At 41.1% G+C, this 72089-nt stretch overlaps 3 protein-coding genes across 6 annotated transcripts; 2 read left to right on the top strand and 1 right to left on the bottom strand.

Moving 5' to 3' along the window:
- Positions 1–1191: 1191 nt before the first annotated feature.
- On the bottom strand, positions 1192–14885 carry LOC126984993 (uncharacterized). The gene is made up of 2 exons (XM_050839222.1): positions 14822–14885; positions 1192–4548 (listed from the first exon to the last, which is right to left on the bottom strand). The coding sequence occupies exon 2, from the start codon at positions 2407–2409 to the stop codon at positions 1192–1194; it is 1218 nt and encodes a 405-aa protein (XP_050695179.1). The 5' UTR covers positions 2410–4548; positions 14822–14885.
- Positions 14886–33252: 18367 nt separating this feature from the next.
- On the top strand, positions 33253–35622 carry LOC126985152 (uncharacterized). The gene is made up of 2 exons (XM_050839720.1): positions 33253–33342; positions 33631–35622. Exon 2 carries the CDS (start codon positions 33701–33703, stop codon positions 35606–35608), a length of 1908 nt encoding a protein of 635 aa, XP_050695677.1. The 5' UTR covers positions 33253–33342; positions 33631–33700; the 3' UTR covers positions 35609–35622.
- Positions 35623–42059: 6437 nt separating this feature from the next.
- LOC126985153 (uncharacterized) lies at positions 42060–55006 on the top strand. 4 transcript variants are annotated; one of them, XM_050839721.1, is made up of 12 exons: positions 42060–43252; positions 43637–43812; positions 46681–46874; positions 47088–47204; positions 47841–47879; positions 48277–48465; positions 48885–48971; positions 50717–50901; positions 51018–51082; positions 51677–51771; positions 52349–52465; positions 53485–55006. In XM_050839721.1, the coding sequence occupies exons 2-12, from the start codon at positions 43667–43669 to the stop codon at positions 53691–53693; spliced, it is 1443 nt and encodes a 480-aa protein (XP_050695678.1). In that variant the 5' UTR covers positions 42060–43252; positions 43637–43666; the 3' UTR covers positions 53694–55006. The 4 variants fall into 4 exon arrangements, 2 of the variants coding, with proteins under 2 accessions (XP_050695678.1, XP_050695679.1); XR_007738352.1 differs by lacking the exon at positions 51677–51771; XR_007738353.1 differs by lacking the exons at positions 50717–50901; positions 51677–51771.
- Positions 55007–72089: the final 17083 nt, after the last annotated feature.

Here is a 72089-nt window from a genome sequence, read left to right as displayed (position 1 = left end):
TCGGACTGAACAACATCAAAAAGCAGATAATGCCAAACGTTACTCAGAATATATATATATATATATATATATATATATATATATATATATATATATATATATATATATATATATATATATATATATATATATATATGCATTTTATTAAATTAAAGAAAGTTGTTTTTAGCATTGCGAAATATCCGTTAGGCACATTGTCCATATGTATAATGTTCAGCAGGCACACTGTCTGTAGGCAAATTGTCCAGCCACGGTCTGCCTCCTTTGTTATAAAAAATATTAAATTACATTCTTTTGCCTTCACTGCATACACACTTATTCTATTACCTTTTTTCGCTTCTGCATAGCTCTAGCTACTGACATCCAGTGCTCGGGGCCAAGGGAGCTGTAGCTGGGAAGCACAGTGCTCTCTTGGATCAGCTGTGAGGCCACGGGGAGTGTGGGCATGAAGAGTGACTCTGTGTCTTCTGTGTCTTTATCCTCTTCCTCTTCTTCACTTTCTATCCAAAAACTCCTCATTACCTTGGAGGCCTGCCAAAAATGTTAAAAGTCTTACATTACAACCAATCTCCTTAAATACAACTGACCTCCATACATCACTCAAATAGGAATATAAAATAGTAAATAAGTGAATGAATACATCACCTTATATAAATTATACATTCATAAATATTTGAAATATATGTAAATCTATTAATCAATTGATATTTTTGTTTTTTTTATCTAGAAAAGTATATAGTATACCTTTGATGTGACGACTGCACCACTAATGTTCGTGCTGGTGACAGTTGTTGGCCTCTCTGGAGCCGTGGCTGCAGTCTCCTGTGGGATGAATGAATGAACGAATGATAGAAGGAATAGAGAGGTAAATGAATTAATAAGTAATGAATGACAGAAAGACAGAAAACTGGAGGAAACAAAATGAGGTATATGCTGCTTAGTAATGATTAGTGGTTTAATAGTCAGGCTTTTCATGCTGGGAAATGATGCTAATTCAAATAGTTACAACTGGAAGAAGGAAGTGGAGGAGCAAAACATTAAAAAAACTTTCACAATGATGGAAATAAAGTTGTTCACAGATCACCCACGGTGGCCAGATTCTTGCGCCTTTAGCAGGGAGGTGGAGGCTGGTCTTGGCCCCCTGCGGCCAGGAGGTGGAGGGCTGGCAGGAGATCCCACATGTCCTCAGGGTCAGGTTCCTCCTCCGTTTGACCGTCCACTGGTACCCTGGTTGAGGCCGAAGTCATCATCTCTGGAACCTTCTTCATGATGGAGGTCTTGATGAGGGCCTTGGATGAAGGAACTGCTAGTGGTCAGGCTTTGCTGTCCACCTGCAGCTCTCCTATTGGCTCTTTGGGTCTTCAGGGAAACATATGGTGATACCATGAAGGGTCTGCCCTGCACCCCCTTTGTGCTCTGGCTGTTTTCAGAATTTGTGTTGTCTTTCTTGTTTTCTGACATGGGCACAGGCTTGGGCGGTTCCATAATAAGGATGTCATCGTCACGATCAAATATAATTTTGCTCACTGACTCTCTGTGCTCTGGTCTGTAATTCCTTCTTTTCAGCCTTTCTCGTGTCTGATGGAGGAAGCTCTTCTTTTTCTGGGTTGCACTAAATTCTGAAATCATGTCATCTTCATCACTATCAGTAAGCGATCCATCTTCATACTGTGACTCTGACTCTGACCCATCGGAAGAAAGACTTCTGTCAGAGACTTCTAGGTCACATGCTTTTTTGGGCTGATTTGGTGATTCACCAGTGTTCGGAGGTTCATGCTGCATAAACTGACCTGTAACTTTATCTGTTCCTGCATCTGGATCAACATGTAATCTCTTCAGCACATTGCCTTCACTGCTGGGAACAATGCCGCTATTCTGCCCAGGTGACAACATGGCATCTATGGCCAGGTGTGTTGCAACAGAAGCCTTGGCGGGCACGCTTGACTCATTCCTTTGTCTCTTCGGTGACTTGACTGCGTTTGAGATGTGCTCCCTTTTTCGGCTGTTATTCTGTCCCATCTTTTTCACTGTAGGATGTTCAACAGTTGACTCAGACTGTTGCATCGCCTCATGATGGCGTGAGGATTCAGTTCTTGTGCTACTCCTTGCTTTCTTATCCACTGTCTGCTGTTTTTCTATGGCTTTTTTATCTTTTTCTTTGTTGTTAGTTTTTTTAGCTGTTTGGTCTACCTTTTTTCTTTTCTCTATGTTAGTAATTCTGCTGACAGTTTGTTCTGCTTGTGTGTTTGCTTCCATGTTGCTGCCAGTATGAGTTCTTGTACTCTGTTCTCTTCCTTGGGCTTTTTTCTTCTCTTTTTTGGAAGTCTTTCGTGTAGTTGCTTCTGTTTCTTTGCCAGTACTAGTTTCACTGGGCACGCTTTGATTTACCATGACAAGCATCGTGTCCATGGTGTCAAGGAGGCAGATTATATACTTCCCATATTCAACCCTATGCAGAATACCAGCAGTCCCTCCCACTGCCTCCTGCACCAGCTTCACAATACCATTACTGCTCTCTTGAGGTCTTTGCTCCTCTTCTGCACCTCTAATACTGCACAGTGTCCTGGTTTCATTTGATTTATTTACAGACTGGATGGCCTCCCTGCCCCCACCAAGCCTTCTCAGCACTACACTACAGTCTTGAGTGTGGATCTTAAGAGTCCCTGTTGCTTTCTGTTTGAATGGTCTGCCTCTCTTTTGTGGCACATTGTTTTCATCAGGTGACCTTTTGTTTGAGGTTCCGTCCTTGGTGGGGTTCACACTCAATGTTGTATTCTTCTTGGGCGGCCTGCCCCTCCGTTTGGGTTCATTGTTTTCATCAGGTGACCTTTTGTTTGAGGTTCCATCCTTGGTGGGGTTCAGACTCAATGTTTTATTCTTCTTGGATGGCCTGCCCCTCCGTTTGGGTTCATTGTTTTCATCAGGTGACCTTTTGTTTGAAGTTTTGTCTTTGGTGGGGTTCAGACTGAATGTTTTATTCTTCTTGGGTGGCCTGCCTCTCCGTTTGGGTTCATTGTTTTCATCAGGTGACCTTTTGTTTGAAGTTTTGTCTTTGGTGGGGTTCACACTCAATGTTTTATTCTCCTTGGGTGGCCTGCCTCTCCGTTTGGGTTCATTGTTTTCATCAGGTGACCTTTTGTTTGAAGTTCCGTCCTTGGTGGGGTTCAGACTCAATGTTTTATTCTTCTTGGGTGGCCTGCCCCTCCGTTTGGGTTCATTGTTTTCATCAGGTGACCTTTTGTTTGAGGTTCCATCCTTGGTGGGGTTCAGACTCAATGTTTTATTCTTCTTGGATGGCCTGCCTCTCCGTTTGGGTTCATTGTTTTCATCAGGTGACCTTTTGTTTGAAGTTCCGTCCTTGGTGGGGTTCAGACTCAATGTTTTATTCTTCTTGGGTGGCCTGCCCCTCCGTTTGGGTTCATTGTTTTCATCAGGTGACCTTTTGTTTGAGGTTCCATCCTTGGTGGGGTTCAGACTCAATGTTTTATTCTTCTTGGATGGCCTGCCTCTCCGTTTGGGTTCATTGTTTTCATCAGGTGACCTTTTGTTTGAAGTTCCGTCCTTGGTGGGGTTCAGACTCAATGTTTTATTTTTCTTGGATGGTCTGCCTCTCTTTTGTGGCACATTGTTTTCATCAGGTGACCTTTTGTTTGAGGTTCCGTCCTTGGTGGGGTTCACACTCAATGTTTTATTCTTCTTGGGCGGCCTGCCTCTCCGTTTGGGTTCATTCCTTGGGTTGTTCTGTCTCAGATTTTCTTGACTCTCTGCCGCCACTTTTGCTTTGGGCTGTCTACCTCTCTTCCTTGACGTATCACCCTCAACGCTCACCTTCTGCACTGACTTTTGTTTGGGCAATCTACATCTTTTCTTTGATATATCACCCTCATCATTCACCTCCAGCACTGACTTTCTTTTGGGAGGTCTACCTTTTCTTCTTGGTAAGTTGCTCACATCTGAAAGCCTGTCCTGCACAGAAAGCTTCCTCAAATCAGCAGTTTTGTTTTGGGAAAGGCTTACCTCATCCACAGGTGCTTTTGCTTTCTTTCGAGACTTGTTTTCATCAGATGACCCCACTGTGTTTGTAATAAGATTATCAGAAAGTTTTCTCTTTTTATGCAATCTGGTGGGTAAATTCACCCTGGCATGGTAATGAGAGCCATCCCAAGTGGGGTCATCCTCATCAACCTCATTATCCTCTATCTCCTCACATATAAAGTCATCACTTAACCCAAGCTGTTGTTTCCTCCTCTGCAGTGATTCCTCCACTTCTCTAACAAGATCATCCTCATCACAACATGAATCTTGCCTCAATGAGATCGCTGGGGAGACAGTGCTGGTTTTTATGGTTGCACCTGTCCTGGAAAGGTTCTTCTGGGGGTATAAGGGAGTTGAACTTGGTTTGTTTTTGCTGTTGTGTGGAGACTGGTAGGGACATTCATCTAGTGGAGGAGGAAGTCCGTGTGCCAGGGAAATGTACCGCTCAATAACCTGGTTGAATGCTGTTTTATTCCTGTTGAGGATATCACGGTGTAGTGCCTCTGTCTGAAACTGAAATTGTAATAGAATTAGAGAATATATATGCCAGTCAGTTTTTAACATAAGTCTACATGCAGCAATATATTGAAGGTAATAATAAAGTTCTCATATCCATTTCTTTCTCATCCATCTTCCCATATTCAGTCCATGCCAAAGTTATCAATAAGGCAAAATTCTAAAATTTTCAGCATGTTACATTTACTGAGCCTCAAACCATTTGTGCTGACTAGTTTATATATATATAAAAAAGAATACAGTAAACTCTATAAGTCACACTTCTATACTCCAGATATTGGATACGGTGTTAATGAGTTTTCAGTAGTGTCACCGACAAGTCAGACGGATGCATACAAAAGCAAATGAGACCAAAAGTGCTCAGTGATATGTTTTCCCAAAAGACAAACACTTTTCACTGGTCAATCAGTGAGTAGTAGCCACAGCACCACAGCAGTCAAATTCCCGTAGGAATTTTTTTTTGAAGAATGAAATATAGAATATAATGCTCTTTGAGACCCAGAAAGTTGGTGTTGTATACAGAAATATTTATTTTCTTGTCATTTCACATTAAATAAAAACTGAAAATGACATAAGGCAAGGGAAAGAAGGGAAGATGCTGCATTTTCTAAAGACATTTCGCATCTTTTTGATCCTAGGCAGCGTTGTCCAACTATTTTGTAGCTGTGACTTTAATCCCGGAGCAGTGCTGTTTTTTTGTATGCTGGTGAATTTCTTGCATCATCTCTTAACATAATCATCATGTGCAGGTGAGGAAATGTATATTTTTACAATATTATAGTTGACATCAATCTAAAACAAGGAGAAAATTAGAGTTGGCTCAGAACTCATATACATGCAAACTGTAAACATAACTCTTGCCACACAGAAAGCATCTGCCGCTGGATGTGGGGCATATACAAAGGATTAAGCACAGGTGATCTGTATTCTGTAGTCATCCTCTAGGAACAAATTGTCAAATTCCTCCATCTTCCTACTTCCGATAGTGTGCAATCTGTACTGGAATCTGAAGTGATGTACATGACAGTTTTTCCCGGGCGGTGGTGCCTGTCGTCAGGCAGAAGGGCTGTAATTCGTTTTCAGCACTAATGCTGTGTTGTATGCTTCCGTTTGACTTGTCAGTGACATTACTGAAATGTTTTTAAGTCAGACTATTTCAGGGGTCCAGACACATATCCATAAATCAGACCAAAATCCCTCACAAAGCCATGTTAGAGAATAATCTAGTTCTAGTAAATTACCATGCAGAGAACCACCAACATGCCAGCATCTCTCCCCCATGGACACCACCCCAAGCACCACCACCAGGACCACATTCTCAAGAAGACCCACCCTACAGGAACTTAACGACTCAAGGCTGGAGGCTGCAGAACGCTTAGCCTCAGGCCTTACTATTATTTCCGATAGGGGCAAGAGGAACCTGGTGTCCTTCAACGCCTCAAAAACACAGTTTCTCCACCTATCCACTCAACACAATCTTCCAAACAACTATCCCTATTCTTTGACAACACCAGCTATCACCTTCCTAAACACTAAACATCCTTGGTCTATCCTTAACTCAAAATCTCAACTGGAAACTTCATATCTCATCTCTTACGAAATCAGCTTCCTCGAGGCTGGGCGTTCTGTACCGTCTCCGCCAGTTCTTCTCCCCTGCACAGTTGCTGTCCATATACAGGGGCCTTGTCCGCCCTCATATGGAATATGCATCTCATGTGGGGGCTCCATACAGCTCTTCTGGACAGAGTGGAGGCTAAGGCTCTTCGTCTCATCAGCTCTCCTCCTCATACTGATAGTCTTCTACCTCTTAAATTCCGCGATGTTGCCTCTCTTCCCTAGCTTCTAGCGATATTTCCACGCTGACTGCTCTTCTGAACTTGCTAACTTCATTCCTCCCCCCCCTCCCGCGGCCCCGCTGAACTCGACTTTCTATTCATGATCATCACTATACTGTCCACACCCCTTATGCAAGAGTTAACCAGAATCTTCACTATTTCATGCATCACGATGGTAAACTCTGGAACAATCTTCCTTCATCTGTATTTCCTCCTGACTACTACTTGAACTCTTTCAAGATGAGGGTATCAGGACATCTCTCCTCCCGAGTTTGACCTTGCTTTTGGACACCTCTTTATTTATTTCTTAGGAGCAGCGTAGCGGGCTTTTTGTTAATGTTTTCTTTTTGTGTGCCTTGAGCTGCCTTCTTTGTTGTAAAAACAAAAATAAAAAAAAAAACTAACAGAACTCCACCGTAAGGCGACTACGAGGTATTTTTGACGAATATATTTAAAATTGACGAGTACATGTTTTTCGCTCAGCAGCGTGGCGGAAACCCTAAATTACCATGTGGTGAGGTTTGTTTCGTAAAATTAAAACCCTCCCCTGGGGAATTTTTGCGTCATAGTCGGGACATGGGCGTCATAAGACGCTCATGTCAACATATGCTTGGTATCATTCGTATATACGTAAAAATTGCATTAGAATATTTTAATTCTTCGTAAATTTTGTCATCTGTCATCCTCTCTTCTTGGCGGAGGCAGGGGAGGAAGAGAGGTGCCACCAGCGCCAGTGCCAAGCGAGACACAGACGGGAAAGTATGTCGTACTTTTCTCTCCTCTCAGCCAAAAAAACGTCCTTACAAATGATGTACAAGTGCAAGGCAACCAGAAAAGAGTCACCAACATCAAGAGGTCTTGTGGAGCGGCCAAACCTCAGATAACAAGCAAGAGAGTAGCGTAGAAGCAAGGCACTCCCACGAGCACTCCACGGCACTTTCGGCGCTTACATGAGGCCCAGATGTCTGATCATTCTCCAGTAAGTCAACAAGATATACACAATAATATGTGAAAGTTTCATGCCAATCAAATAAATGCAAATGGCAGGACAGGAATGAAATGTAAAAAAATCTTTAGAAGCCAATATCTCAAAAATTAGTTTTTTTAAAATTAAAATAATTTCACAAAATCGGTAAAAAGTCTGATTGACTTTTGTTAGGTATCTGTTGAAACTACAACTAAAGGGAAATTTTTAGTTGGAAATAGATTTTCAATAATGTCAAAAGAAAACGGGACACAAAGAGGAGAAAATAGCAACTGACAAAAGATTGTAATTTTTTTTCTTCGAAGACAAAACAAAAAATCAAAAAGTTACTTCCAACAAAATGTAGATAGGTAAACAAAGTTTCTATGGCATTTTTTTTCAAACCGATTAACTGAAAATCAAAGCCTGTGGAACAAAAAAACAAAAAATACGCTTAGTTCGAGTCTCTCCTAAACTTCACCCAAATTTGATGAAATTCACAGAATAAGAAACCTTTACAGTAACAAACAACATACTAAGATTTCAAAGCTATTGGACGTACCATATGCGCAGGAGGACACCCCGTAGTCGCCCCCCTTTACCTATCAGATACTATCCTGCTGTTATAAAAATAGTAACCAATCTCCATTTACTTATTAAAACCTCAAAAACAACTGACTTGCAATGGAAATTGTGATCAGAGTGTTGACTGACACATGAAAATCTTACAGATATTGTGTTAATCATTGGAACAATTTTAAATATAATTTTTGAGCATTTATACTCGGCTGTGTCTCATAAGGGCTATTACAAGCGAAAGGACTGTGGGATGATTTTTTCTGGTTCCTATTGATTCCTTCCTTACATATATAGCCACGAGTCTCCTGAAAGTGTAGTCAAAGATGTAAGTCCGTATTCTTAAACATATCTGCATCTCAGTTCGCCTGTTCAAAAAGTTTCTCTTAGAAGCTGCTGGAGTTTTCACGGATTGTTTCGTGATTCTAGTGATAGTTTTACAAGACTCCCGCACCATAAACATGAATATCACCCATGAAAACCCAGTTAATTTTCTCTGTTGCTTTAGAAAATAGTCATAATGGGAGCCCGACACATTTAAGAATAGGACCATAGTACCTACAGGCAGAGAAAGAAAAGGACGAAGAGAAAGAGTGCGGCTCTTTTCCTCATTTCATTCATTTCATTTAATTTCTAAGGGACCCGCAGAGGGCCACTCTTGGGTGGCATGATATGCGGGGGTTGTGCGGGGGATTCAAAGGGACAGGACAGGATTAGGATAAGGGTTAGGATGAGGAAAGGTATTGGGACATGGTGAAGGGCCAAGATTGGGGAGATAATGACTGATGATCCTATTCCTAAATGTGTCAAAAGTGGGACTATTAACTACATGAGATGGGAGATGATTCCACTCTTGGATGCTACGGGGAAAGAATGAATATTTGAATATACTACAATAAAACCTCACCATTTGTACACTCGCCATTTACGCGGCCTTAATTTGCGGCCATCGTCCCACCATTTGTGCAGGTGGTCTTGCCATCTGCCCACCTTGCCCCCCCACCACTGACTAAGGGTCGGTTCCCCCTAGTGCCGTCTCCCGCGTAAATTTAAATTTCTACGTAGTATTGGTAAACATGTCCATGGTGGTGATGAAGGTGGTGGTGGTGACGAAGGTGATGGTGATGACAAAAGTGGTGGTAGTGGAGATGAAGGTGGTGGCAGTGATAAGGTGGTGGGGGTTATGAATGTGGTTGTGGTGATGAAGGTGATGGTGGTGGTAAGAAGTGTTGGTGGTGGTGGTGGTGGTGGTGGTGGTGACAAAGCGCGGCAAAAACAGGGCCAATAATGGCACCTAAATCTTAGGTTGTCGGGACTCTACAGATCACGACCCAGAAACTGGTTATGCTAAACTGAGGACGCTATCAAGAAGTTTCCTGCCAGCAGACAAGGGCCCCAGGGGTTTAGGCTGTGACCACCCATATGTATTTTTCCCCATAGGTTACTATGTTTGCCATTTGCACATTCGCCATTTGCGCACCTTAGACCACCCATATGTGCGCAAATGGTGAGGTTTGGCTGTAGTGTTAGTCTGGTAGGTGTGGTATTTAAGGTTGTGGCTGCCTCTAGAGGATCATGTAGTTCTCGGGTGTAAATAAGTGTCTTTGTTTATGTCTACTAAATTGTTTGTGATTTTATATAGTATTTGTTGTCTGTGTATTTGTCTTCGTGTTGCTAATGGGTCTAGTTTTATGTCTTGTTTAAGCAAAGTGACTGATGTGGTGTGTCTGTAATCATGTCTGGCCCATCTTGCAGCTTTGTTTTGTATGGCCTATAATTTATTTATGTTATTGTTAGTGTGTGGGTCCCAGACGGTGTCACAACATTCTATGTGTGGCCGACCGAGTGATTTGTATGCAAGAATTTTGATGTTTGTGTTACACCTGCTAAGGTTCCTACACAGGAACCCCAGGGCCCTGTGAGCTTTGGCCCTGATGCTGCTCACGTGTGTGTTCCATCGCATGTCTGCTGAGATATGTACGCCCAAGTATTTGTGTGAAGAGACAGTGTTTAGGTTTGTGTCATGGAGTTTCTTAATGAGGGAATAGGTTTGTTAGTACTTATGAAACGGATGTGATAACATTTGCACCTAAATCTTAGGTTGTCGGGACTCTACAGATCACGACCCAGAAACTGGTTGCGCGAATTGGGGACGCTATCAGAAGTTTCCCTGCCAGCAGACAAGGGCCCTCCCAGGGGTTTAGGTCATGACCACCATATGTATTTTTCCTCATTATGGTTACTATGTTTCATTTTGCACATTCGCCATTTATATGCACCTTAGACCGCCCATGTGCACAAATGGTGAGGTTTGACCGGTAGTGTTAGTCTGGTAGGTGTGGCGGCTTAAGGTTGTGGCTGCCCCTAGAGTGATCATGTGGGTGTAATAAGTGTTTTGTTTTATGTCTACTTAAATTGTCGGTGATTTTATATAGTATTTGTTATCTGGTGTATTTGTCTTCAAAGGCATGGGTCTAGTTTTATGTCTTGTTTAAGCAAAGACTGATGTAGTGTGTCTGTAATCATGTCTGGGCTCCATCTTGCAGCTTCTTTTGTTTTGTATGGCCTTCTAATTTATTTATGTTATTATTAGTGTCCGATGTGTCACAACATTCTCATGTGGCCGGATCGAGTGATTTGTATGTAAGAATTGATAACAGTTACACTGCTAAGGTTCACAGGAACCCCAGGGCTCTGTGAGCTTTGGCCCTGGTTCTTTTTCACGAGTGTGTTTCCTCATCGCACGTCTGCTGGGAGCCATGCATCGCCCAAGCATTTAGTGAAGAGACAGTGCTAGGTTTGTGTCATGGAGTTTGTTAATGAGGAATAGGTTTGTTAGTACTCTCACATGAATGGATGGATAGCACTTGTCTGGTTCCTTAAATGTCATCTGCCACTTGGCCTCCCAGCTCAGGTAAGTGCAGCCAACTGTCCTGGAGTTTAGGCAGTCATCCCTATCTAAAATGGGTCGATAAACTAAACTATCACCTGCAAAAAGTCTAGTAGAAGAGGTAAGTGATAGTGGGAGATCATTAATGTAAGAAAGGAAAAGAAGGGGGCCCAAGACTGTGACTTGAGGTATCCCAGAAGTTACAGGAATAGATGAGGATTGACTACCATCAAGAACAACTCTTTTCTTGTGGGTAGTCAAAAACGTGGTAATCCAGTTAGAAAGTTGTCCTCGTTGCCATAGTATTCTAATTTAGCTAAAAATCTTTGGTGGGAAACTTTGTTGTAGGCTTTGGCAAAGTCAAGAATTATGGCATCAACTTGTTTAACTTTGGGGTTGTTAAGGGACTGCAAAATGTCGTGTGTGGTCACAAGTAATTGAGTCTCGCATGAACGTTTGGGCTGAAAGCTGTGCTGACTGTCAGTCAGTATATTTTGCCAATCAAAGTGGGCCATTATATGTCTATGAATTATACGTTCTAAAATTTTGCAGGGAACTGAGGTTAGTGAAATAGGTCTATAATTAGCAGGGAGGGTTCTGTCTCCAGATTAAAAAATTGGTGACACATTTGCCAAAAGCCAGTCCTGAGGGAGTTCTCCGGTTTGTAATGTCTGCGAGAATATAACCTGCAGGATAGGTGCAAGAATGCAAGCATTAGCTTTTAGTATACTGCAGGGTATATTGTTTGGTCCAGTCGCTTTGTCAGTGTCAACCTCAGATAATAGTTTCTCAATTCCTCATCATCATCATTTCATCGACGCCTGCTCCTAGGAGCTCCCACCAGGGGATGGCCACGGCAGAAGAGTTTTCAACTTTCTCTATCCAGACACTTCCTCCTTGCCTGCTCAAAGTTTCTCAAGGATCTTTCACCCTTTTTCCTGATATACTCTTGCACTCTATCTCTCCATTTCACTGGAGGTCGTCCTATAGCATTCCCTCCCTCTATCTCACTCACATACACCCTTCTGGTCATCTTACTCTCCTCCATTTGCTCCATGTGGCCAAACCACTTCAAAGTCTGTCGCTTCACTTCTTCCACCACTCCACACTTCTTCCCTTCAACCCCGTGACACATTCCAAAATGCTTGTACACACTTTCATTACTCATTCCATCCATTCTACTCACCCCACAAGCACTCCTCAAATAACTCATTTCCACTGCCTGCACTCTAGACATCTGACTTTCATTCCAGCCCCACGTTTCACATGCATATGTGAGGGTTGGTACTATTATCGTATTTCTCAAATCCCTCTGTACCTCCATGCTCACACTTCTACCGGTCATGATTCGTCCCAAAGACCCTACCACCCTTCTTCCTTGCAATGCCCTTTCTCTTATCTTTCCCTTCATATCACCATGCTTACACCTAACTGATCCAAGGTACTTAAGGCCGCTTTCAGTCCTTTTGTTTGTGTTGGTCGTTACCAATGGCGGCAATCGCTGCTATAGAATTTCCACGTGAAACTGGCCAGTGGGGTAGTGGCGGCTGTGGGGTTAGCCTAGCCCCGCACCTTACCACACACTCTCAACACCTCTCGCTTCCTCTGTAGCCGCCACTACCCCATCGGCCAGTTTCACGTCGAAAACTATAGCATCGATCGGCGCCATTGGTAATGATCAAAACAAACAAAACGACTGTGAAAGCGGCCCTTAAACTCATTGATCTCCTCCATTTCTTCACCATTCAAAATTATTTTGCATTCTTTTTCACATTCAATTCCCACTCTATATGGGCATAAAATATCGACAACCTCACTTCTACTTCGCTCACAAACCATCACTTTACTCCTGAAGGTGTAGAGTCAACAAAATTATTGGCCGAGGGAGGTAGAGAAAGGCTACAGGTGGCTCTTTTCCGTCTATTCCTTGTCTTCAACCACCTATTCCCTCCCTTCCCCTATACACCGCCACGCCCACAGCCTACCACCACTATATCCTCCAGCCTTGTGTCTCCTGAAGGTGTGTAGTAATGAAACATACTGGCCGAGAGAGGTAGAGAAAGGCTGTGGCTCTTTTCCATCTCTTACTCGTCTTCAACCACCTATTCCCTCCTTTCCCCTACACGACCACAGCCTACCACCACCAACTCCTCCAGCCCTGTGTCTCCTGAAGGTAGGTAGTCAACGAAATATATGGGCCGAAAGGGAGGTAGAGAAAGGGAAAGATAAGGACGAAGACATAGGGCACGGCTCTTTACCTTCTATTCCTTGTCCATCACCACTCATTTTCTCCTTTCCCCTACACGTCTACACGCCCACAGCCTACTGCCATCAGCCCTGTGTCTCCTGAAGGTGTGTAGGCAGCAAAATAAACTAGATAAGCGGTAACTCACCAGGTCAGGAAGCGGCACATTGAACGGACGCTGTTTGTTGACACTTGATTTGCAGGAGTTTGAGGAGTTGTAGGAGCGTGGCTTGCTGCTCCGAAGAACCCGCATATTTTTCTGTGATATATAAAGGTTTTCCAACATTATTATCTTATAAACATCATCAAAGTAGACATAACACAGAGGAAATAAATAAGATACAGTATAAGGAGAGGGAGAAATATTCACATAAAAATCATATAGATACATTGACAGTCGTAACAGAGTATTAAGATATTGTTAAATAAATGGTTTCTCTCTCATCGTTAACATTTCATCGACGTCTGCTCCTAGGAGCTCCCACCAGGGATGGCTACGGCAGAAGTTTCCTACTTTCACTATCCAGACACTCCCTCCTTGCCTGCTCAAAGTTTCTCAAGGATCTTTCACCCTTTTTCCTGATATACTCCTGCACAATCTCTCTTCATTGCACTGGAGGTCGTCCTCTAGCATTCCCTCCCTCTATCTCACTCACATACACCCTTCTGGTCATCTTACTCTCCTCCATTCGCTTCATGTGGCCAAACCACTTTAATAAAGTCTGTCGCTTCACTTCTTCCACCACTCCACACTTCTTCCTTCACCCCCGTGACACATTTCAAAAGGCTCATACACACTTTCATTACTCATTCCATCCATTCTACTCACACCACAAGCACTCCTCAAATAACTCATTTTCCACTGCCTGCACTCAAGACCTCTGACTCTCATTCCAAGCCCACATTTCACTTGCATATGTGAGGGTTGGTACTATTATTGTATTTCTCAAATCCCTTTTTACCTCCAGGTCCATACTTCTGCCAGCCATGATTCGTCCCAAAGACCCTACCACCCTTCTTCCTTGCAATGCCCTTTCTCTTATCTTTCCCTTCGTTTCACCATGCTTACACCTAACTGATCCAAGGTACTTAAACTCATTGATCTCCTCCATTTCTTCACCATTCAAAATTATTTTGCATTCTTTTTCACATTCAATTCCCACTCTATATGGGCATACAAAATCTACAACCTCACTTCTACTTCGCTCACAATCCATCACTTTACTCCTGAAGGTGTAGAGTCAACAAAATTATTGGCCGAGGGAGGTAGAGAAAGGCTACAGGTGGCTCTTTTCCGTCTATTCCTTGTCTTCAACCACCTATTCCCTCCTCTCCCCTACACGCCCACAGCCTACCACCACCATATCCTCCAGCCCTGTGTCTCCTGAAGGTGTGTAGTAATGAAACATACTGGCCGAGAGAGGTAGAGAAAGGCTGTGGCTCTTTTCCATCTCTTACTCGTCTTCAACCGCCTATTACCTCCTTTCCCCTACACGACCACAGCCAACCACCAACAACTCCAGCCCTGTGTCTCCTGAAGGTAGGTAGTCAACGAAATATATGGGCCGAAAGAGAGGTAGAGAAAGGGAAAGATGAGGACGAAGACATAGGGCACGGCTCTTTACCTTCTATTCCTTGTCCATCACCACTCATTTTCTCCTTTCCCCTACACGTCTACACACCCACAGCCTACCGCCATCAGCCCTGTGTCTCCTGAAGGTGTGTAGGCAGCAAAATAAACTTGATAAGCGGTAACTCACCAGGTCAGGAAGCGGCACTTTGAACGGACGCTGTTTGTTGACACTTGATTTGCAGGAGTTTGAGGAATTGTAGGGCGTGGCTTGCTGCTCGAAGAACCGCATATTTTTCTGTGATATATAAAGGTTTTCCAACATTATTATCTTATAAATATCAAAGTAGAAAAACAAATGAAATAAATAAGATACAGTATAAGGAGAGAGATAAATATTCACGTAAAAATCACATAAATACATTGACAGTCGTAACAGTATTAATATACTGTTATATAAACTGTTTCTCTCTCATCATCATCATTTCATCGACGTCTGCTCCTAGGAGCTCCCACCAGGGCATGGCCACAGAAGTTTCCAACTTTCACTATCCAGACACTCCCTCCTTGCCTGCTCAAAGTTTCTCAAAGATCTTTTCCCCCTTTCCCTAAAGTACTCTTGCACCCTATCCTCCACTTCAATGAAGGTCATCCTCTAGCATTCCCTCCATCTCACTCACATACACACTTCTGGTCATCTTACTCTCCTCCATTCGCTTCATGTGGACAAACCACTTTAAAGTCTGTCGCTTCACTTCTTCCACCACTCCACACTTCTTCCCTTCACCCCTGTGACACATTCCAAAACGCTCATACACACTTTCATTACTCATTCCATCCATTCTACTCACACCACAAGCACTCCTGAAACAACTTATTTCCACTGCCTGCACTCTAGATCTCTGACTTTAATTCCAGGCCCACATCTCACTTGCATATGTGAGGGTTGGTACTACAGCCTGTTCACTTAAGCTAGATTCCTGGCACCTAGGCAGGTTGGTAAGCTTGCAGCTGATTGGTTGCCTTCTCCGCTAACACTAATGTCGGACCACATCTTGCATGCTCGAGTGAGACATGTTTCTTTATTATATGCCATAGCTCAACTCATATACAAGCTAGCCAGTTTTGGTTGACACCATCAGACTCAGCAGTGACTGTAGAATCAAGCTGTATTTAAAAACTCGACAAAACAAAAAAGAAAATGGTATGACAATGAGTTGAACTGTGAAGATGTTAAAAAAATATTTATAACATGTTTTATTTATGCTCACTATTTTCAACAATTGTTCATTGACTGCAGAAATATATTACATGACGTAGGGAAATCTCTCATGAACACGATAGTGTGATCAGAATGCAGATGAAGCTCCACATATTGAAAACACAGGGTTGTTTATAGCAACATGTCACTCACCCCAACCATCATGGTGCGCGTGTAATGCCCCGGGCTTTTATTTTCTCTTTTTCTATTTTCCTACACGTCCTCTGCGTGGATCGAAACACACGAGAAATTAATCAAGACAAAGTGAGGGTATTCCCCGGCTGCCTGGGATTGAACCCGCGACCAGCGTGACGGGAGAGCCACTCCTTACCGAGTCGGCCAAAGAGGTACCCCACTGGCTAAGTGGGTTATGGGAGGCTCGTTCATCAGGCCGTCGCCGCACTACACGGCTTTCCCCCCTATGTAGATTAATTTCTGTGTGTTGACAATGTCCCTTTGAGACATAACTCCACAATGTCCCTTTGAGACATACCTCCAATATTTCCATTTTCTATCAACCTCGGAGCATGGGCCATCCTACCTGTTACCCCTTCAGGGAAACTCAACAGAACTGCAGGAGAGGATGCCCACCGCTATGCCACCACTGTAATGCCCCACAAGCTTATTTTCCATCCTTTCTATTTCCCAACACAGCCTCTGCGTGTATCGAAACACACGAGAAATTAATCAAGACAAGGAGAGGGTATTCCCTGGCTGCCTGGGATTGAACCTGCGACCAGCGTGACGGGAGAGCCACTCCTTACCGAGTCAGCCAAAGAGGTACCCCACTGGCTAAGTGGGTTATGGGAGGCTCGTTCATCAGGCCGTCGCCGCACTATACGCGCGACACTCATTTTTTTTTATCATCATCATACAGGGTGTCTCGAGCGCCGTGATGGTTGGGGCGAGTGAAATGTTGCCATAAATAACTCTGTGTTTTCAATACGTAGAGCTTTAACTGCATTCTGATCACACTATCGTGTTCACGAGAAATTTCCCTGCGTAATGTAATAATATATTTCTGCAGTCAATGAACAACTGTTGAAAACAGTGAGCATAAGTAAAAACATGTTACAAACATTTTTTTAACATCACGGTTCAACTCATCGTAATACCATTTTCTTATATGTTTTGTCGAGTTTTTAAAATACATCTTGATTCTACAGTCACTGATAAGTCTGATGGTGTCAACCAAAACTGGCTAGCTCGTATATGAGGTGATCTATGGCATATAATAAAGAAACATGTCTCGCTCGAGCATGCAAGATGTGGTCCGACATGAGTGTTAGCAGGAGAGCGGAGCAGCCAATCAGCTGCAAGCTTACCAACCTGCCTAGGCGCCAGGAATCTAGCTTAAGTGAACAGGCTATAGTATTGTATTTCTCAAATCCCTCTTTACCTCCATGCTCACACTTCTGCCATTCATGATTCGTCCCAAAGACCCTCCAACCCTTCTTCCTTGCAATGCCCTTTCTCTTATCTCTCCCTCCATATCACTATGCTTACATATAACTGAGCCAAGGTACTTAAACTCATTGACCTCCATTTCTTCACCATTCAAAATCATTTTGCATTCTTTTTCACGTCCAATTCCCACACTATATGGGCATACAAAATCTACAACCTCACTTCTATTTCGCTCACAAACCATCACTTTACTTTTGTTGACATTTACTTTCAGCTTTCTCCTTTTACAGACACTATAAAAAACACTGACCAAATTTTGTGAGTCACTTTCATTTTCTGCAATGAGCAATGTGTCATCAGCAAACAGCATCGAATTCAGTTACACAGGATCGTCCTCCTCTAAATCCGAATTGAATATTTGTTAATATACTGTGTGTGTATGTATGTGTGTGTGTATGTGTGTGTAATTCACCTCTTGGTCAGCTGCGGGTCTCTCTCGAGACAACCAGGCGTTCTCACGAAGGAGCTCAGAGCTCAGTGACCGATCTTTGGGTAGGACTGGGATCATTCACACACAACACACCGCGACAACGAGGTCACAGTTCCTCGCCTTACATCGCGTACCTACTCACTGCTAGGCGAACAGGGGCTACACGTGAAAGAAAACCCAACCCAGCAAACCATCACCGTCGGGCCTCCGTCGGCAGAAGGTCGGCCACCGTCGGCAAAATTTGTGACGTCAATTCGACAGAGAGCCTCTGTACTCCCAGCAAACCGTCACAGGGCAGCCACCGTCAGCAAAATTTCTGACGTCAAATCGACGGAGGGCCTCCGTACTCCAACGACTTCAGTTATCATCTCATGCAGTAACATGCTGTAAATGCGTGTGTAAAATACGTTGTTTATGATTGTGGATATCTATCCGATGGATAATGAATCGACTGGTCTTTCCATAAACTGCAAACTACCATGGGCATATAGTACATACACTTTTGTGTACACACACACACACACACACACACACACAATTACACACACACACACGCGCACGCGTGTATAACACAATAATTATTAACATTCACCAGTGACGTGAATCCTTCTTCGATTACTTTTTCTGTAAATCAATCATTGTTATCATTATCAATATCTGTAAATTAAAATGAAATTATGTACTAAGTGGAATTCTATATCCATAATGTTATAGGAAAAAAGTCGGGCAATCATGATGTTTGATAATCTCGATCACTGACAGACGATCAGTGCTGGACGGCGACACAGTGTAGCTGGCGGCGGGTGTGACCCGTGGTAAGTGAGGCGTCTGCTCTTCCCTGCTGTATTTTGAAACACTTTTTTGTGCAAGGGAAGTTTGCTGAAGTTCTTATCATGTATCTTATGCTGTACTGTGGTAGTTAGTTGTAATAAGTGCATAAGATTAGCTGTAACTGGTGAAATGACTCATTCACAATCCAATAGTCTAGCTACTTTACTTTGTTTTCTCGTGATGTTTCTTTTTTTTTTTCTCTTTTTTTTACTTAAATTCTCACATTCTGTTCCTAATACAGTAAAACCCCGATTATCCAAAATGGAAGGGGGGAAGCCTCTTTCGGATAAGCCGATTTTTCGGATAATCCGGATTTATGGCCGCCATTTTGATCGCTGCCATTTTGATTTTGAAACCAAACAAACACACGCTACGCTAAACAAAGTAGTACGCTTAAAACATGTGATGTAAATGTTTTATTGTATGTTTGTCTGTGTGTCTCCTTGTCTGGACCAGTGTATGTTGATACTTGTGAGCGTTGAAGATCTGAATTGTGAATGTTGCAGAGTGCGATTCTGAATGGTTGTGCAAGCTTGCAAGTGTGACCTTGATGCATCGTGCAGGTGGAGACACAGTATGATGACTCATATTATCGTGCAACTCGTATGTTGGAAGGGGAATGTGGCATGGAGTGGAGAGGGGAGTCGTGTTTGTGTCGTTGTCTTGAGAGTACGGTGTGAGAGTAGTCGTGCAGTAGTTTGTTCGTTCGCCGCACCTACGTCCTTGCTGGGGCGAAGGTGCGGACGTGGTGTTGTTGAGAGTTTGTTTAATGTTTTTTGTCTAATACACTGATCTATTCGTTACAAGCTATTTCGGCAATATGTATTAGAAAGCATATTCATTTTAACTGTTCTTATCAATTTTAAATGTGTTAATATAGTACATATGTAGTTACTTTTATTTATTTTTGATGTTTTATAATGTTTTAGTATAGAAAAAAAAAATTTAATTGCATTATCCAGATCAATTTCGGATAATCCGGTTTTTCGGATAATCCGCTTTCGGATAATCGGGGTTTTACTGTACTGTAATATTATGTGTCAATGGCAGATTCGTTGTCATAATATTTATTAATATAGTAGCCTACTGCATAGTGTAACTGCATAATGCTTTTTTTATTAGTTTCCAGAATGTGTTCATGGGCATATGAGTAGCATATGAGAGCCGTGATGGAAAATAGGGATGTACCGATACCAAAATTTTGACCAATACCGATACCCCAATATTTGACCGAAACCAATACCTGTGCACTGAATTTTTTTATACAACAATTCCAGCAGCTAAAGGACAATATCAAATGTTAAGAAAAAAAAGAGACCCACTACTTGTTCCACCATAGAAGAGAAGGAAAAAAAAAAAGTAATCAGAGCTGGCCTGAAAAAAGATGCCCATAGTCATGAATTTCTTTTTATCAAGTTTGTTATTAATAAACTTTGGTCTCTTAAAGACATGGGTAAAAACAATCAAATGAAAAAAATAGTAATATAAAGTAGTACTATTTATTTGATTATACATGGAGTATGGATTTTTGTGAAAGGCAAATACAGCACCCTTTCAAATTTCGCGCTCACTTCGTTCCGAAGGTATAGCGCTAAACTCGAGGTATTGAAAACACTGAAAAAGAGCTTATCTGTTCCGACCCCTGGAGATTTTTTTTTTTTTTTTTTTCCCCTACATGTGGGCTATGGCGCCGGTAGACTATCCATCTGGGCCTGATGGTGGGCCCCGAGCCCGTCATGGCGCAGGCAACTGTTTATACTGGCACCATTATAATTGGCCCATGCTGCCCCCTGGAGCTCACTTTTTTCCTCCTTTACTCCCTTGTTATTTAAAAAACATACCGTGGAAAAAGGAAGAAAACAGGAAGAGAGAACGGGTTGTTTTAAAGCCACAGATGAAGTCTTACGATTGGCTGAGCTCTGAAAACAAGCTTGTGATTCACTGGGAGTCTGATGACGTCATCGCCGGCGCTCACCCGGCCAGCAGCCTCGCTGCCTTGAGGCAGTATCACACTGGCCGTTTTCTTCTAACCATTGTGGCTATTGGCTACGCCCGTGCGCCCATCCGGGATCGAGTTGTCGGTTGTATGTAACCTGATGTCATACTGGGCCCTTTTCTTCCCACCGCGTTGGCGGCAGCTTGGGCAAACGCCAAATCCAACTTTTCCGAGTGTGCGTCACACACGGCCAAGGTCGGTTGGCCGTATACACATCCACAACGTAAACAAAGCACTTGCCCTGTATCGACATGGCATTGTCTTCTAAAGTAAGGGCTGCTGTGGCTTGTGCTGTCATTACCCAAGTTATGGACTTGTTGCTGCAGTTAAATGGAAGGAAGAAGCTGTTGTGGGGGTGGCGTGTCTGTGGTTCTTCCGTGCTAGTTCTTATTGTCACCACTGCACGTGAATGGCCAACCCACCCATCTAGACTCCGACCACACAAACACGTGGATCGAGTAACAACACACACACACACACACACACACACCAGACTCATCATGAACCATAGCAGATGTTTCTCACAAACAAAAATGGCTTTGCCATTTTCTAGAGTGTTAGAACTTATTAGGTGAGTGGTTCACACAAACCAAACATACCCAATGGCAAGAAGAGAGCAGTGTTAAAGACGACTGCTCTCTTCTTGCCAAGAGCCAGGTTTGGTTCATGTGAGCCACTCACCAAATACGTTCAACACACTCAAGAAATGGTGAAGTTTTTTCTGTTTGTCAGAAACATCTGCAGTGGTTCCTAATGAGTCTGGTGTGTGTGTGTGTGTGTGTGTGTGTGTGTGTGTGTGTGTTATTCGATCCATGTGTTTATGTGGTTGAGTCAAGATGGGTGGGTTAGCCACGCACGCGCAGTGGTGACAATGAGAACTGGCATGGAGGAAACACAGGCATGCCACACCCACAACTGTATTTTAACTGCAGCAACAAGTCCATAACTTGGGTAATGGCAGCACAAGTCGCGACAGCCCTTACTTTAGCAGACAACGCCCAACAGCCCTTACTTTAGCAGATGACACCAAGTTGATAGGCTACAGGACAAGTGCTTTGTTTATGTTGTGGATGTGGATACAGGCAACCGACCTTAGCCATGTGTGACACACACCTGGAAAAGTTGGATTTGCCGGTTGCCCAAGCTACCGCCAATGCGGTGGGAAGAAAAGGGCTCAGTGTGACACCAGCTTACGGATAACCATGAACTCGCTTCCAGTTGGGCGTACGGGCGTAGCCCGAAGCCCCAACGGTTGGACGGAAACGGCCATTGTGACACCACCTAAAGGCAGTGAAGCCGCTGATAAGGTGAGTGTCGGCGATGTCATCGACTCAGCGAATCACAAGCGTGTTTTCAGTACTGTCAGCCAATCATAAGGCAGCCACCTGCAACTGCAGCTTCAAAACAACCCATTCTCTCTCTCTCTCTCTTGCCACAGCCACAATGCTTGGAGGAAAACGTCCAGTGTGATACTACCTTTAAGGTAGTGTGCATGACGTGTCAAAGCAGCACAAAACTCAGGGTGATAATGCGCGAAACTCATGATGGTAAGAATTTAGGACTAACCGCGAAACTTGTGGATCGTGAGATTCGGATAGCGCGAAACTCGAGAGGGTACTGTACTGTCATTTCTATAGTTACGATATAACTTCCAAAAAGCACGTTTGGTCAGTGTTAAAATCAATCCGTTCACTGAACGCAGCCAAAGGGCACTGGCTAAATTCTGACAGGTTGACAGATACGTAGAGAGGCTAACTCAGAAGACGGAGCAGAATGTGAATGGTACGTGTATCAGACCAGCATTTGCGTCACCCACACACTACATGCTCAGCTGCCAAGAGAGAAAAATGTTTAAATTGAATAATAAAATTATTTTACATCTCCACTGAATTATTGAACAAATTCCGGGATTATCGTATTATCGTACAGGCGTTATTGTACATCATACAAACGGTCGGATTTCCGTATTTGTATGATAATTATTGTACGACTGGCAAGGCTGATGAGGCGAGTGTCGGGGCTGCCAATCCCACGCCGAAGCTACTAAACCTGTATTGTACGCGTCCGCAGTACCAAAGGCTATACTGTATAACTAAGTATTATATACTTGTATTCAAAGTAATATGAATCTTATCGTTTAAAGTGATGAGAATTAAATCACGGGAAATTCCAAACTATGTAGCATCATGATACTAGATAATTTCACTTTTCTAATATTTTTTTCAAAAATTTAGAAAATCCAATTTCTGTTCAACAAAATTATTTGCAACAAGTGACATGCGACAAACAAAACTCCTTCAAGTATCGGTAGTATCGGCAGAAAATCACCCGATACCGATACTCTTAAAATGTGCCAATACAATTACCGATACCGATACATGGGCACATCCCTACTGGAAAAGGTGGTGAAAGAATGGCTCCGGACAGTTAAACATGGGGATGCTGAGCTACAGGGCTTTACAACATACTACTTATACCAGTAATTTACAGGATAGTAACAGCAGCTAACAGCTATAAAAAAGTGACAATTTTATAAGGACTAAGGACTGCTTTCACAGTCATCTGGTACGCATCCTAACCAAAGGCCCTATCATCCTACCAGCACACAATACAAATGTGTTATCACATAATGAATGTCTCAGGAATTCGAAAATATACAACACAATGCTGTATTGTCGATGAAATGCACCTAAAAAATAAATAAGGCAGGCGGCGTCAGCTGTTGTTTTCTCGAGTCGAGCAATGCACCCGCACCACCACAAGTATGTTCAGGCGATGACAATTTTTTCATATAACACAGCGTCTTCCCATTATGATTCAGTGCCTGTCTGGCAGCCGAGGAGTTAAGGTGCGTGTCATCTGTCTTTGATCACAATATTGTTTGCCAAATTTTGTTTATTTGAATTTACTGAAATGGCGAAATAAACGATACTATATGTAAGAAATTGGCGAAACTGATGACGCTGGCGAAATAAATGGCGAAATTAATGACGCATTTTATGATTTTCACCATATTGCCTAACAACTCAGGTTGTCATGATGCCTTCTATTAAAAATTTTCATCATGTTTCTCTTTTAGCTTACAATCGTGCCTAATCCCTAGAGGCCATCTCAGCCAATAAGAGTAGGCAAAAAACACTCGCAATGGTCTCCAGAGGACATGCAACGTGCCCTCAAAGCATGCAGGGAGGATCAAGTTACTCCTTCTGAGGCTGCCAGGACTTTTAACGTACCAAGGAAGACACTGACTGACAGGTTACATGGCTAAGTTAGTGATGATTGCAAGGCAGGGAGGAAAAGGACTTTGACACCAGGACAGGAGAGAGACTTGTGCAACTACATTGGTTACATGGCTGGGAGGGGATTTCCTCTGACTATTAATCAAATTTTGATGCTTGCTTGGTGTATAGATAAAATAAATGGAAGGGAAGTGTTTGGATCATCAGGTCCTTGTGAAGGATGGCAGAGGTCATTTTGGCACAAATACCCCGATGCCACCGAGTTGAGACGACCTGACAGGATGGACTGGAAGGAACTATACAGTTGACATTATCAGGGACTACTTTCAGCTTCTTAATTAAGGAACATCTAAATAAGGGTGGATATTTAGAGAGACCTCAAGATATCTAAAATTGTGATGAAAGCTTGTAGATTTAAATAAATGTACACAGAGGGTGGTTATTCCCAAAAGAATGAAGCATGCTCACTCTAGGGATGTTGCCTCATCAGAACACATAAGTATTCATTGCTGTGTGTCAGTTGCTGGACATGCCATACCACCCTTCATAATATTCAAGAATTCTTTTCCAGGAGGCAAGTATGCAAAGGATGGGCCTGATGGTTGCCTTTATGGTAAGCAAGAATCTGGCTTTAAGGATTGTGATCTCTTTTTCACATGGTTTAAGCAACTATTCCTACCTTATACTCGTCCCACAGCTGAACGGCCAGTCCTGCTTTCGTTAGATGGGCATATTTCTCACTGTTCCCCACAGGTTATTGAACTGACTTGTAAAAATAATGTTACACTATTTGCTCTTGCCCCACACACTACTCATAACTGTCAGCCTCTTGATGTAGCTGTGTACAAGAGCTTCAAGTCAAAGTTGGGAAAGATAGTTAATTTAGGAAAAGCAATGGACCGTATTGGTTATCAGTTCGCCTCTTCGCCGCCAGAGGCCCCTGGCGTGCGATCAGGTCTAAAGAAGAAGAAGCGGCGACGAATGTAAACAAACATTGGCTGAAGGGGTTGTGGAGGCCGTGGTCCCACAGCATAAATGACCCTCTGTAAAACACTCCCAATGGAAAAAGAAGGTTACGCACGTGGAAGCATCGCCCACGGCGTCTTGCACATACCAATGAATCGCATTTATTTCCAGTATTTGGTCCCAGAACTCAAACTGTACCTCGAGAACAGGGGAGTTCAGGTGACGGCGTACTTAACATACCATACAAGCACGAAAGACAAGCTTGTATCAAACTGTATTGTCGGATCATACACGAACAATTTACAACCTGTCAAGTAACTTTAATTCATCTCATTGTAGGTACATAAAATGACGTCTGGCTCTGTCAGTGTTTGTATGCAAGTTTAGTGGATTTATTTATAACATGGGTCATATTCAAAGCAGCCGAGATATAATCACAATCAACAAACAGTATTGACTATTTCATGTTACTTTGAATACTAATTGTTATTTACATGCAGGAAATTATTAAAATACCCTTGATTTGCACTTGCACATCCAGATCATTTAATGTACCTGAACAGATATGAATTATAGGCATTTGAGGAGCCATAGATCCTTTGAGTATGATCTGACTATTCCGTTTGATACAAGCTTGTCTTTTGTGTTCTTGTTATGGTATATTATTATCAATGCCAAGCGGTTTGTTAGGGATTTTGAGGGATTTTTTTTTTTTTGTCGTGGCCTATTGCACCGTTAGGCTTTTTCACTGGTGGGGCCTGATAGTCGGCCCAGCCCATTGTAGCGCAGGCGAGTGTTTTATAGAGGCACCCTCTTGTTTTGGCTCATACGGCCCCCTGGAGCTCATCTTTGAGGCTCTCTTTGGAGAGGTAATCTAGAGTCCGGGTTGATCGGTGGTCTTCAGGGCAGCATGTGGGTAGTCTTGGCCCACTTGGTGGTGACTGAAAAATCCCAGCTGTGTGACGGCCAGGATTCGAACCCGCGTCCTTCCTGGATCTCTCGGAAGCAGCGCCGGCATGCTAACCACTCCGCCACTGCCTCCCCAATATATTATTGAAAAATTAGCTGAAATGTCTATCACAACATTTGAACTTCACATATTCACAAACTAAAATGCACAGGTGGAACAATTATCAAAATTCCCGCTATGCTGATTAACATGAAATGAAACGGACCATAGGCTACACACATTATTATTATTATTATTATTACCGTTACTATTATAAGGATTAGGATTATTATTATTGATTTCATAACATAGTTTCATTACATTATTATTTTATATTGTTGTTACTGACTTGAAATGAAAACTTACTCAGTTTTTGTGGTATAGTTATACTTACCCATCTCCACACCAGCCTCCTCTTTTTTTTTAAATGGATATTAAAAAAAAGGCTCATCAATTGGCTGCTGCCATTTGTCATAGATGTGTAAATACTTTATAAATCAAGACTATGTTTTAAATAAAATATACACAATATTTTTCAGTTTATCATGACATATCCGGCAGTAGTAAAATAACTGGAAAAAGAGCGTAATATCCATTTACATAAAGCTTATGTGGTCCACTAGCAACATAATCAATGAGAATAAGATTATTCATTAAGTAATATGTGCACAAGCTCCAAAAAGTATGCAACCTCAATCAGTCATATAATTTAAACAAACAAGGGGAATGACAACTTGAAATATGAGCTACTCATAATTTATACCCATGTAACATATTCCAACCTAAAGGGTTATGTTGAGTTAGGAACGTAAAATTAGATTAATATAGATTTCTTAAGTTCGTTTATGAAAAATATATATGATGCACTCCATATTCCCCTCCGTTGATAACAAAGGCACAGTGTGAAGTGAATCGCACATATCTATGGCAATCAATTAAAGTTAACGAAATAAATATAAATTACCTAACCCAACTAGATCTAACTTAACCTAACCAGATGTGCTGATATTTCATCTCCTACTTAATAAATTACTATTTTTATTGTCATATATATGAATTGTACATGTATCTTCAAACCTCCCAAAAATCACTGGGAAAGAGTGTAGAGATCAAAACAGCTGTGAAAACAGCCACAAAATGTGTGGGAGTCCATGTGGCCGTGGGCGACAAAGCCCATAGGTAAGTTAGGTCAGGTTAGGTTAGTTTAGACCTTGCAAGTTTATCTTCAATGATAAATATGCAGTACATCAATTTCATCAGTGGCAGAGTAAGCTACAGTGGTGAGCCACGGGTTTGCACCTTCCGTGGCAATGCGAGTTCCCAAGCATATTCCTGTTTTAATTTCTAAAATCTTTTCCATTGATTTCTGGGAGATCCGAAGGTTACTATAGGATATGAATATGAGACGAACCGTTGGTTGAGTAGGGGACGAGATAATGACATGAAACGGCAGAATTTACTCTTTACTACACTCCAACACGACTTCTGCGTGTAAAAACACGAGAAATTAATCCAGACAAGGAAAGGTTTTGCCGGCGCCAGGGATCGAAACCGCGACCAGCAAGGTGAGAGAGCCACTCCTTAACCAGTCGTCCATCTTAAAGAAGTACCCCCACTCGCAGAGTGATTTATGGGAGGCTCACCCATCAGGCAAGTCGCTGCAGTACAGACACGTTAAAACCAGTGCACTCAAAGAGAAATTAAATACAACACAAAGTCAGTGTTAACCTTAAGCAAGATGGCTGCCGTTACTTCAAGATTAGCCGATGCATGTTTAAAAGTGGTGAGACACAGTAAGGGCTTCAATGTGTAACCACAAGCTTTATTTTATTTATATTGCAACCACATGGGTAAATCTTAGGAATAGCGGCTCCAAGCGGGTGCACATTTAGGGCACGGTGTGGTGGTAATTACAACATTTCTAGCACGTACGACGGGGTTTTGACAAGCGGACAGGCGTGTTAGTCACAAGGGGTGTATTTAACTGCGCGGGCTCTTTCCTTTCTTCACCCCGGCGCTCGCAGTCTCATCGCCCATCAACTTGGAAGAAATCGTGAGGTCAGCGTGGAAAAATACACCCCTTGAGACATAAACACGCCTGTCCGCTTGTCAAAACCCCGTCGTACGTGCTATAAATGTTGTAATTACCCGCTAGGAGCCGCTATTCCCAAGATTTACCACCATATATACTGTGGACCGCTTTCACAGTCACTTTGTTTGAGGGAAGGGAGTGAAGGGAGTGAAGGCCAGGGCGTGAAGAGAGTGAAATATCGGGCAGTGCAGCATGAAGTGTTCTGGTGTCAGGCTTCCCTTATTTGTTTGTGTGTCAGGTTGTGTGGGGCACCACGGGCAGTGGCGCTGTGTATTGGGTGTCAGGGAGCGGGTCACGTCCGTCTTGGGATGGACTGGCGAGGAGCGAGGAGAGGTTGTCACTTTGTGATCGGTGATGATCGTCTTGGTGTTGCGCCTGTGGTCTAGTGAAGGAAGGCCTGCCTCTGCCTGCAGGGCCAGGGTGGGAGATGACCTGAAGGCGCCGAGGGCAACTCTAGAGGGTCGAGAGACAGGAGCAGTGCCCGGCCAGGGAGACCTTGTTTACAATGGCTTCGGTGTTCGGGGCAGTTTGGCGCTGCTTCCAACGAGAAGGCATCTCTAAATCACTTATCTTGAGACCAGAAGTGAAAATAGCTACAGGTACTTAAACTAGCAAATATTTAACAGGAAATTAAATCATTCTTAAGCTGCTGGAGAGCAAAATAAGGAAAATGCAAAACCTCCCACCGTGTTTTCCCTGTTTTGGGCGGCTCAGGAAGAGGCTGCGGCTCGCGCCACATTCGCCCCTCAGTGGTCACATACACCACACACAGATGCAAACCTTAAAACTGTGCCAGAAAAGGGTAAGTCCATTTTTTGTTCTTACCAACAGATACCACATTTTTAAGTTTGGCTCCAAGGACAACCAGTATTATTTTTTCCAAAATAGAAAAGAGGAACGAGTTAAGTCAAAATAGTACTTTCGTTATGTTTCCCCGAGTCTCCGAGTGCGGTGCTGCACGGACAGCCAATACGGTCCATTAGAGGTAACTTTTGGATTGCAAAGAAAAACGTGGCAAGAATCATGAAAAAAAAAAAAAAAACATTTGATGACAGTATTGTAATGCGGGGAAAACTGAGAGATCGGTAATCTGTAATAACTGATGTGTTGCTTGTGAATCAAGTGGTTACAAACCGCAAGACAGACAGACGAACCAGATGTGGAGCTGGTGGCGTGACTACGCCTCAGCCGAAGGTGCTGAATTATCATAAGTTAAGTTTTTTTTGGAGGAGGGACGAGCAGAATTTTTCCCCTGTATTCTAGAAGAACAACATATGTATCCCTAAATCCTGATTTTACTGTCCACAACTTATATTTGACACGAAAGTTTTTTAATGATTTACATAGAGCATCATTTACAAAGTTACATGTGTGCGGGCATGATTTAGCTGTGGAGACTGGTCGGTGGAATAGGCAAGGCAGGGGGCGCCTTCCCCTGGAAAAGCGGCTTTGCCCGTGTGGGGAGGTGCAGACTGAACTACACGTGGTGGAGTCTTGCGCCCTCACACAGCCATTGCGAGAACACCAACACTTTGCAACATGGCAAGAACTTATGACAATAGATGCACATGTCGCAGCAAGAATTGCTTCATTTCTTACTTTCTACATATCATTGATATTGTCTTCCTGAACACTGGAGTCATGGTCGTTTGTATGTTGTCAATACGCCATTGAAATTGTCTTTCGTTTATTGTCTTAGTTCTGTAATTCTGTCTTTTTAGTCAGGTAAATCTTATGTCATTGTTCTATCGCATAGTTCTGTTTGTGTACCAAATGTCATGCCTTTAGTCAGGCTTTTATTTGTTCTGTTTTTAACTTTTATTTGTTCTGTTTTAACGTTCCTCTACTTTAGGTTTTTCTTTTTTAGATTTTCTTATCTTAGAGTGTCTTCTTAACATGTCCAGGCTATTAACATTTTAGTATATTTATTTTAGAGAATTTGTCATCTTTTAGGGTTCCTCTGTTTTTTCGTTTTGATCATGGTGTATTTTTTTTAAATTTCAAGATATAAGTAGTTTCATATAATTATCAAAATTTGTAAAGTTTTAATTTTTTTTAACTATTTTTATGCCAGTAACGACACCAGAGCTGTGTATATTTTAGTGATTATATAAAGATTTTACGGAAGTGCTGAATGTGGACTACAAATTGGAAATGTAGTTATATTAACAAAATTAACATTCTTAAATAACTTCCGATTTATGTATGATGTTTTGGTTTTATGTACATTTGTGGTCAATAAATATCTATCTTTCTACCTATCAAGTGAGAGAACCAGTTGCTTCGGAACTCTTTCTGAACTGGTGGAACAGGCCAATTGTATGTTAACTAAACCACTGATAAATGCGTTCACTAACCTCTGGCTAGCCGCGGGAAGTGGGAGGGGAGGTGATAAGCTGACTGTGTGAGGTTGTCTCCCTCACACACCGTCTGGACCTCACCCCCACAGGTACGTTGAACCCAGTTCCTAGGCACCAAGCTTGTTAGTGTTATCTTGATACAATGTTAATGTTACTTAAAGAGTTGAATTGACACACCGTCTGGACCTCACCCCCACAGGTTCCCTAGCATACTGACTGAGCTGGTACCTCACTTGTGTGTCATTATATATAGTATGTGAACATTCCCTTTTGTGTGGGCTTATGATCACCCACTTGGTATCTTAACCCCACACGAATACCTTGCCCCATGATTATCTTTGTGAACACATATCGATCGGTGGTTGAAGGGATATATTTTATTGTATAATTATGCACCATAGAAACTTAACTAGGGTAGTTTTGTTAGCTATGGCCAGGACTCTATATCTCCATATATTTGATGAAATTAACTGTGATTGGGTGGGCCCTTCTGGTGATTGGAATGATGAGTTGTAATCAGTATTGTAAAGTAACTCGGTAAAAGCTCGCTACCATTACCAACAGAATAATGAGTTGTCAGTGGCATTGTTAATTAATATCAGTGTGCTCGCTACCATTACCAACCGTGATGAATTGTAAATAATACTGTTACTTAATTTCAATAAGCTCGCTACCATTATATATCAACATAATGTGAATAAACCTCATAATTTAACATTTGTGTTGCGTCACCCTAACAACTAGGAAGCACACTTCTAGTAAAATATTAAAAAGAGAGTTGAAGGAAACACACTAGTGGCATAAGCGGTGGGATACTCATCATTAATTGCCTAAGTGCTTACTAATCACAGAATATGTGGATATAGCTTTAATAGGCCATAGCCAAATTCAATAACAGCTCACCTTTTAAGTGAGGATTGTTAAGGTTATTCCCGAGTGAAGTGCGAGTATACATTCCCGAGTGAAGAGCGAGTATGCAAATGCAGAGTTTTATTACTGAAGTTTAAAAATATTAATCATTATTATTCTTAGATTAAAATTTATTTACTAGACTTAATTAATCATACTTTGTTTTACTAAATTTACCGGTCGGGCGAAAACTCGTGAATAGGCCTCCTATCACTGCAATAGAGTCCTTTCTCGGCGTTATTACTGGTTTGTTTTTTTCCTCGTTTTCCCAGCACCAACAAACTTTAAGACGTGGCGGGAAGGCGGAGTTTTAGGGTGGAGGAAGCCACATAGGGCAAATTTGGCAAGACCCAAAAAGTCTACTGTGAAAACTATAACATTTTTAGAGAAATTCCCCAAACAAGGAAAATCCCTATCTAGGGAAAATCCTCGATCATACAATGGTGGCAACGCTATGAGCCTAGAGTACCCCATGAGGGGACTGCGCTCCCAGCGACCCACCCTACCTAACGGAGGGGCTGTGCCCCCCTCGATCCACCCTACCTATTGGGGGGCTGCGCTCCCATCGACCCACCCTACTTTTGTTTTGTAAAGTAAACATGGAATTCAAAACATATCCGGAGCTACGCCCCCTTCCCCCCGAACCCCCTTGCCTATCTGGGGTACTGCGCCCCCTCGGCCCCCTACCATTTGGTGGCTTCACGCCCCCTCGTCCCCCCTCTACCTAACCTAACCGATAGTCGTTTGGCCATGCAACTTAAGGACTTGGGTTTAACTTGACCTAACTGAGTCATTTTGGTGCGTAACCTAGGGACTCTCAAGTTAAACTTAACGTAACATTAACTGATACCTTGCCTTAACCTACCATCACCAAGTACATGTAATGCATGGTAATGTTGTGATATATATAGCTAAAGTAGAATATAACCGTAATTATGAAATAGAGTACTCCAAGATGTTAGAATAGGCAACGTTAAGTAAATAAAAAGGTAAAGTGGGTGCATTCGCAGTGGCTGCGGCACTCATCTCCATCCCATTAGCCCTTGGAGCCTGTGGTGGTAAGAACCCGTTATCTCGGGACACATGGCTGCAGGAATGACATCCGGTTACCACAGTTTACCTTTCCCAGGTTTCCCCAGGTACCCGTTTATCGATCAAACCGAAAGGATAATGAACAGCTGGGTGGGCTGTACACCGACTGCCCAGGCCGGGATCGAACCGAAAACTGGGCCCTAGATTTGTAGCCAGGCATGCTGACCACTGCACCACGGAGGCACTACATTATTGGGAAACTTCCATAGATGATGGTTTTCCTTTTGGGGAGCCTTTAAAAAAAGTTTTTTTTTTTATTTACCATAGACTTTTTGAGTCTTGCCAAATTTGCCCTTTTTGGCTTCCCACACCCTAAAACCTCACTTTCCTGCCAGGTCCCCAAGTTTGCTGGTGCTGGCAAAAACAGAATCAATGAAGCATGGCAGACGCAGAAGCGGCACAATAAGGCGAAAGGTATTTCACTTTATGTTAGAGGGTACCTAGGTGGCACTTCTCCCCACTTTCTGTTTCTGTTTTACGGGTGTGTGAAGGCTTGTGCCCGATCGGTTAGAAAAACAAACCAGTAAATACGTCGGGAGAGAACTCGGCACAATTACCATGAGGGTTTTGATCCCTTCACTTCTCACTTGTGTGGTTATTAGTGATCTATGATGCATTATTAATAATAAAATACAGAAATACACCTTATAGTACTACTAACATGCAATACTGTTATGAATTTAGTGACAACGAAAATGTATATAGCTATGTATTTTTCTTTAACTGGGATGCATTATGCTAAAAATGCAGTGTTTGCAATTTCTTTATGGCATTTCTGCCAGAAACATCACTGGTATTATTTCTACTTCCCCATATGCATACTACGCCTGTTAATATAGCTGCAGTAGTTTTCATGTGTGTAGTGGTAAAACCACTTTTGTCTGTAAATTATCAGTTACTGAATAGTAACTAGTTTTGAAGAGGTCAGATAGAATGTTTTCAAACTTAGGAAATTAATTTTACTAGGATGTGATGTGAAATTTGCACAGACAGACCATTAGTAACAATTAATTTCAGGAAGAGCGATCCTGCTACTGTATGGGCTGGATCAACCTCAACTTGTAACTGGTGGTAGCTACTCCATCCATTAATTCTTTCCCTCTGTTGAGACAACTTAAAGTGAGTATGTATATATAATGTCTTATTGAATGTTCTATCTATGCATGATGTACTGCTTCAAATTTACTTTACAGACCTTTAAAGTCTGACTGATCACCTATATCACTGTCATACTGAAACTCTCTTCAGAAGGCAATTTTTTGCTACTTTGTGTTGTGTGTAATCATTGAGCTCGTTTGTGTTGTAGTATGTAATCTTTAAGCTACTCTGTGTTTTGTGTAAACTGCAGAACTACTTTAATTTGTTTTGTGTACTCTAAACTAATATATTTCATTTGTTATCTTTCAGAGTACTAAACCACTACTCTAACTCTCCTATTTTTCCCTGACTTTTGATCACAGTCTCTTCTCAATTAATTATGTCTTACCATAAAAGATACAGGCAGATACAACGTGAGCTCAAGGAACTGTTGGTTAGTAGTAGTGAAGAGGAAGCTGACTGGGTTCATCAAAACACCAAAATTCCCAAACTTTACCATAATAACTCTGACCCATCTTTAAGCTTTTCTGACCAGGACAGTTGTGAAAGTACATCCTTATCCCCCTTGATAGTAACTGCACCAGAAGAATTAAGCACAGATGATGAGAGTCACCACCATATATCTGATTTGGCACTTGAAGAAGGATTAGCTTTATGGGCATCAAAAAATAACATTACACGCCAGGCAGCAAATGAATTATTGGAGCTGTTGAGGAATAATGGGCATAATCTACCTAAAGATTCACGCACTTTGATGGAAACTCCAAGGTATGTAGAGGTATTAGAAAAATGTGGAGGACACTATTATTATTTTGGGATTGGTTCATGTTTGCAAAATATATTGAAGACTCATCCAGCATTTGTAAAAGAAAATGATTCGGTTAAACTCAGTGTAAACATAGATGGTATTCCTTTACATAAATCAAGCAATGAACAGTTCTGGCCTATACTGATAAAGTTCAGCTGCTTTAAGCCAGCATTAGTTGCTCTGTATTGTGGAAAGACTAAACCAGATTCTATTGACAGTTTTTTGGAAGATTTTCTTCAAGAATATAAGCAACTTTCTGAAAATGGTTTAGTTTTTGAAGGGAAAAGACTGGCAGTAAGAATAGTTGCATTTATTTGTGATGCACCTGCACGCTCATTTATCAAATGCATAAAAGGGCACAATGGGTATTACTCATGTGAGAGATGTGAAATTAAAGGAACCTGGCAATCACATGTTCTTGTATTAGACTCTGCACAACCCTGTAATGAAAGATCTGATGAGAAATTCAATCAGGAACAGTACAGGGATTCTCATCAGTTAGGAAAAAGTCCTTTGATTCAGTATGGAATATCTTGCGTGAAAGGGTTTCCACTGGATTACATGCATATGATTTGCCTTGGTGTTACCAGAAGAATGCTACTTTTCCTCATAAGAGGTTCTAAGAAATGCAAACTCTCTCAGCTTCAAATAAGTTTAATTTCATCTTCTTTAGAGAGTCTTTCCAACAAACTACCAAGTGAATTTGCTAGACAGCCACGATCACTAGCTGTAATTGATCGCTGGAAGGCCACCGAATTTAGACAGTATATATTATACACAAGTATTGTTGTCCTGAAAGATGTTGTTCCTGATATTATATACAAAAACAGTCTTTTGCTTACTGTGTCCTTATCAGTTTTATTGAATTCCAATGATGAAATACGAAATTCTTACTTACCATATGCAAGAGAATTACTTAAGTGTTTTGTACAACAGTGTCGAGATATATATGGTCAAAGTTTTATTGTATATAATGTTCATAATCTTCTTCACTTGGTAGATGATGTAGAGAATTACCAGTGTTCCCTTAATGACATTTGTGCTTTCCCATACGAGAATGAACTTCACAAAATAAAGCAGTTAGTGAGGTCATCAAACAATCCAGTTTCTCAAGTTTTCAAAAGACTTGCAGAAAAGAAAATGTTTAATGAATCAAAAGTGACAGAAGCTAATCACAGAATATATATATCTACAAAATACAAAAATAATTGTTTCATGTTAAAAAATGAAGATTTTGTGTTCCTTAGGAAACTAAAAAATGATGTCTACTATGAATGTGATGTTCTTCGTCAAAGCCAAACTGAAATTTTTTTTACTGAACCATGCAATTCTAAACTCATTAACATTGTGTTTATGAAAAATAAGAGTAATTTAAAAAAGAAAGTAATTCACTTAGAGCAGCTGCATAGAAAGGTGATAAAATTGCCATACAAAGATGGTGTTGTTTTAGTACCAGTTGTACATGACATTTTCAGTTAGGTGGGCAGTTGTACATGGTGTATTCTCATGACTGATATGTGTTTACTACAGAAGTTAAGCAAAACGTTTCAGATCTGCAGGATTTTAGTCTTCATACACAAGTTGTATTTGTTATGTATCTCTCTTATGGCCATTGTTCTTTATCTCAAAACTGTTCATCTGCATCTTCACTCTCCTATTCGTATCCCTTATGCCTTGTGTGCCAGTACAGCCCGGAGTGCTGCTCTTCGGCTTATGAAGAGGATTTTGTCAGGTTGAGACATGGGTAATTGTTTCTATACTACATTTAAAATATAGAAATTAGGTTGTTATTCTTGTCATATACCTATCTGAAGAGGTAAAACTGCCAACATGCCTAGCTTTTAAATATTGTATTATTCGTACTTGAATATCTTACTGCTGATGTTATTAATGAAACAAAATATGCAAAGCATGAACATAGCCCATTGATTAATTATATTTTATATTTAGAATGTGGAAACGAGCAGTTTGGTTGGAGGGTAAGAAAGAAGAAGAGGGTGTGGTGCCATCCAGCTGGGTATTAGAAGAGAACCAAACCTTGTTTTGGCCACAAGGAGTTAATGCTGAGAATGCCCTTCATAATCAGCAAGAACCAGACCCTGCATCATGGAGAAAGTTTATGTTGAAAAAAGTGAAGATCACTTCTGGTTGGTGTTTTACTATTATCTTGCTGTTATTGGATGACGTTCACTTTCATGTCTATTCACCTCAGAAATGCTCATTTTTGTTGCCTTTTAGCTGTACCTGATTGAGATAAATGTCACAAAAATTTAGGGCTGGTAATGAAATGTTTGGCGCCTGAGATGGGCAGTGGACGAGGTATGCAATATATATATATATATATATATATATATATATATATATATATATATATATATATATATATATATATATATATATATATATATATATATATATATATATATATATATATATATATATAGGTTATGAACAAGATGTACTCAGTACCGTAACTTTATTTTGCTACGTTTAGCCACTCAGACTTGATGGCATCTTCAGGCTAATAGAAGAGGTATTGGTGTGGACTCTTATATAATAATATTTTAAGTATTTTGGTGTAATTGTAAATTTAATATGTATTTTATTCTATTAGACTGAAGATGCCAGCAGTCTGAGTGGCGAAACTTAGTGCAAAATAAAGTTATGGTACTGAGTACGTCTTGTTCATAACCCAAGTATTTCAAGAAACTTCATCAACGCTATATATATATATATATATATATATATATATATATATATATATATATATATATATATATATATATATATATATATATATATATATATAAATATATATATATATTTATTTATTTATTTATTTATTTATTTATTTATTTATTTATTTATTTATTTATTTATTTATTTATTTTTTTTTTTTTTTTTTTTTTCCCCTCAGATAGTTTTAAAGAATGCGATACCTACCATCTGACATCTACGGTGGAGAGTTCTGAGAGAAACATTGATCCTGATGAAGGTCTACTCATTAGAAAAAGGAGAAAACGTTGTAAAAAATCTGCCTGATGACTTTGTCAGCAGTGAAAACTTACATGGTAGGCATGCCTGGTCATATTTGAAAACAATTTATGAAAGAAGAAAATCATAACAGTGAATACAACAGCAATACTATTGTTCATTAATAATTAGATTGACAAACTGAGAGAACTGAGAGGTGGGGGATAGCTGGGAAAACACAAAGTGGTTTGGTTAGCAAATTTCTTCAATCTCATTTTGTCTACAAAGTGTCTGACTGTAAACATTTACAGGTGAAGAGTTTCCCGGACTATTCACTGTCTCCTTTTATTTGTCTTTGACAGCCCCCAACACCAAGCCCTTTCACAGTTTTTTCTTTTCGTGTCTTTGTAATATGTAATGATTTTTCCACAGAAGCTGTCCACATGAAGCCAGCCTCACAGAAGCCACAGGTCACAACCTCTCAAGATAAGGTAGCTTCTGCTCCTTCACAGGTTGTACTTCCAACACCTCCTCCTAAGGTGTCTTTGGATATGCGGTCCACCAGAACCCATGGGATGATGGAGTGCAGTGCAACAAAAGATTCGGTATCCAGCAAGACATCCAAGTCATCTGACAACAGTGATGGCAGTAGCCAGCATGACAGGAGACATCATGACACGCCTTACCAAAAAAGAAACCATGATCGAGGTGACAATCTTGACCACCATGACAGGAGACACCATGACACACCTCACCGAAGAAGAAGCCATGACCAAGGTGACAGTCCCGACCACCATGACAGGAGACACCATGACACACCTCACCGAAGAGGAAGCCATGACCAAGGTGACAGGAGACACCATGACACACCTCACCGAAGAGGAAGCCATGACCAAGGTGACAGGAGACACCATGACACACCTCACCGAAGAAGAAGCCATGACCAAGGTGACAGGAGACACCATGACACACCTCACCGAAGAGGAAGCCATGACCAAGGTGACAGGAGACACCATGACACACCTCACCGAAGAAGAAGCCATGACCAAGGTGACAGGAGACATCATGACACACCTTACCGAAGAAGAAGCCATGACCAAGGTGACAGTCCCAACCACCTATCTTACTATACAGGAAATCCCCGATATACGAAAGCTCGATGTACGAAAATTCGGATATACGAAAGTGAAAAATATAGGACAATTTTCGGTTCACGAAAGACATGCTTCGCATATCTGAAAAATACGACAGTTTCGCGCCCATCACTGTTTCGTACCATATATCGATGCCAACAACCTCGCGCCGCGCGCTGTTCTCACACAGCGGCAGTGATTGTCCATGTCCAGTCAGTCCTCCACTTCAACGCATCACTTAGCGTTGCCAGTTTGAACCCCTTGCTTCGACTCGAATCCGAAACACATCCCAGCCAGCGGAGGAAGTGAGGTGATGGAGAGGTGGGGGCTTGGGTGGTGCGGTGGTGTACTGTTTGGCACGTGTTCGAGGTACTGTTTGGCACGGCTTTCAGAGTCGAAACTGTTGGAAGTAAACATTGGCAATGTTAAGTGATGAGTTGTAGTGGCGAGTTGTCCTAACATATGTAATGCATTTAATGCATTTCTATAACAGTAAAGGAACAGGAAATGGTAATTGTTTTTAATTATTTATGAGCCTTGCGTTTCATTGTATTGTGAGTAGTAAATTGCTTTTAAGCATAGTTATATTTAACTTTTTTTTTTTATTTTTTTTGCTGGTCCTAACCCCTATTTATTAACAATCCTATGGGGGAAATGGCTTCGATATACGAAAAATCGATAAACGAAAGGTTTTTTCAGTCCCTAACCCTTTCGTATATAGGGGATTTCCTGTAGTGACAGTCCCGACCAGCATGACAAGAGGCACCATGACACATCTTACCGAAGAAGAAGCCATGACCAAGGTGACAGTCCCGACCACCTATCTTACTATAGTGACAGTCCCAACCAGCATGACAAGAGGCACCATGACACACTTTACCGAAGAAGAAGCCATGACCAAGGTGACAGGAGACAGCTTGACACACCTGACCGAAGTGATAGCCCTGGCCAGCAGGAGAGGAGATATGAAAAACACTATCAAAATAGAAGTCATGACCACTATGACTGGGACAATAGACGTGATAGACACAACCAGAGAGACAACAAGAGCAGGTGTGACCCTTGTAATGACAATCAAAAGAATCACAAAGGTAGCCAGGAAGATGCTGAATCCAGCTTCCCTCTAACTAGTAAGTTCTAATCCTTATCACTATGAGGAATTGTATGTAGTGATTAGTACCCAAAATGACAAAGTTGAACATAACAATATTAAGTACGTAGACCTAGTTGATATACCCTGGAACATTATTGCACTGTTATATTCATTACGTATTAGGCTCCGTCCACACTAGCGGGTAAATCCCTCCGGGCACACAGAAGCTTACGTCCACGTGGCAATGCCTGCCTGCCTAGGCCCCTTGAGCCCCAGTCAAGAGACGAGCACCCGTGCAGTCAGGCAGAGGATCTCTTTAATCTGATGAAGACTGCGGTACGACAACATGAGACCACTGATTCTAGCCGGATGGAGGGGTAGACATGACCATCTGGTGTAGCCGTATGTACTTCCCTGGCAAACTGACAGCCATGGATCCAAAGCTCCCATTGTACCTTGTATGTCTGGCAGTGGTGTACTGCCAGGTGCAACGGGCTATGCCCGATGAAATTCCTCATCTTCTGTCACAGGCAGTTTACTCGTCTTTTGCAAATGTGGAGAAAATGTCAGCGGGCAAACAACTCGCTTCTGCCCGCTAGAGTGGATGGAGCCTTATATTGCATGGCATAGTAGGTAGTTTCCCACAACCATTTTCAGTTTCTCAATTTTCTAAATATTTAACCCAACTGTCCTTTATATATATGTTTTTTTTGTTTTTTTTTCACATCTTGGCCACTACGCTTGTTAATGACACTGGCCTATAGTTTAACGGATCCTCTTTACTGCCACCTTTAAAATTGGTTTGATGGTTGCCCTCTTCCAATCCACTGGTATTTTCCCGGCCCTGTGCCAGTGAGACATATCAAGTTACTCAATTTACCCGCTAATTGTTGTATGCACTCTTTTAGCACCCAATTTGATACCCCATTTGGCCCTCCTCACTTTCTTGCATCCAGTTCCTCCAATAGTTTTATAATTTCCTCTGTTAATGTTTGTACCCTTTCCAGTGCCCTTCCAGCCACTGACACTGTATCTATCTCAGCAAACTCCCTCTCCCTTGTGAACACACTTTGGAAACATTTATTTAATACTTCTACTACCTCATTAATATTACCAAACATTTCACCATTCACTAACTTTCAGAATCTCATCTTTATTTTTCAGTTTCTTATTTAAAAACTCATAATCACTTATCTACAATATTTTTCTCAAACTTCTTTTTTTCCTGCCTTCTTATTTTGACATATTAATCTCTTTCCTTTGTACTCATTCCATAAATCTCCACTACTGTTCCTTGTCCATTTATGCTATGCCCACTCCTTAACTTGCATGGCTTCTGCACACTTTGTTATACCACTCTTCTCTTGATGTGTGTGTGTATTTTATTTTTCTTGTAATTGGGAAGTTATTTAGCATCCTCAGTTATGTATTATTTTTTCTTATAGGATTTCAGAAGCGAGTGTTACAACTTCTGCTGGACATCAGGAAAACTGTTTCGGATACGAGCACATGTGGTGGTAAACCAGCTGACACAGCTTGTACTCTTACAATCAAACGGAATAATTCCCTGGAAGAAGTGCAGAATCTAGAGGATGAATTGGTTAATCCCAGTTATTTCATGGAAGTGTGCAACCAGTGCGTCCGCATAGGTGGCTATAATAAGAGAGATATGGTCTCTAATTTGATGTGCAGGTTTATGACCAAAAACCTCATGTGTCAGTATAACATGCTTGGGCAGAGAGGCAAGTTGTCTTTTAGAAAAACAAAGTTATACAATGTGATTCAGGAGAGCATGCTTAAAAAGTTCTCAGATTCAAATGTGACAGAAATACAAATGATAGTTGCAGCAAAATTGCGTAATGCTCCAAAATTGAAAAATTAAAATTAGCTGATGTAAAATGGTACTTACAATCAGTTAAGATCTGCAAGAATGTTAAAACAAACCAATCTTTGTCTCATGCATGACCTTGGTGAAGTAAAGTATTTTCATACCAAGACGAACTGCAATAGCGCAGGAAAAATCTAGTCATACTCACTGCCACCAGGAGTCTAACCGGGTCTCTTGAGTGAGAGCCAGACAGCAAGACCACTACACCACTGTGGTGTAGGGGTCTTGCTGCCTAACTCACTCAAGAGACCCGGTTGACTTCTGTGGCAGTGGGTATGACTAGATAAAGTATTTTCATTTTGTATGTTACTAAAAAATGCTGGTAAATTTATCTCATGACTGATTGTACACAGATGACCTCATATATTGTAACTATGTGTACATTTCCCTTCCTCCCCCCTCTCTCTCTCTCTTAAAGAAGCTCTTTTCTATCAGAATGACAAAATTTATTGATGTGTAAACAGTATAAGGGGGGATGTTAGAGAAGCTTAAGAATGAAAGAACCAGGACCGCCGAGAACCGAACCTCAGACAAGCTGTTCCCGCCACCACGCTAACCTGGTCCTGGTTCTTTCAACTTGTCGTTATGGGATTCAAGCTTAAGAATGGTTTTAAGATGTGGAGAGAGACTTACTGCTGTAAAATTTGAACCGATTGGGATATTACCTCATGATATTTATGTGAGATGATATTAATGATCTCAGATTATAAAAGCAAACTAGTATTATTAACAGTGATTTATTTTGTAATTTAGTAATAGATATAACATTTTAATTTATAATTTTGCTTTTGCCTACCACTTAGGTTCCCATGTATTTTTACGTAAATGAAAAAGTATGGAGCTACCCCAGCAGGCACACGACGTCAAACCGACGTTGATAATATGTAGAAATTTGGTCATGACGTCGGACACCATAAAATCGACGTCAATTCAACGTTAGAATTTCAATGTTGATCATGTGTCAGATATCGACGTTGGAATCACATTGAAATCTCGTTAAAAATTCACCGATCTGAAAACTGACCTATTTTGTACGTTGAAATGTGGTTGGAACCTGACGCTGAACCAACGTCTTTCTTCCACGATAAATTCACCGTCGATTCAACGATAGGATTACAACGTCACTTCTACGTCCTATACCGACGATAAATCACATTGAAAAGTTGTTAGGAATTCACTAATTTGAAGACTCCTATGCTCTAAAAGTTGAATTTTGGTTGTAACCTGACGGTGAACCAACGCCTTTCGTCAACCATAAAGTCAACGTCAGCTGAATGTTAGAATCACAACGTTGGTTATATGTCACATGTCGACGTGGAAATTACAAAGAGTTGTGGTTGGAAGTTCACCAAGATGAAGACATGACTTGTATATACTTTCTAAGTTGAATTTTGCTTGTAACCTGACGATGAATCAATGTCTGTCCTGAACCATAAAGTCAATGTCAATGGAATATTAGAATTACAACGTTGATTATATGTTGGATGTCGACGTGGAAATCACATTGGAATATTGGTTGGATTTCACCAAGATAAAGGCTGACCTGCTTTAAGTTGAATTAAGGATGAAAATGGTTACTGAACTAACATTTTCTTTTCAGTGTGATAGCCACATTAACTGTAAAGTGTAACAAAGTCACAATGCCAATGGATATATACATATTCCCTACTCTTGTTGAAAATCTATTGTGAATCTAACACAATTTCAATGTTGATACTTTATTACATTTTGTATTCTATACCTACTGATACCAAAATGGATATCACAATACTGTCACGAAATGTGAGTAATAACTGCAGAATAGCATATTGTAACAGCAGAACATTCGTGTCCCAGTGGATATAGCGTTAATTGGCGTTAATCCATCAAGTACTACCTAAAAGGAATCTAACTCTGTGTAAACACTAATCCTCCCCAACGGCACCATTCCGGCGTCTATAGCATTCAGTCGTTTATAAGTACCAGCCCGCCGTAGATATACAAGCCCCAGAACACAAAGGCCTCGCAGATTTCACCACATTTACCACTTTATTAGGGTAAGTTTGAGTTTGTCATGCATTCACAGTTCAAGTTAAACAATGTACAAGAGTTCTCAGAGTATCAAAAAGGTGCTATACCATGTATAACCTTAGTATTCATAGTATATAAGTTAGTAAGTATTTTGTGGAGTCAGCAAATTCTTTCTTGTCTGTTCCCATTTCCCTACCTCAAGCTACTACCTCCTGCGTAGTTATATACTCTTTGTGTCAAGTAAATTTAAGAGTGCTACCATAATACTCATGTTATTTTGTATACATAATGTAAGAATTAGTGCATTTCTGTAGATTTATAAATAATAAGACAGGGTATTATGAAGTTTAAAGATTATTATGAAGTTTAATAAGTGCCTGCAAGAATATATAAGCAATTAATTCTTGCAGGGTGCAAGATATGCAAGATATGCAAGATACATGCAAAACTGGAGTCAGAAAAGTAAACCTATTACTTCACGAAGTGGTTTGATCTTCCACCAAGCACCACCGCCCACTTCAAGATATATCTTCGATCAGCTCTATAACAGACTACTGGACTGTGGATGTGTCAGACTATATAATACGTAAGCTATAAACTAATATTGCATCATACTGTACAGTACTTCTGATGGTGTCGTAGTAAGTATAGCACATATGCTTTGTCTATGTTTTTAAAACACTAGGTGTGTCATGATCTAGGTTCACAGATATACTGTAGCTTGTATGAATAGAATGCATGATGACGCACTAGATGTTTAAAAAATTTCCTTACGCCCCGTTAAGTTTCGTGTAGTTTTTACCCCGAACTCCTCTTTGCCCCTTTACCTGGCTTAACCATCAATATTTCGTGTTTATTAGGTTGGCAGTAGTTGCCAGAGTTTAGCCAGAACTACACTATTGACAATCCAGCAAAACAGGTTAAGGTCTTCCCTTCCATCCTAACCTAACCTTTTTGATGGGTTAGCAATATTGTATCTTTGGCTAAGATCTGGCTGGCAGCCCACAAATGCTCGGCAGCAGACAGGAGTAAACCAGATCTATTCAGTATTGTCACTTAAGTTAACCTTACCTATGTAACCTAACTTTTCCTAACCTATACATTTGTGCATGTCAACTCAGACGGAAACGACCAGTTACCACCATGGCACGTTATTTGAAATGGTGGAGGAAGATCAATGCAGATGTTAATGCTGTAGCACAGGAGAGCAGCTCTAGTGACAGTATTGAGGATAATTTTAATGAAGTCAGTGAGTCAGCTGGTGTACAAGCAGAGGTGCCTGATGAGGTTAGGTGTCTGGAAGCTCCTCAGCTGGCAAGTGACTCTTATTTAGCAAGTGTTGAGGTCGGGCCTAGCTCAGCAGGCATTTCTGACCATAACACATGTTCTTCCTCTGATTCTGAGATAGACAATAGTGATCAAACTACACATTCATATTCTTTTTCTGATTATGAGATAGAAGAATCAAGCAACTCAGGAAACACAGAGATTAGACGTGAGCTAGCAGAATGGGCACTGAAATGTAATTGTACTAGAAAGACACTGAATGACCTACTAGCTATACTTCGCCGGCACGGACACAATGATCTCCTGCAGATGCCCTAACGTTGCGTCAGACTCCAAGGACTGTAGACGTGTTATCTAAATGTGGTGGCCAATATGCCTATTTTGGTATAGAAAAAGGTATCTCACATATTTCTGGGCTGAAATCACTTATATCAAAGGGAATTAGTTTGCAGTTCAATATTGATGGTTTACCACTATTTAAATCAAGTAATGTACAGCTTTGGCCTATAATGTGTAGCATAAACCGTGGGCATGTCCCTTTCATTGTTGGGATGTTTTGTGGAACAGGAAAACCCAGCCCGGTGAAAGAATACCTTGCAGATTTTTTGAAAGAGCTTCACAAGTTAACAGTTAATGGCATTAAATTTGAAGACAAAACATACAATGTTTCAGTTGATGGCTTTGTGTGTGATGCCCCTGCAAGGGCATTTTTGAAATGCGTAAAAACCCATACTGGATACAGTGCCTGTGAAAGATGCACAGTACATGGATCCTGGGATGGAAGAGTAGTATATAACACACAGGAATTATTCCCTCTCCGTAAAGCACAGCAGTTTCAAAATATGGCATATGAAGACCATCAGATAGAGCAATCACCTCTCACAGACATTGGCATTCTTTGCATTGAACAGTTTGCCTTGGATTACATGCACTGTGTTTGTTTAGGTGTTGTGCGACGTATTTTGTCCTTTTAAAACATGGTCCCACACAGTGCCGTCAGTCAGCTCGCCAGATATCAGAAATATCAAATAGACTAGTGTCGTTGAGTGGATTGATGCCCAGTGAGTTTGCTCGACAGCCCAGATCGCTCTTAGAACTAGATCGCTGGAAAGCAACTGAACTGCGCCAGTTTCTCCTTTACACAGGCCCTGTAGTTTTAAGAGATGTGGTCCCAACACCAATTTATGACCACTTTCTCTGCTTAAATGTTGCCATAGCTTTTATGTTAGATGCTGATGCTGACAAGAGAAACTTTTACTTGCCATATGCTAAAGAACTTTTAGAGTGTTTTGTTGGCAATTGCCCAGACATTTATGGTAACACTTTCACAGTTTACAATGTTCATAACCTCATACATTTACATGAAGATATAACTTTCTTTCAGTGCTCTTTGAATGATATATCTGCATTCAAGTATGAAAATCATCTCCAGATGGTAAAGAAAATAGTCAAAAAAGCACAAAATCCCATTGCACAGATTGCAAAACGCTTAACAGAACTTAATGCACATGGATCCACTAGTACAGCCAAAGTAATATATCCTGTCATCTCTACAAGGAGCAAAGATAACTGTTTCATACTTCATACAGAAGATTTTGTCTTTGTGCATGAAGAAAAGAGCAGTGGTGAACTTGCTTGTGAAATTATAGGTCAGATTCATATGCAAAATTTCTTTGAAAGTCCTTGCAATTCAAAACTAATGAATATTGCTTTTATAGAGACCAAACATTTGAAGCAAAAGCTCAGAAAGAAAGTAATAGACAGAAGTTGCATTTCTCGTAAAGTTGTGTGCTTGCCGTATGATGATGGCTTTGTATTTTTCCCATTATTACATAGGGCTGAAAAGTTTTAAGGATCAGTCCATATTGGACAAAATAGCTTCTTTACCCTGGCCTATCACCAACAAAATCTCAATTACTGTTGTGAACACTGCACTTAGGTGTATGAGTAAAGTACCTAAATATGTATGTTTGCAATTATGTTTATAATTTTGTAGTTGTTGCTTCCTTACTGCATAAAGCTTTTATTTATTTTATTTATTAGATGAAATATAAAAGCATTTAAATTGACACCATCAGGGGTTACAGTAGTGTGCAAGCCATGTATTATAGCTACTATGTATATATATAGCTTATCACATTATTCAATCCACACAACTGCTAAACAGTATGGCAATGTGGGCTCGAGCAGTGTGGCTGGAGGACAATGAAGAGCAGGAGGGTGTTATACCACAGAAGTGGATACAGAATCAAATGGTCCATTGGCCACCTGGTGTTAATGCTGCCCCCGCTATGGCTGAAATGAGAGATCCAACACCATCTTGGAGAAAGTTCACACTTGTGAAAGTAAAAATTGCTTCTGGTGTGTAACAATTTTGTTCAAAACTGCTTTTGCCTATTTGAATTGTGAAGTAAAAGAAGTACTGCAGACTTTTTAGATATTGCTTATTGTGATTTTCAGTTCTCTCAAAGAAGATAATAATGCTACCATACATGTACTGGAGGTTGCATAATATTATTTGCTATGTGCATATGTTTATGCATATTTTATTACATGTATGGTCTTACTTGATAGATGACAAAACTGTCTGTGAGGAATGCAATACTACCACGACATCTGAATTGAGTGATGAAGAAGAGAATGTGAAACGACGCAAGAAGAAAAAAATATTTGAAGACTTCTACGTTGCAGGTAAGAATGAAATCTAAAGGTAACATATTCAGCATAGACTGCACTGTAAATATTAGGTAGACTATGTAAGAGTTCAGCTTTAGAGATAGATGAGATGGCAGTACTGCCATCAGGATTTGATAAAGAAGGGAAAGATGAAGTAGTAAAGTGACCCTGTGTGACTATCCGTGACTGACTGCCGCACCTCCGCCGCTGCCCGTCTCTGGGCCGGCATGGGTGTGTCAGAGGTTGACTATTATTTGCTAAGGAGTATGTGTTAATTACACTTATGATAGACTGTGTTAAGATGTGTAATGTGTGTGTACTTGTGTAACACATTATTGTGTTATGTGACACCACTATATGTGTAGTGTAATAGAGTAAACACTAAATTAAATGGAGTGTATGGACACTAACTGATACACCTGAATATTGCTGAGCTAAACAGACAGACATCCTGTCACCACTGTACACTCATACACACATACATAAGAGCCTACTTTAAGTCACGTAGACATGGGAATGTCTAGATAATTTAATATACCTATTTTATATATGCCTATTTGGGTTACAGAGTAAGGCATATAGGCCAGGTAAAATAATGGATATAGATTCTCTTTTATGCTAAAGTGAATTTTTTTTTTTTATGATTTGCAGATGAGTGCAATGACATGATGCAGGAAAAGGAAAAGAAATGTGAGTCTTTCCATTAATATTAACAATAAATATCATCAGTATTAACATCCTGTGATGGGAACAAGATATTTTGCCACAGTAATCCCTACATTTTGTAGGGGGTGGCAAAAGGGATAGTGTGGGGGGGTTGGGCTTCCCTTCTTCTGTATTACTATCTCATAAATAGACAAGGCACACTGTTGAGTAAGAGGATAGTAAATCAACTCTGTAAACTGAAGAATATGCCTTGTTTGGATTACCCACCTTTTATGAACTAAACCACCTTGGTACATAGATATGTAAATGTATTTGTAGCTTTTATCTTGCTTTTTACAATCTAGTAGTTGTTCTTGTATTTTTATATCATTGCTAACATGAAAGCACATTGTATTTCTCCACCATGTATCATGTTTTTCAGGTGGTGCCTCTCTACCAAAACCCCCAGAGAAATTTGTAAGAAAGCAGTTGATACAACAAAAGAAATCTCCCCAGAAGAGACAGACTCAGGTGTTTCCTACAAGGACTTCTCCTCGGAAGAGAGTGCTGGATTCATCCCAGAAAGGGATACCACATTCACAAGCCCTTCCTAGATCCTCATTGGAGCTGAGTAAGTACAGTATTGGCTTGCACATCTTGCTCTTGGCGCTCACACATAGTCTTAGTGTGTGATGAAAATAACATTATTGGAGCATAAAAGTGAAAGTCCAGAATTTCTGTGATGCCATATCTGTGTGCATTACCACTCTGATGGCAATCTATGGAATCTGTCCAAATTAGGTAATAATTAATCTGAGGCTTATGAAGATTGTAATCAGTGCATTTATTCTCTTTCTGTTTTATGGATTAAGCTGTTTGTTTACTGTGATAGGTAATTTATCATCAGTTAGGTTCTTGTTTTGAATAGCACCAAAACATATTACTCTTATGCCAAGGTTTTTGGAACATAAATAAATTGAAACGTATTCATGGCTTGAGCACTTTGGTGATTTTGGTGAATGTTGACTTTATGATATCTGTTTTTGACAGGTTGTGTTTCACAGGGGGCTGGTCCATCCTCACAAGGAACATCACATGGGATGGGTACAGATGACATGTTGCCTATGTCTGATGGAAGTAAGATTATTTTTCTTGAATGTATTGCAAGTACTTGTGAAACAAACAGACGTGGCACTAGGGCATGGGCTTCAAGGGAACTTACTCTGGACAGAAACTGGCCGAGCCGTGCAACTGACCTACATAAAGTGTAGGCAGGGTATTATCTCCTTTCACTGGGGGTTCAGATGGTAGGGTGACTGGGATTATGTCTTGTTATGGCTTGGCTAACTCCCTTCTTGGGGGAAACAGACTTGGTATATATATAGATAGGAAATATGTTCATCTTATGAATAAGATAAACAGTTATAGATTAGTCTTTGAATAAGCATATGGGCAATATGTGTTTTGCTTTACTTGTAGCTGTTGCTGCTCTCTTTCTTTTACAGGCATTTGGTATGACATCTCTACAGCTCTAATCTTTTCCTACCCAGCTTCATTCCACTCCCATTCTTTACTTCCTTATGTTAAAGTAGGTAGAATTACACTCTTCTTTTGATATCTCTTAGCTTCCAAAATTATAGTTTAATTCCACTATCTATCTCTCTGACGCCTCGCTCCCTCTGGGAGAGAGGCTTTCCTATCCACCCTATCATATGCCTTTTCCAGATCCATAAAGGCTGCATACAACTTCTTATCTTTTCCCAAGTACTCCTCTACTACCATTTTAATTGCAAAACACTGATCCACGCAACCTTTCCCTTTCTGAAACCTCCCTGTTCCTCACTGACCTTTTCCTTGGTCACTTCTATCAGTCTTTCAGTTAGGACTCTCCCATACACTTTTCCTGGCACACTAAGTAAACTTATCCCTCTGTAGCTGTTGCAGTCATTTCTGCAACCTTTACCTTTGTACAGAGGTACAATGACTGCCTCTCTCCACTCTTCTGGGACTTCTCCGCTCCTCCATGCTAGATCACATATCCAGAACATCCAGTCTGCTATTACTTCACCTCCAAACTTTAGCATTTCTGCAATCACTCCATCTATGCCTGCAGCTTTGCCGCTCTTTAGCCTAGCCATCACTTTCTCCACCTCTTTTCTATTTATTCCTTCCTGCATACCCACACGCTTTCCACCTGCTTCAATGCCTATACTAGATACTATTGCTTCACCTTCCGTCCTTCCATTCATTAGGCGGTCAAAATGCCTTTTCCATACCCCTCCTACCTCATCCTTACTACCTACAAGAACCCCATCCTCCCTCTTCATTCTCACACTCCCACACTCCTCTCCCCATCTTTCTTTCTTAATTTCCTTCCAAAATAACTTCTTGTTCTCACTGAACTTTTCACTCAGCTTCCTACCAAACTCTTCATCTACTCTCTTTTTACTTTCTCTTATCAATTCCTTCACCTTCGGATTCCATGATCGATACTCTGCTTTCCTTTTCCTTTTAATTTCATTTACTTTCATTTTAATTTAATTCCACCTTCCAGATAATTTCTTTATTCCAGTATCCTTCCTATCCTACATTGTTCTTTCATGTTGTGCTTGCATAAGATCTAAATCATTATCAACTGATCTTTTTTCGCACACAAAAAAATGGGGATAGCCCAGACAAGACACATCCCATGACTTAGTGAGTTGATATACATGATTTAAGTCTTGTTTAAGCACACCATGAAAGAAAAATTGAGGATAGGAGGATATTAAAGAAAATATCTGTAAGGTGAAAGCACTTAAAAAATCCACAGAATAATAATATTCTGAACTCCAAACTGTAATGTATGTGATTGTAATAGTGAACCATATTTTCCATTACAGAATTTCAGAAAAAAGTATTGTTCATTCTGTCTAGTATAAGGGATGGCATAAAGCAAATCCAACATAAGATTAACCAGAGCAACAATGACAGTGAGGTGGAGTTTGAAATCAAGAGAATGAACTCAATAGCTGAAGTCCAAGAAAATGAGAAACTTCTTCAGGACCCAGAAAGTCTCAAGCATGCAGTAGGTTATTAAGTCAAGGTTATCTTGTGAAAGTCACATACGCTTTGTGTGATTATGTCTTTATGCACACAAACACAATATAAACCAGGTATATACTGTATATATCCTAATTTCAGATTTCCCGGCTAAGTAGGATCGGAGGAATCAGCATGAAAGATGCAGTTGCCCAAGCAATGCAAAGGTAAATATGTGGTATAGTAGCATTGCACCTCAATGTATGTTATTATAATATTCAGTTTTGCAACCTACATAGGATATTAGAGGCATCAGCATGAAAGTTACAGGCAATGCACAGATATATATACTCGCTGGTGTATTTTGTATTAAAGCTGATATTGCGGCTAGATGTATTTTGTATTATTAATGTGCAGGTCACATGAAATGCTAAGCATGAAAGTTTTCATAATGCTATCCTGTGTACATAATTGATTGTTTGTACAGTAGAAGCTTGATTTTCAAAACTTGGTGGGATGTAGGAGTGTTAATTTTCTTTGATGGAAATTTTTTTTTAGATAGAAGGTTAACTCCCAAGAATGTTTAAATGGGAAGTGTATAGATAAGCAGTTGCCGGTGTGAAGATTATACTTCTAAATCAGTCCCCACTTAATCAGAATTCAAGTCATGCATGCTTGGTAGTCATAAGTGTCTTAGACTTATTTTAGTGATATGATGTAATGGAATGCTTATTTGATAATACTTATCTGGTGTAATACCAGACAAAATATTACTGGAAAGGGATAAGGTTTTCTGTTACTGTACTTTGTGGGTCCTACAGAGTCTTAACCAATGAGGTCATGGCACATATGAACATGAAAGGGAAGAGAGGAAAATATGGCTTTGAACAAACATTGTTGTTCAGGGTTATTAGAGGTAAAAGATTTAAAAAGTATTGCAGCTGTATGTACTAATCATCTCAGAATGTTGTACTATTAGCAATTTCCCTAACATTCATAATTTATTTTTATATTTTTGTTAGTAAGACTCTTATTTCTTTATCAACATCTGTAACACATTGCATCCTGACTAGTGCATCCTAGCACATTACTAGCTGTATTGTAATATTTCATGTAGAATCCAATTAATTCATTATCATTGGTTATCTGTATGTTGCTTCTTGCATCTCAACTTTATTTGTAGGTGTAGCATGAATGTATGAATCTCTCCTATTGTCTAAATACTAACTGTAGCACTGTACATATTAACATACTTAGCCTCTCATTTGTGTTCTGTTTTGTATCTACTTTTATTTTGTTACATTAGTTTATCTTACTGGTTTGTGTTACATGTTGCATTGTGGTATGTGCATTGTGTAGTGTTATACTGTGTTGTGTTAGACTACATTGTTTCGTGTTGTATAAGGTGATTTTTTTCCACATTCTGGTAACATTTGTCTTCTTTAGCTAAATAGTATTTACTGCAAAGTGCCATATTCTTATTTTAATTGCAGAGAGTGTCCTAACTCATCAGTCTGGGACAGAATCCAGTGTTGCAGAGGCTGTGGCTAAATGCTTGAAATATGCACCTGATAGGATTGGAGGAGGTGGACGGAAAGTCTCAAATGAAGGTATGCAACATTTTAAAGCACATACAGGGTGTTTCATGAGTCGTGGTACTTATTCAGGGATATGATAGTTTGGGTGATGCTGAGTAAAAAATTCTCTATACACATATAGCGGTTTTTGCTTTGTTTAATCTAATATGGTCAGTGAAAATTAAGTGTGGCGAGGGGCTGGGTATGTGTTGCGGGGAGCGCTCTCTCAGGTGGGACACGACGCGTGTGGCATGATGTGCCTGTCTCTTGAGAAACAGTAATTATTCTTCTGCTGCTCCCTTGGCATTTCTGTTGCAATATCCATACATGAATCTATATTATAACAGAATACTCTACATGTTACTGTAAGTAAATGGCATCTTACAGTATGTACTATGTAGCGTGGAGGAATAAACTTCTCTCACAGGCACGACACTGACGTTTGCGTAGAGTTGCCATGTAGTCTTTTGGGAGGGTGTTGGGTGAATAAAGTGCTGACATGGTCCACGATTATTTGCCATGATTGTACTTTATTCTAAAAGCTAATGAAATCATTGAAACAATTTAGATGCAGCCTTTCTAAAGATTTCAAGTTTCATAGTGTATATGTACTTTCAATGATTAATGTTTCTCTAGAGGCAGGCATATCATGTGTCCCGCCTGAGAGAGCGGTCCCCGCAACACATACCTGGCCGCCGCTGCCTCATGTAATTTTCATTGACCATTCTTGATAAAACAAAGCAAAGACCGCTATATGTGTATAGAGTATTTTTTACTCAGTATCACCCAAACTATCAGATCCCTGATTAAGTACCACAACTCATGAAACACCTTGTATATAATATATATATATATATATATATATATATATATATATATATATATATATATATATATATATATATATATATATATATATATATATTTATATATATATATATATATATATATATATATATATATAGATAGATAGATAGATAGATAGATAGATAGATAGATAGATAGATAGATAGATACTATTATTTTGCTAATAATTCTTCTTCTTACATCAGCATCACCAGGTTCATCTGACCATCCTGGTCCCTGTTCATCCGTGTCCAAGTCTGACCACTCTACGGCAACAATCAAAAAGAGAAAGTTTGTACATGAAGAGGTGTCACCTCCTTCAAGCAATTCGTCTGGAACAACAATGCTTTTACCACTGGAAATTGATGAAATGTCATCTGAGTCTTTGTTGGAAAATGAAAGCTCTGATGAGTGATGAATATATATATGTATAGGGAAACTCAATTTAGTTTCTGCAAGGTACATGAACAGCCGGAGTAGAGAAGAGGGGGATGAGAGGTCTCATACTTCTAGAACCTTTATTTTCTGCTCTGATTGCGTCACCCTCCTTTTGTTGGAGGAAATTGGCCGTAGCATATAGATACTTAGTAAAGTAACCGAGTAGTATATCCACTTTGCTGCAACTGTAATATATACTCCTGCAAATACCTATGCATTAAATATCCAAATGCAAAGTTATGATTTCATATTGGTCACTACAAACATGCATTAATGTGTTGTAGCTTAACTTTTGTATCCTATGTACTTTGTACTATGTACTTAGCTAACATACAAGTCCATGTAGTGAAAAACGCCTTTACAAGATGTTTTATGCAAATGACATGAAAGGTAAAGATAATAATAATAATGTTGGTACACATATACAGACACTTTATTTTTACCTACTGCAACTGTTTCTGTAACTTTCCCCAGTTTCAAAATGATGTTACCTACTCTGAGAAACCATTGTTCAGTAATGTTAAACTCAAAATCAACTTAAATTTTAGCTAAAGTCAAGTGTTTACAAGTTATTCATGTGTTCAGTATGGGTGATGTTTAATGTGGTATTGGAATAGCCCTTTTAATGTGTGTACTGAAATGACGATGAAATACCTATTGATTTTCAGTATGTAAACTAAGCTTAATTGTGTACCAGTTGCACATAACTAACTTTATAGTCTATCCAATCTTGGTCCTCACTTTCTAATGTGATAGCTAAAATAACTCATAAATGTTGAGTTGGTAGTAATGAAAATCTGTACATTTCTTTTCCAGACTATATCTCACTACCAGAAACAATGCAAAGACCTTTCCTGAGACAAAGTCCATGGTTCTGGGTCATGGTGAAGCATATGTCGGATTTACATTCAATCTAAGCTCAAGATCGAATACAGACAGCATGTGCTTCACCAAAGACTATAGACTAGACTGTTTACTGATGTTAGTATAGTCTGGTGAACAATTTTCACGACCTGGAGCAATGCTGAAAATCTAATGTTGATTCTACGTCGGGTGAGCAACGTCAGTTTTTCAACTGGAATTCAACGGGAATTCCAACATTGAAAAACAGAGCATGATTCAACGTTGAAAACCAGATGTCAGTTCAATGTTGAAATTCCACCATTGATTATACGTTGGAAATATTACATTAAAAAAACTTTCAAAATCAATCAATTCTCAACGTAGATTCTACGTAAGGGCCTGACGCAAAATCAACGTTGAATCAACGTTGATGTGCCTGCTGGGAAGGCAGTCATCCCTATCTAAAATGGGTCGATAAACTAAACTATCACCTGCAAAAAGTCTAGTAGAAGAGGTAAGTGATAGTGGGAGATCATTAATGTAAGAAAGGAAAAGAAGGGGGCCCAAGACTGTGACTTGAGGTATCCCAGAAGTTACAGGAATAGATGAGGATTGACTACCATCAAGAACAACTCTTTTCTTGTGGGTAGTCAAAAACGTGGTAATCCAGTTAGAAAGTTGTCCTCGTTGCCATAGTATTCTAATTTAGCTAAAAATCTTTGGTGGGAAACTTTGTTGTAGGCTTTGGCAAAGTCAAGAATTATGGCATCAACTTGTTTAACTTTGGGGTTGTTAAGGGACTGCAAAATGTCGTGTGTGGTCACAAGTAATTGAGTCTCGCATGAACGTTTGGGCTGAAAGCTGTGCTGACTGTCAGTCAGTATATTTTGCCAATCAAAGTGGGCCATTATATGTCTATGAATTATACGTTCTAAAATTTTGCAGGGAACTGAGGTTAGTGAAATAGGTCTATAATTAGCAGGGAGGGTTCTGTCTCCAGATTAAAAAATTGGTGACACATTTGCCAAAAGCCAGTCCTGAGGGAGTTCTCCGGTTTGTAATGTCTGAGAATATAACCTGCAGGATAGGTGCAAGAATGCAAGCATTAGCTTTTAGTATACTGCAGGGTATATTGTTTGGTCCAGTCGCTTTGTCAGTGTCAACCTCAGATAATAGTTTCTCAATTCCTCATCATCATCATTTCATCGACGCCTGCTCCTAGGAGCTCCCACCAGGGGATGGCCACGGCAGAAGAGTTTTCAACTTTCTCTATCCAGACACTTCCTCCTTGCCTGCTCAAAGTTTCTCAAGGATCTTTCACCCTTTTTCCTGATATACTCTTGCACTCTATCTCTCCATTTCACTGGAGGTCGTCCTATAGCATTCCCTCCCTCTATCTCACTCACATACACCCTTCTGGTCATCTTACTCTCCTCCATTTGCTCCATGTGGCCAAACCACTTCAAAGTCTGTCGCTTCACTTCTTCCACCACTCCACACTTCTTCCCTTCACCCACGTGACACATTCCAAAATGCTCGTACACTTTCATTACTCATTCCATCCATTCTTCTCACACCACAAGCACTCCTCAAATAACTCATTTCCACAGCCTGCACTCTAGACATCTGACTTTCATTCCAGCCCCACGTTTCACATGCATATGTGAGGGTTGGTACTATTATTGTATTTCTCAAATCCCTCTGTACCTCCATGCTCACACTTCTACCGGTCATGATTCGTCCCAAAGACCCTACCACCCTTCTTCCTTGCAATGCCCTTTCTCTTATCATACCCTGCATATCACCATGCTTACACCTAACTGATCCAAGGTACTTAAGGCCGCTTTCACAGTCCTTTTGTTTGTGTTGGTCGTTACCAATGACGGCAATCGCTGCTATAGAATTTCCACGTGAAACTGGCCAGTGGGGTAGTGGCGGCTGTGGGGTTAGCCTAGCCCCGCACCTTACCACACACTCTCAACACCTCTTGCTTCCTCTGTAGCCGCCACTACCCCATCGGCCAGTTTCACGTCGAAAACTATAGCATCGATCGGCGCCATTGGTAATGATCAAAACAAACAAAACGACTGTGAAAGCGGCCCTTAAACTCATTGATCTCCTCCATTTCTTCACCATTCAAAATTATTTTGCATTCTTTTTCACATTCAATTCCCACTCTATATGGGCATAAAATATCGACAACCTCACTTCTACTTCGCTCACAAACCATCACTTTACTCCTGAAGGTGTAGAGTCAACAAAATTATTGGCCGAGGGAGGTAGAGAAAGGCTACAGCTGGCTCTTTTCCGTCTATTCCTTGTCTTCAACCACCTATTCCCTCCCTTCCCCTACACGCCGCCACGCCCACAGCCTACCACCACTATATCCTCCAGCCCTGTGTCTCCTGAAGGTGTGTAGTAATGAAACATACTGGCCGAGAGAGGTAGAGAAAGGCTGTGGCTCTTTTCCATCTCTTGCTCGTCTTCAACCACCTATTCCCTCTTTTCCCCTACACGACCACAGCCTACCACCACCATATCCTCCAGTCCTGTGTCTCCTGAAGGTAGGTAGTCAACAAAATATATGGGCTGAAAGATGAGGACGAAGACATAGGGCACGGCTCTTTATCTTCTATTTCTTGTCCATTACTACTCATTTTCTCCTTTCCCCTGCACGTCTACACGCCCACAGCCTACTGCCATCAGCCCTGTGTCTCCTGAAGGTGTGTAGGCAGCAAAATAAACTAGATAAGCGGTAACTCACCAGGTCAGGAAGCGGCACATTGAACGGACGCTGTTTGTTGACACTTGATTTGCAGGAGTTTGAGGAGTTGTAGGAGCGTGGCTTGCTGCTCCGAAGAACCCGCATATTTTTCTGTGATATATAAAGGTTTTCCAACATTATTATCTTATAAACATCATCAAAGTAGACATAACACAGAGGAAATAAATAAGATACAGTATAAGGAGAGGGAGAAATATTCACATAAAAATCATATAGATACATTGACAGTCGTAACAGAGTATTAAGATATTGTTAAATAAATGGTTTCTCTCTCATCGTTAACATTTCATCGACGTCTGCTCCTAGGAGCTCCCACCAGGGGATGGCTACGGCAGAAGTTTCCTACTTTCACTATCCAGACACTCCCTCCTTGCCTGCTCAAAGTTTCTCAAGGATCTTTCACCCTTTTTCCTGATATACTCCTGCACAATCTCTCTTCATTGCACTGGAGGTCGTCCTCTAGCATTCCCTCCCTCTATCTCACTCACATACACCCTTCTGGTCATCTTACTCTCCTCCATTCGCTTCATGTGGCCAAACCACTTTAATAAAGTCTGTCGCTTCACTTCTTCCACCACTCCACACTTCTTCCTTCACCCCCGTGACACATTTCAAAAGGCTCGTACACACTTTCATTACTCATTCCATCCATTCTACTCACACCACAAGCACTCCTCAAATAACTCATTTTCCACTGCCTGCACGCAAGACCTCTGACTCTCATTCCAAGCCCACATTTCACTTGCATATGTGAGGGTTGGTACTATTATTGTATTTCTCAAATCCCTTTTTACCTCCAGGTCCATACTTCTGCCAGCCATGATTCGTCCCAAAGACCCTACCACCCTTCTTCCTTGCAATGCCCTTTCTCTTATCTTTCCCTTCGTTTCACCATGCTTACACCTAACTGATCCAAGGTACTTAAACTCATTGATCTCCTCCATTTCTTCACCATTCAAAATTATTTTGCATTCTTTTTCACATTCAATTCCCACTCTATATGGGCATACAAAATCTACAACCTCACTTCTGCTTCGCTCACAATCCATCACTTTACTCCTGAAGGTGTAGAGTCAACAAAATTATTGGCCGAGGGAGGTAGAGAAAGGCTACAGCTGGCTCTTTTCCGTCTATTCCTTGTCTTCAACCACCTATTCCCTCCCTTCCCCTACACGCCGCCACGCCCACAGCCTACCACCACTATATCCTCCAGCCCTGTGTCTCCTGAAGGTGTGTAGTAATGAAACATACTGGCCGAGAGAGGTAGAGGAAGGCTGTGGCTCTTTTCCATCTCTTGCTCGTCTTCAACCACCTATTCCCTCCTTTCCCCTACACGACCACAGCCTACCACCACCAACTCCTCCAGCCCTGTGTCTCCTGAAGGTAGGTAGTCAACGAAATATATGGGCCGAAAGAGAGGTAGAGAAAGGGAAAGATGAGGACGAAGACATAGGGCACGGCTCTTTACCTTCTATTCCTTGTCCATCACCACTCATTTTCTCCTTTCCCCTACACGTCTACACACCCACAGCCTACTGCCATCAGCCCTGTGTCTCCTGAAGGTGTGTAGGCAGCAAAATAAACTAGATAAGCGGTAACTCACCAGGTCAGGAAGCGGCACTTTGAACGGACGCTGTTTGTTGACACTTGATTCACGGGAGTTTGAGGAGTTGTAGGAGCGTGGCTTGCTGCTCCGAAGAACCCGCATATTTTTCTGTGATATATAAAGGTTTTCCAACATTATTATCTTATAAATATCAAAGTAGACAAAAAACAAAGGAAATAAATAAGATACAGTATAAGGAGAGAGATAAATATTCACGTAAAAATCACATAAATACATTGACAGTCGTAACAGTATTAATATACTGTTATATAAACTGTTTCTCTCTCATCATCATCATTTCATCGACGTCTGCTCCTAGGAGCTCCCACCAGGGCATGGCCACAGAAGTTTCCAACTTTCACTATCCAGACACTCCCTCCTTGCCTGCTCAAAGTTTCTCAAAGATCTTTTCCCCCTTTCCCTAAAGTACTCTTGCACCCTATCCCTCCACTTCAATGAAGGTCATCCTCTAGCATTCCCTCCATCTCACTCACATACACACTTCTGGTCATCTTACTCTCCTCCATTCGCTTCATGTGGACAAACCACTTTAAAGTCTGTCGCTTCACTTCTTCCACCACTCCACACTTCTTCCCTTCACCCCTGTGACACATTCCAAAACGCTCATACACACTTTCATTACTCATTCCATCCATTCTACTCACACCACAAGCACTCCTGAAACAACTTATTTCCACTGCCTGCACCCTAGATCTCTGACTTTCATTCCAGGCCCACATCTCACTTGCATATGTGAGGGTTGGTACTACAGCCTGTTCACTTAAGCTAGATTCCTGGCACCTAGGCAGGTTGGTAAGCTTGCAGCTGATTGGTTGCCCCGCTCTCCCGCTAACACTAATGTCGGACCACATCTTGCATGCTCGAGTGAGACATGTTTCTTTATTATATGCCATAGCTCAACTCATATACAAGCTAGCCAGTTTTGGTTGACACCATCAGACTCAGCAGTGACTGTAGAATCAAGATGTATTTTAAAAACTCGACAAAACAAAAAAGAAAATGGTATGACAATGAGTTGAACTGTGAAGATGTTAAAAAAATATTTATAACATGTTTTATTTATGCTCACTATTTTCAACAATTGTTCATTGACTGCAGAAATATATTACATGACGTAGGGAAATCTCTCATGAACACGATAGTGTGATCAGAATGCAGATGAAGCTCCACATATTGAAAACACAGGGTTGTTTATAGCAACATGTCACTCACCCCAACCATCATGGTGCGCGTGTAATGCCCCGGGCTTTTATTTTCTCTTTTTCTATTTTCCTACACGTCCTCTGCGTGGATCGAAACACACGAGAAATTAATCAAGACAAAGTGAGGGTATTCCCCAGCTGCCTGGGATTGAACCCGCGACCAGCGTGACGGGAGAGCCACTCCTTACCGAGTCGGCCAAAGAGGTACCCCACTGGCTAAGTGGGTTATGGGAGGCTCGTTCATCAGGCCGCACTACACGGCTTTCCCCCCTATGTAGATTAATTTCTGTGTGTTGACAATGTCCCTTTGAGACATAACTCCACAATGCCCCTTTGAGACATACCTCCAATATTTCCATTTTCTATCAACCTCGGAGCATGGGCCATCCTACCTGTTACCCCTTCAGGGAAACTCAACAGAACTGCAGGAGAGGATGCCCACCGCTATGCCACCACTGTAATGCCCCACAAGCTTATTTTCCATCCTTTCTATTTCCCAACACAGCCTCTGCGTGTATCGAAACACACGAAATTAATCAAGACAAGGAGAGGGTATTCCTGGCTGCCTGGGATTGAACCTGCGACCAGCGTGACGGGAGAGCCACCTTACCGAGTCAGCCAAAGAGGTACCCCACTGGCTAAGTGGGTTATGGGAGGCTCGTTCATCAGGCCGTCGCCGCACTACACGCGCGACACTCATTTTTTTTATCATCATCATACAAGGTGTCTCGAGCGCCGTGATGGTTGGGGCGAGTGAAATGTTGCCATAAATAACTCTGTGTTTTCAATACGTAGAGCTTTAACTGCATTCTGATCACACTATCGTGTTCACGAGAAATTTCCACGTAATGTAATAATATATTTCTGCAGTCAATGAACAACTGTTGAAAACAGTGAGCATAAGTAAAACATTTTACAAACATTTTTTTAACATCACGGTTCAACTCATCGTAATACCATTTTCTTATTTGTTTTGTCGAGTTTTTAAAATACATCTTGATTCTACAGTCACTGATAAGTCTGATGGTGTCAACCAAAACTGGCTAGCTCGTATATGAGGTGATCTATGGCATATAATAAAGAAACATGTCTCGCTCGAGCATGCAAGATGTGGTCCGACATGAGTGTTAGCGGGAGAGCGGAGCAGCCAATCAGCTGCAAGCTTACCAACCTGCCTAGGCGCCAGGAATCTAGCTTAAGTGAACAGACTATAGTATTGTATTTATCAAATCCCTCTTTACCTCCATGCTCACACTTCTGCCATTCATGATTCGTCCCAAAGACCCTCCAACCCTTCTTCCTTGCAATGCCCTTTCTCTTATCTCTCCCTCCATATCACTATGCTTACATATAACTGAGCCAAGGTACTTAAACTCATTGACCTCCATTTCTTCACCATTCAAAATCATTTTGCATTCTTTTCACGTCAATTCCCTCGCTATATGGGCATACAAAATCTACAACCTCACTTCTACTTCACTCACAAACCATCACTTTACTTTTGTTGACATTTACTCTCAGCTTTCTCCTTTTACAGACACTATAAAAAACACTGACCAAATTTTGTGAGTCACTTTCATTTTCTGCAATGAGCAATGTGTCATCAGCAAACAGCATCGAATTCAGTTACACAGGATCGTCCTCCTCTAAATCCGAATTGAATATTTGTTAATATACTGTGTGTGTATGTATGTGTGTGTGTATGTGTGTGTGCGTCTAATTCACCTCTTGGTTTGCTGCGGGTCTCTCTCGAGACAGCCAACCGTTCCCCTACGGAAGGAGCTCAGAGCTCAGTGACCGATCTTTGGGTAGGACTGGAACCATTCACACACAACACACCGCGACAACGAGGTCACAATTCCTCGCCTTACATCGCGTACCTACTCACTGCTAGGTGAACAGGGGCTACACGTGAAAGAAAACCCAACCCAGCAAACCATCACCGTCGGGCCTCCGTCGGCAGAGGGGCAGCCACCGTCAGCAAAATTTCTGACGTCAAATCGACGGAGGGCCTCCGTACTCCAACGACTTCAGTTATCATCTCATGCAGTAACATGCTGTAAATGCGTGTGTAAAAGACGTTGTTTATGATTGTGGATATCTATGCGATGGATAATGAATCGATCAGTCTTTCCATAAACTGCAAACTACCATGGGCATATAGTACATACACTTTTGTGTACACACATACGCACACACACACTTACACACACACACGCGCACGCGTGTATAACACAATAATTATTAACATTCACCAGTGACGTGAATCCTTCTTCGATTACTTTTTCTGTAAATCAATCATTGTTATCATTATCAATATCTAAATGAATCTAAAATGAAATTATGTACTAAGTGGAATTCTATATCCATAATGTTATAGGAAAAAAGTCGGGCAATCATGATGTGTTTGATAATCTCGATCACTGACAGACGATCAGTGCTGGACGGCGACACAGTGTAGCTGGCGGCGGGTGTGACCCGTGGTAAGTGAGGCGTCTGCTCTTCCCTGCTGTATTTTGAAACACTTTTTTGTGCAAGGGAAGTTTGCTGAAGTTCTTATCATGTATCTTATGCTGTACTGTGGTAGTTAGTTGTAATAAGTGCATAAGATTAGATGTAACTGGTGAAATGACTCATTCACAACCCAAAAGTCTAGCTACTTTATTTGTTTTCTCGTGATGTTTCTTTTTTTTTCTTTTTCTTTTTTTTACTTAAATTCTCACATTGTTCCTAATACTGTAATATTATGTGTCAATGGCAGATTCGTTGTCATAATATTTATTAATATAGTAGCCTACTGCATAGTGTAACTGCATAATGCTTTTTTTATTAATTTCCAGAATGTGTCCATGGGCATATGAGTAGGCATATGAGAGCCGTGATGGAAAATAGGGATGTACCGATACCAAAATTTTGACCAATACCGATACCGATACCCCAATATTTGACCGATACCAATACCTGTGCACTGAATTTTTTTATACAAAAATTCCAGCAGCTAAAGGACAATATCAAATGTTAAGAAAAAAAAGACCCACTACTTGTTCCACCATAGAAGAAAAAAAAAGTAATCAGAGCTGGCCTGAAAAAGGTGCCCATAGTCATGAATTTCTTTTTATCAAGTTTGTTATTAATAAACTTTGGTCTCTTAAAAGACATGGGTAAAAACAATCAAATGAAAAAACAGTAATATAAAGTAGTACTATTTATTTGATTATACATGGAGTATGGATTTTTGCGAAAGGCAAATACAGTACCCTCTCAAATTCGCCACTTCATTCAAGGTATAGCGCTAAACTCGAGGTATTGAAAACACTGAAAAAGAGCTTATCTGTTCCGACCCGTGGAGATTTTTTTTTTTTTCTCTACATGTGGGCTATGGCACCGGTAAACTATCCATCTGGGCCTGATGGTGGGCCCCGAGCCCGTCATGGCGCAGGCAACTGTTTATACTGGCACCATTATAATTGGCCCATGCTGCCCCCTGGAGCTCACTTTTTTCCTCCTATACTCCCTTGTTATTTAAAAAACGTACCGTGGAAAAAAGAAGAAAACAGGAAGAGAGAACGGGTTGTTTTAAAGCCACAGATGAAGTCATACGATTGGCTGAGCTCTGAAAACAAACTTGTGATTCACTGGGAGTCTGATGACGTCATCGCCAGCGCTCACCCGGCCAGCAGCCTCGCTGCCTAGAGGCAGTATCTCACTGGCCGTTTTCTTCTAACCATTGTGGCTATTGGCAACGCCCGTGCACCCATCCGGGATCGAGTTGTCGGTTGTATGTAACATGATGTCATACTGGGCCCTTTTCTTCCCACCGCGTTGGCGGCAGCTTGGGCAAACGCCAAATCCAACTTTTCCGAGTGTGCGTCACACACGGCCAAGGTCGGTTGGCCGTATACACATCCACAACGTAAACAAAGCACTTGCCCTGTATCAACATGGCGTCGTCTTCTAAAGTAAGGGCTGCTGTGGCTTGTGCTGTCATTACCCAAGTTATGGACTTGTTGCTGCAGTTAAATGGAAGGAAGAAGTGGTTGTGGCCTGTGGTTCTTCCGTGCAGTTCTTATTGTCACCACTGCACGTGAATGGTTAACCCACCCATCTAGACTTTGACCACAAACACGTGATCACACACACACACACACCAGACTCATCATGAACCATAGCAGATGTTTCTCACAAACAAAAATGGCTTTGCCATTTTCTAGAGTGTGTTAGAACTTATTAGGTGAGTGGTTCACACAAACCAAACATACCCAATGGCAAGAAGAGAGCAGTGTTAAAGACGACTGCTCTCTTCTTGCCAAGAGCCAGGTTTGGTTCATGTGAGCCACTCACCAAATACGTTCAACACACTCAAGAAATGGTGAAGTTGTTTCTGTTTGTCAGAAACATCTGCAGTGGTTCCTAATGAGTCTGATGTGTGTGTGTGTGTGTGTGTGTGTGTGTGTGTTATTCGATCCATGTGTTTATGTGGTTGAGTCAAGATGGGTGGGTTAGCCACGCACGTGCAGTGGTGACAATGAGAACTGGCATGGAGGAAACACAGGCATGCCACACCCACAACTGTATTTTAACTGCAGCAACAAGTCCATAACTTGGGTAATGGCAGCACAAGCCGCGACAGCCCTTACTTTAGCAGACAACGCCCGACAGCCCTTACTTTAGCAGATGACACCAAGTTGATAGGCTACAGGGCAAGTGCTTTGTTAACGTTGTGGATGTGGATACAGGCAACCGACCTTAGCCATGTGTGACACACACCTGGAAAAGTTGGATTTGCCGGTTGCCCAAGCTACCGCCAATGCGGTGGGAAGAAAAGGGCTCAGTGTGACACCAGCTTACGGATAACCATGAACTCACTTCCGGTTGGGCGTACGGGCGTAGCCCGAAGCCCCAACGGTTGGACGGAAACGGCCATTGTGACACCACCTAAAGGCAGTGAAGCCGCTGATAAGGTGAGTGTCGGCGATGACGTCATCGGACTCCCAGCGAATCACAAGCGTGTTTTCAGTACTGTCAGCCAATCATAAGGCAGCCACCTGCAACTGCAGCTTCAAAACGACCCATTCTCTCTCTCTCTCTCTCTCTCTCTTGCCACAGCCACAATGTTTGGAGGAAAACGTCCAGTGTGATACTACCTTTAAAGGTAGAGTGCATGACGTGTCAAAGCAGCACGAAACTCAGGGTGATAATGCGCGAAACTCATGATGGTAAGAATTTAGGACTAACCGCGAAACTTGTGGATCGCGAAATTCGGATAGCGCGAAACTCGAGAGGGTACTGTACTGTAATTTCTATAGTTACGATATAACTTCCAAAAAGCACGTTTGGTCAGTGTTAAAATCAATCCGTTCACTGAACGCAGCCAAAGGGCACTGGCTAAATTCTGACAGGTTGACAGATACGTAGAGAGGCTAACTCAGAAGACGGAGCAGAATGTGAATGGTACGTGTATCAGACCAGCATTTGCGTCACCCACACACTACATGCTCAGCTGCCAAGAGAGAAAAATGTTTAAATTGAATAATAAAATTATTTTACATCTCCACTGAATTATTGAACAAATTCCGGGATTATCGTATTATCGTACAGGCGTTATTGTACATCATACAAACGGTCGGATTTCCGTATTTGTATGATAATTATTGTACGACTGGCAAGGCTGATGAGGCGAGTGTCGGGGCTGCCAATCCCGCGCCGAAGTTACTAAACCTGTATTGTACGCGTCCGAAGTACCAAAGGCTATACTGTATAACTAAGTATTATATACTTGTATTCAAAGTATTATGAATCTTATCGTTTAAAGTGATGAGAATTAAATCACAGGAAATTCCAAACTATGTAGCATCATGATACTAGATAATTTCACTTTTCTAATATTTTTTTCAAAAATTTAGAAAATCCAATTTCTGTTCAACAAAATTATTTGCAACAAGTGACATGCGACAAACAAAACTCCTTCAAGTATCGGTAGTATCGGCAGAAAATCACCCGATACCGATACTCTTAAAATGTGCCAATACAATTACCGATACCGATACATGGGCACATCCCTACTGGAAAAGGTGGTGAAAGAATGGCTCCGGACAGTTAAACATGGGGATGCTGAGCTACAGGGCTTCACAACATACTACTTATACCAGTAATTTACAGGATAGTAACAGCAGCTAACAGCTATAAAAAAGTGACAATTTTATAAGGACTAAGGACTGCTTTCACAGTCATCTGGTACGCATCCTAACCAAAGGCCCTATCATCCTACCAGCACACAATACAAATGTGTTATCACATAATGAATGTCTCAGGAATTCGAAAATATACAACACAATGCTGTATTGTCGATGAAATGCACCTAAAAAATAAATAAGGCAGGCGGCGTCAGCTGTTGTTTTCTGCGCAGTCGAGCAATGCACCCGCACCACCACAAGTATGTTCAGGCGATGACATTTTTTTCATGTAACACAGCGTCTTCCCATTATGATTCAGTGCCTGTCTGGCAGCCGAGGAGTTAAGGTGCGTGTCATCTGTCTTTGATCACGATATTGTTTGCCAAATTTTGTTTATTTGAATTTACTGAAATGGCGAAATAAATGATACTATATGTAAGAAATTGGCGAAACTGATGACGCTGGCGAAATAAATGGCGAAATTAATGACGCATTTTATGCTTTTCACCATATTACCTAACAACTCAGGTTGTCATGATGCCTTCTATTAAAAATTTTCATCATGTTTCTCTTTTAGCTTACAATCGTGCCTAATCCCTAGAGGCCATCTCAGCCAATAAGAGTAGGCAAAAAACACTCGCAATGGTCTCCAGAGGACATGCAACGTGCCCTCAAAGCATGCAGGGAGGATCAAGTTACTCCTTCTGAGGCTGCCAGGACTTTTAACGTACCAAGGAAGACACTGACTGACAGGTTACATGGCTAAGTTAGTGATGATTGCAAGGCAGGGAGGAAAAGGACTTTGACACCAGGACAGGAGAGAGACTTGTGCAACTACATTGGTTACATGGCTGGGAGGGGATTTCCTCTGACTATTAATCAAATTTTGATGCTTGCTTGGTGTATAGATAAAATAAATGGAAGGAAAGTGTTTGGATCATCAGGTCCTTGTGAAGGATGGCAGAGGTCATTTTGGCACAAATACCCCGATGCCACCGAGTTGAGACGACCTGACAGGATGGACTGCGGAAGGGAACTCTACAGTTGACATTATCAGGGACTACTTTCAGCTTCTTAATTAAGGAACATCTAAATAAGGGTGGATATTTAGAGAGACCTCAAGATATCTAAAATTGTGATGAAAGCTTGTAGATTTAAATAAATGTACACAGAGGGTGGTTATTCCCAAAAGAATGAAGCATGCTCACTCTAGGGATGTTGCCTCATCAGAACACATAAGTATTCATTGCTGTGTGTCAGTTGCTGGACATGCCATACCACCCTTCATAATATTCAAGAATTCTTTTCCAGGAGGCAAGTATGCAAAGGATGGGCCTGATGGTTGCCTTTATGGTAAGCAAGAATCTGGCTTTATGGATTGTGATCTCTTTTTCACATGGTTTCAGCAACTATTCCTACCTCATACTCGTCCCACAGCTGAACGGCCAGTCCTGCTTTCGTCAGATGGGCATATTTCTCACTGTTCCCCACAGGTTATTGAACTGACTTGTAAAAATAATGTTACACTATTTGCTCTTGCCCCACACACTACTCATATCTGTCAGCCTCTTGATGTAGCTGTGTACAAGAGCTTCAAGTCAAAGTTGGGAAAGATAGTTAATTTAGGAAAAGCAATGGACTGTATTGGCTATCAGTTCACCTCTTCGCCGCCTGAGGCCCCTGGCGTGCGATCAGGTCTAAAGAAGAAGAAGCGGCGACAAATGCAAACAAACATTGGCTGGAGGGGCTGTGGAGGCCGTGGCCCCACAGAATAACTGACCCTCTATAAAACACTTCCAATGGAAAAAGAAGGTCACGCACGTGGAAGCATTGCCCACGGCGTCTTGCACATACCATGAATCATATTTATTCCCAGTATTTGGTCCCAGAACTCAAACTGTACCTCGAGAACAGGGGAGTTCAGGTGACGGCGTACTTAACATACCATACAAGCACGAAAGACAAGCTTGTATCAAACTGTATTGTCGGATCATACACGAACGATTTACAACCTGTCAAGTAACTTTAATTCATCTCATTGTAGGTACACAAAATGACGTCTGGCTCTGTCAGTGTTTGTATGCAAGTTTAGTGGGTTTATTTATAACATGGGTCATATTCAAAGCAGCCGAGGTATAAGCACAATCAACAAACAGTATTGACTATTTCATGTTACTTTAATTACTAATTGTTATTTACATGCAGGAAATTATTAAAAAAACCTTGATTTGCACTTGCACACCCAGATCATTTAATGTACCTGAACAGATATGAATTATAGGCATTTGAGGAGCCATAGATCCTTCGGGTATGATCTGACTATTCCGTTTGATACAAGCTTGTCTTTTGTGTTCTTGTTATGGTATATTATTATCAATGCCAAGCGGTTTGTTAGGGATTTTGAAGGATTTCTTTTTTTTGTCGTGGCCTATTGCACCGTTAGGCTTTTTCACTGGTGGGGCCTGATAGTCGGCCCAGCCCATTGTAGCGCAGGCGAGTGTTTTATAGAGGCACCCTCTTGTTTTGGCTCATACGGCCCCCCGGGGCTCATCTTTGAGGCTCTCTTTGGAAAGGTAATCTAGAGTCCGGGTTGATCGGTGGTCTTCAGGGCAGCATGTGGGTAGTCTTGGCCCACTTGGTGGTGACTGAAAAATCCCAGCTGTGTGACGGCCAGGATTCGAACCCGCGTCCTTCCTGGATCTCTCGGAAGCAGCGCCGGCATGCTAACCACTCCGCCACTGCCTCCCCAATATATTATTGAAAAATTAGCTGAAATGTCTATCACAACATTTGAACTTCACGTATTCACAAACTAAAATGCACAGGTGGAACAATTATCAAAATTCCCGCTATGCTGATTAACATGAAATGAAACGGACCATAGGCTACACACATTATTATTATTATTATTATTATTACCGTTACTATTATAAGGATTAGGATTATTATTATTGATATCATAACACAGTATCATTACATTATTATTTTATATTGTTGTTACTGACTTGAAATGAAAACTTACTCAGTTTTTGTGGTATGGTTATACTTACCCATCTCCACACCAGCCTCCTCTTTTTTTTAAATGGATATTAAAAAAAAGGCTCATCAATTGGCTGCTGCCATTTGTCATAGATGTGTAAATACTTTATAAATCAAGACTATGTTTTAAATAAAATATACACAATATTTTTCAGTTTATCATGACATATCCGGCAGTAGTAAAATAACTGGAAAAAGAGCGTAATATCCATTTACATAAAGCTTATGTGGTCCACTAGCAACATAATCAATGAGAATAAGGTTATTCATTAAGTAATATGTGCACAAGCTCCAAAAAGTATGCAACCTCATTCAGTCATATAATTTAAACAAACAAGGGGAATGACAACTTGAAATATGAGCTACTCATAATTTATACCCATGTAACATATTCCAACCTCAAGGGTTATGTTGACTTAGGAACGTAAAATTAGATTAATATAGATTTCTTAAGTTCGTTTATGAAAAATATATATGATGCACTCCATATTCCCCTCCGTTGATAACAAAGGCACAGTGTGAAGTGAATCACACATATCTATGGCAATCAATTAAAGTTAACAAAATAAATATAAATTACCTAACCCAACTAGATCTAACCTAACCTAACCAGATGTGCTGATATTTCATCTCCTACTTAATAAACTACTATTTTTATTGTCATATATATGAATTGTACATGTATCTTCAAACCTCCCAAAAATCACTGGGAAAGAGTGTAGAGATCAAAACAGCTGTGAAAACAGCCACAAAATGTGTGGGAGTCCATGTGGCCGTGGGCGACAAAGCCCATAGGTACGTTAGGTCAGGTTAGGTTAGTTTAGACCTTGCAAGTTTATTTTCAATGATAAATATGCAGTACATCAATTTCACCAGTGGCAGAGTAAGCTACAGTGGTGAGCCACGGGTTTGCACCACCCGTGGCAATGCGAGTTCCCAAGCATATTCCGGTTTTAATTTCTAAAATCTTTTCCATTGATTTCTGGGAGATCCGAAGGTTACTAGGATATGAATATGAGACGAACCGTTGGTTGAGTAGGGGACGAGATAATGACATGAAACGCCAGAATTTACTCTTTACTACACTCCAACACGACTTCTGCGTGTAACGAAACACACAAGAAATTAATCCAGACAAGGAAAGGTTTTGCCAGTGCCAGGGATCGAAACCGCGACCAGCAAGGTGAGAGAGCCACTCCTTAACCAGTCGTCCATCTTAAAGAAGTACCCCCACTCGCGGAGTGATTTATGGGAGGCTCACCCATCAGGCAAGTCGCTGCAGTACAGACACGTTAAAACCAGTGCACTCAAAGAGAAATTAAATACAACACAAAGTCAGTGTTAACCTTAAGCAAGATGGCTGCCGTTACTTCAAGATTAGCCGATGCATGTTTAAAAGTGGTGAGACACAGTAAGGGCTTCAATGTGTAGCCACAAGCTTTATTTTATTTATATTGCAACCACATGGGTAAATCTTAGGAATAGCGGCTCCAAGCGGGTGCACATTTAGGGCACGGTGTGGTGGTAATTACAACATTTCTAGCACGACGGGTTTTGACAAGCGGACAGGCGTGTTAGTCACAAGGTGTATTTACCTTGCGGGCTCTTTCCTTTCTTCACCCGGCGCCGCAGTCTCATCGCCCATCAACTTGGAAGAAATCGTGAGGTCAGCGTGGAAAATACACCCTTGAGACATAAACACGCCTGTCCGCTTGTCAAAACCCCGTCAGACGTGCTATAAATGTTGTAATTACCGCTAGGACCCGATATTCCCAAGATTTACCATATATACTGTGGACCGCTTTCACAGTCACTTTGTTTGAGGGAAGGGGGAAGGAGTGAAGGCCAGGGTGTGAAGGGAGTGAAATCTCGGGCAGTGCAGTATGAAGTGTTCTGGTGTCAGGCTTCCCTTATTTGTTTGTGTGTCAGGCTGTGGGGCACCACGGGCAGTGGCGCTATGTTCGGGGTGTCTGGGAGCGGGTCACGTCCGTCTTGGGATGGACAGGCGAGGAGCGAGGAGAGGTTGTCATTTTGTGATATGTGGTGACCGTCTTGGTGTTGCGCCTATGGTCTAGTGAAGGAAGGCCTGCCTCTGCCTGCAGGGCCAGGGTGGGAGATGACCTGAAGGCGCCGAGGGCAACTCTAGAGGGTCGAGAGACAGGAGCAGTGCCCGGCCAGGGAGACCTTGTTTACAATGGCTTCGGTGTTCGGGGCAGTTTGGCGCTGCTTCCAACGAGAAGGCATCTCTAAATCACTTATCTTGAGACCAGAAGTGAAAATAGCTACAGGTACTTAAACTAGCAATTATTTAACAGGAAATTAAATCATTCTTAAGCTGCTGGAGAGCAAAATAAGGAAAATGCAAAACCTCCCACCGTGTTTTCCCTGTTTTGGGCGGCTCAGGAAGAGGCTGCGGCCCGCGCCACATTCGCCCCTCAGTGGTCACATACACCACACACAGATGCAAACCTTAAAACTTTGCCAGCAAAGGGTAAGTACATTTTTTTTTCTTACCAACAGATACCACGTTTTTAAGTTTGGCTCCAAAGGACAACCAGTATTATTTTTTTCCAAAATAGAAAAGAGGAACCGAGTTAAGTCAAAATAGTACTTTCGTTATGTTTCCCCGAGTCTCCGAGTGCGGTGCTGCACGGAAAGCCAATACGGTCCATTAGAGGTAACTTTTGGATTGCAAAGAAAAACG

This window comes from Eriocheir sinensis, chromosome 58, assembly GCF_024679095.1.
Source record: "Eriocheir sinensis breed Jianghai 21 chromosome 58, ASM2467909v1, whole genome shotgun sequence".
Taxonomy (NCBI): domain Eukaryota; kingdom Metazoa; phylum Arthropoda; class Malacostraca; order Decapoda; family Varunidae; genus Eriocheir; species Eriocheir sinensis.
Note: the sequence above shows the minus strand (reverse complement) of the source record. Positions and strands in the feature narration are given on the sequence as shown.

Bases quoted from the DNA above. Each gene is read 5' to 3' on its own strand.
- LOC126984993 (XM_050839222.1), bottom strand. From the start codon at position 2,409: ATGGACACGATGCTTGTCATGGTAAATCAAAGCGTGCCCAGTGAAACT.
- LOC126985152 (XM_050839720.1), top strand. From the start codon at position 33,701: ATGTCTTACCATAAAAGATACAGGCAGATACAACGTGAGCTCAAGGAA.
- LOC126985153 (XM_050839721.1), top strand. From the start codon at position 43,667: ATGCAAAACTGGAGTCAGAAAAGTAAACCTATTACTTCACGAAGTGGT. The intron at 43,813-46,680 runs GTAAGCTATAAA...ACTGCTAAACAG, and splicing joins TGTGTCAGACTATATAATAC to TATGGCAATGTGGGCTCGAG. The intron at 46,875-47,087 runs GTGTGTAACAAT...CTTACTTGATAG, and splicing joins GAAAGTAAAAATTGCTTCTG to ATGACAAAACTGTCTGTGAG.